Source organism: Malurus melanocephalus, unplaced genomic scaffold (genome assembly GCF_030028575.1).
Source record: "Malurus melanocephalus ecotype Western Australia unplaced genomic scaffold, MMel_1.1 scaffold_19, whole genome shotgun sequence".
Lineage (NCBI taxonomy): Eukaryota > Metazoa > Chordata > Aves > Passeriformes > Maluridae > Malurus > Malurus melanocephalus.
Genome location: NW_026623251.1, coordinates 335,509 through 407,010, shown reverse-complemented (window position 1 = coordinate 407,010; position 71,502 = coordinate 335,509). Strand labels below are relative to the sequence as shown.

Genomic DNA, 71,502 nt, shown 5'->3' with positions numbered 1-71,502 from the left:
AGGGAGGGAGGGAAGTAGGGAGGGAGAGAGGGAAAAAAAAATCTTGTGAGTGCAGAGTTTGCAAAATGAGCTGGTGGTAAATAGCTGGAGGACAGACAGCGTCTCTGTACGTGAGGCGCTGCACGGAGAACTGCACCTGAGCGAGGCTGGGCCACTGCTCACTCCAGCATCACACGTCACTCACTGATGCATCCTCCCCAGCCTACTCTCTGTCTGCACCAGCTCCCCCGCCTCCACCACGAAAATGCAGTGGGAAAAATGGGTTCCCCCTCACACTCACTGCAGCCACAAAGCAGAGAGCTGGGAGATGCACAATTGAACTWGATTCAAGGCCCAGCAGGTGCCTGCCAAGGGAGATTCAGCACCACGAATCTCCCGATCCCCTTTTGCTGTGGGAACCCATAGGCCCCTTGAGCTCAGTGTCTCCCCACGCCCCAGCGCAGCGGCTTTCCTCCCTGAGCAATGGCAGCCGCGTTTGCCAACACTCCCTTGCTAGTGCTGCTCTCCGAGGCCCTTTGTTCCCCTTGCCGGGCAGCCTTCCTTTGGATTCCGCAGCCAGCGGCTAAGGCCAACACAACTCATCTCACCTGGGGTGCTCCCGACGGGAGAACACCAGCTTTYCCCTCCCCCCTCTGAAACACCGGGCAAAACTCGCACAGCACCTGGGAAAACGTATCTCACTCCCTACGTGGGAAAAGGAACAGAAGCCATCCTTTCCCTGGAGAGAGGCGCGCTCAGGGGTGTCGGTGATAGCAAACCCTGCCCCTCATTTGCAGTTTCCCGAGGCGAGCTCCCCAGGCCYGCCGGGATCGCCGGTCCCACGGGCGGCAGCCGGCGGTCCCGCAGCCCGGTTCCGTGGGACRGCAGCCCGGTACCCGCCTGACACCCTGTGGCCGCCTTCCGCCTTGCAAGGACGCGAGAGGAGCGGGATAGGAATGGGGATGGGGACGGGGATTGCGATCCAGCCCGTGGGGAGGCTGCGTAGGAGGGGGGACAGAGGGTCTCTTAGCAGAGCAAAGCTGACAGGAGCAGGGAGAAACTGCAGACTGGGCGCATGCCTGACTCCTGCCACCCACATTCCTGGATGAAATGCTACATACTTTAATAAAGCAGCACACACGTGTGCCAGCAGTTTCCATAAGTGCCTATGGATTCAGCCCAGCATGTCCAGGAGGAAAAGAATTTCAATTTATTGCTAGCTGTTGCCACAGGCTCATATGAGTGCACAAGACCTCTTGCTCTCTGGCAGCATGGGAGAGTGGGAGCTGCTAWAATAATACCCTAAGAAAATCCGTATGGGTTTCAAGCCCCTCAGAGAGTCCTCCCCACTGCAGAGCAAGGCCTTTTCCTTGCTCCTCCCTGGCTTAACTCACCTCCTGGCCAAAGGCTGAATTTCTACTTCCCAAAGCACAAGCGTCAGGGTGTCTGCAGGGTCTGGGGTAAAACATCACCATTTGCACACCACCAACSCCCCAGGGTGCCCGCTTGTTGCATCCACGTGTGAGGTGTGAAGCTCACAGCGACCACATGTTGTGTACGTCCCACACAGGTCAGGATGGGGGACACACTAGAGGCAGAGCTGAAACAGCCTGGCAATTCACATTGCTCAGAGGCAAGCCTGCAGCTAGTCTGAGGCATCCCCAGCAGCTATGCCCCTGCAGGACCCCAGTCCGGGGAAACCCCTGCAGTAGCTTTCTCGGGAAAGTGGGAGGAATGGCTCCATGTAGTGCCTCAGGGGAGTTACTGATCCTCAGCATCCCCTTCTTTTCTCATCCYTGGAAAAGCTGCCAGAACACTGGGGAGGGGGAGGTGAAGGTGTTTTGCTTGAGAGCTACCTTGGAGCAGGCAGCCCTTGTGCCAGGTGATCTCCTGGGTAACCCAAATGAAGCCCTGCAACCTTGATGGAAAACTTGTCTCCATTTAGGAGGGAATCATTTGTGTACTCTAACTGACCTGCTTCCTTTCTCCATTTAAAAAASCCCAATGGATGTCTCACCCTTACTCCTCTCAGGGCCTTGGAGAGAGTCCTCCAAATCCCACATGGCTGCCAGCTTGATTCTTCTGCAGGAACATCATCCATGCACGGGGAGCTGGTGACCCCTAAGCCTACTGAGTGCTCACAGCACTCATTCACAGCCTCCCCTGCGCATCCACAGTTCCACACGCCTCTGCAGGGAGACGGACTGTGTCTCATTCCCAGGCCTTCTTGGGGCACAGCTCCCCCTTGCTGAGATCCCATTGGCAGCAGGGCAGTGAGGCCATCAGCTGCTTTCTCTGCTCTTTCYGTGGCTGCAGTTTGGAGAGATTTTGACGTGATATGCTGCTCCTGCACATCCCTCTGGCCAGAGCCCAGCAGGAATAACTGGAGACGTTCAGACGATGCATAGCAGGGGAACCATTTTTTAATTAAAAGTGATGTTTTGGTCAGCGGGGCGCAGACTTCTTTGGGGATATAGGGAGGAGAAGTGAGCTGGGTGAGTGACGTGGGGGGAAGCCGTGCCTGGTCAGGGTTAGCTCTGAACTCAGCACCTTTGCCAGGAAAGTGGGAAGTGGCAGGGTGAGCTGCTGCTCATTTCTCAGAGACCCTCTCAAGGTCGGGTGCTCTTGGCAATTCTAGACAATGTCCTGAAAGCCTGGTGCAAACCGGGGTATTCCCTCCCCCAAACTCAAAACATTTGCTGCTCCCAGAATACCAATCCCTTTCCCAGAAGAGGAGGAGGAGGATGTCTGTGCACTGCTTATGGATATTTAGGGGTACAGGGCCTCTTGCTGACTCTCTATCCCTGTGAGAAAAGAAAGCTAAAAGCTCAGCAGAGCCCTCCACCAGGTGGGTTTGTGCAGCGTGGTGGGGAGCCACTGCAGCCACAGCCACCTCCTGTAGGTGGGATCACCACAAGGCCTGATGTCCCACCACAAACACAACTGCAGTGTTCCCAGCTCTGGTGGCAGAGGGGATCCATCACTGCTGGAAATGTGCTAAGACCGGAAATTACTTGTGAGGGGGAGTAGGGTTTGAGAAAGAATTAGGCAAGGGGATTCTTCCTCACACAGAAGTGAGGAATCCCCTGGGACTGGGAGGCTTGAAAGAGGGCCAAACCCTGGTGTCCATCCTAAAAAGCCTCTCAGGCTGATTTTCCAGCTAGAGGCTAGCCCACGCTGGGGGGTTATGCCTTCACAGAGGATGCCCTGGAGGAAAGCTCCCAGACACCAAACCACACAATCCTAAATCACCAGGAACATGTTTCCATTCAAACACCCACTAGGCCTGTTTTCTGCTCCTGGGACAGCCATGGAAAAACACATCCAGGACCTGCATGGTGTGCCTGCCCACAGCCATACCCCTGGAGGAGTCAGAGGTGGAGCAGCCTCCAGCCTAGCACATAGGCAGGTGCCATGATGGCGAGCAGCACCACACTCCTGTCCCAGCAAGGATGTGTCCCACCACCTTCCCACCTTGGCAAGCAGCAGCCTGGCCATGTCAAACCACAGTTACATCTCAGGGAAAGTGGGGATTGTTTCCAGCCTGCCAATTGCTGTGAAGAATTGCCAACTGCCAGTTGCTGAAAAGAGCCATATTTGCTGATCTGCAATAGCAAGACAGAGGGAGCATGCCAGGAGGATGGGTGGCATAGGATGGAGGTGGGGAAGTTATGCCACTGGACCTTGGCAATGCCTCGCAAGACAGCGAGGAAAGGGTGGAGAGCGACTACGTGATGCCTCGCAGGGAGAACTGATCTTATTAATAAAAGCTGCTTCTTCCCAAGGCCTTGATAATCTCTCCTGCTGCAGATTATTTACAGCTGTGGAATTTAATACTCCAATGAACAAAGCTCTCTGAAGCACTGAGGGAGTGAGCAGACTGTTAACCCTTCTGCATGGCACCAGGGGCTTTCGGCTCGTGTTTGATGTCCCGGTGCAGCTGAGCCACAGGCTGCCACAGCCACACCAGATCTCTGCACCTATGAGGCCAGCACCCAAGCCAGGCTGAGACTTGGTAGAAAGTCAGCCCAAAGCCCATTCAAACACCTGGATTCTCTTAAATAAAAAGGCAGCCCAGTGAGAAGGGCTCAGAGGCAGAACCTGGGCAGGGCTGGGGGGCTGTGTTAGCAGTGAGGTGCTGCTGCATTACACCACTAGGTAAGCACTTGACCCTAGAGATACTGGGTCAATAAACTCAGCCTTCAGGCTGAGGACATTTTTAGCCCTAGCTAAGTTATCTACCCCTCACGTTCACTGCCAGGTGTGTTAGAGTGAGTCAGCTCAACCCTGGGAGCCTTGCTGTGGGTCTGCAACACTGGTGGGGAGACAATGGCAGCACAGCACTCCTGCTGCCTTCCCTGGCACCAGGGAGCCCAARGCTAAAGTGTAAGCTTTAGTATATGCTCTGCACTGTAACCCCTTCCTCAGACTCTCTTGAAACTTGGTGCAACTCAAGAGGAGGACATCAGAACCATCAGACCTGGCTTATTGCCTGAATGGTCCCTTAAATATGGGTGATGTGGAGGGGGAGAGGATGAGGCACAGCCTGGCAAAATCAGAGGTGAGAAGGATGTACAGGAAGGACTGGTTAATTGTATGGGCTTGTCCCACCTGCACCTGGGCCTGGTTTGAGTGTGTTCATTGCTGAACAGATGGGAACAAAAGAGCAGCCAAGGTAAGGGGTAGGCTGAGGGATCGAGAAAGARAGGCAAGCACTAGCCTCACTTGCATGCTGAAATCTACTGACCAGCCCGTAACAAAGTGGCAGATTTTGGAGCCATAAATGCTGCCTGGGTTTGATCAGCACYTCTCTTAGCATGCCTGTACTTCAGACAGTCCCCAAGGACCACACTGATTTTTGGTCCAGTTCTGCACAACATAATTTAAAGGGTCACAGTAACATCCCTACCATWAACTATAAAACTGTAATCCCTAGACATGATCAACAGCCCCTATCCACCCCACCCAATCCATGTAGGAAAAAGCAGAGCAATGACAGAATTCAGGTGGGATCTGTTGTCCCCTCAGTCAGTAAAAACCTGGCTGCTGAAGTGAGGAAACATGGAGCTCACGTGCCAGCTCAGAAGTCCCTTGGGGTGGTAGTCCTGTTATTTCTCAGCAGCATCCAGCCTTTGCACAGCACCAGACCAGCCTACAAGACCTGCCCTAAAACCACAGGTTATGCCTCCCAGGTTATGCAGCCCCTCTGCTCTTAACTTGAACCCTTCTCCCTACAGTCTGTCTCCCTGCCCTGTGATGCTATCTGCCAAGGATTTCTCAGGGCTCTTCCCCATCCTTCAACCACCTCACACAGCAGTAGYTGGAGGTTGTAGAGGGAGTTTAGCTCCAGCCTCAGGTGGCCCAAAATTTGGAGGAGACAGGCCATTAACTCTGCATTTCCCCATTCCTAAAAGCTTTAATGTTTGTCCAGCTTTCTGCAGAAACACAAGATACTGCCTGCCAGCCACTGCTCTGCATTGGCAATCTTTTGGCATTGAGTTTGCCTGCAAGCAAYGCAGCCTGGCAAAGTGGAGACACCAGCAGTGAAGGGAGCCCAGGGAGCAGGGGATGGATGGATCCTGCCCCGCAGAGCCCAACAGGTGCTTGGAGATCCTCCCCTGCAGGCAGGAGGACAGCCTGGCTTCCATCTCTCCCAGCTCTGTCTGAGYTATCAGGTCTTAATGAGGGAACTGCCTCTGCAGGGCTGGTCTGATCCCTGGAGGGCCCCATGTCCTGAGCCCACTCTATTGCAGGTGATGCTTCCGAAAGGCAGAGCCAAGGCAAAGTGTCATACTTGTGTGGCCAATTAAACCAGCTAKTTACTGCTGTTAGCATTTTGAAACCCAGGCTGGAGGTTTTCTGGAGCTTTCTAGGGCCTCTGGAAAAAGGTCCAAGAACCAAGAATCAGGGTCAGTAAACAAGGTCAAAAATAACATCTATCATCCTCCCACCTCCTCTCCTCACTTTGTCTACTCCTCCAAGCAAAGTTTTCTGCTTCCAGTGCACTGCTTCCTTTCCCACCATTCTCCAGACACCCACAGGGAATCTTGAGGCTTGTTTTGAAGAGGAAAGTAAAGATGATTCGGAGCAAATCTTAGGTGGCCGGGCAGCACACGGCCATTGTCTTTGCTCCAGTCATGCACAAACACAAAACCTCAAAAGCTCATCCTGCAGAAGTAACAGGCGCTCCTGCACTGGAGATGGGTACCACCTTCCCAACCCTCCTTGTGCATCCCAGGAACACGCTTGGGGCAAAGTATGAAAAGTCAGGACAAAACAGCACCTGAGAGCCCCAGGCAGGGCTCCCTTAGGGATGGCCTGAAGCACAAGAGAGTGCTTCAGGCACTCTCTTGAAGAGTAAGAAACACCTTCTGGCCTGTTCAGCTTTTGCCATCCCTGTGACCCAAGAGTGGTCTGCTGTTGTCAGTCTCCAGGGAGCTGCCTGGGCCATCAGTGTAGGTGAGCCTCACTCACCCCACTGTACCTCTTCCTGCCCCTCCTAACACATGGTACCTGTTTGAGCAAGGAGGGCCAGGCTTGGCAGCACCAGGACATCAGGGAACACCCGAGCTCTTCTTAACCCCCRAATGTGGGTGAAACATGCTCCCCAGCAGTACATGCTACCCCTAATGCTTGATTTCTGCTATCTTGATCCACAAAATGTTGGTCGTTTAAGAGCCAAGAAGGGACCACCATATGATGCAATTGCTGCATCATATTTCCCCAGAAAATGGGAGGAAGATTTACCTCATCCAGGATCAGTATCCAGCCTTACAAGCTAAAACAACAAATCCTTTAATCCCAAGAGATGCATCTAATATGGGAAACCACATTGGGGTGCCATAGTCACAACTGGGCTCCATCAGAGGAAGAGATTTTGATCCATGTCCTGGCCTTGGCCCTGGGGAATACTCACCAATACGCCTCACACTCCACACCCATAGCCATAGCTAGGAGAGCAGCTCATTTCAGCTAAAAAGTGAGCAGGGTCTGGGGTACAGCCTTGTACCACAAGACCTTGGATGTTCTTCACAGGCTCTGCCTTAGTYCATGTTGTGCCTTGGGGCTTGCATGTTTATTTTTAAAGAACTGCTTTAGGTTCACGGAGTTTATAGCCCTCAGACATTTGCAAAGCAACCTCATATTTCCGAGGACCAAGGGACAGCGTGTCTTTGGTGTCTATGCCACAAWAACTGGGCACATCACTTCCCAGTCCTCTGGGGAGGGTGTGTGAGCTACTTACACTGAGCACACTCCCTGTAGCCAGCACAGAGGTGAGCATCCAGGTTCATTTTGAGCTCTGTTAAGCAGTGAAGCCCTGGAGCAATTAATTTCATGAGGCAACTTGTGTTTCGGGTGAAAGGAAAAATGAAAAAAAGGTAATTTTATTTCCTCCAACAGTCTGTTTGATTGAACACTGCCTCTACTGCACTCTCAGAGWGAGTGAATGGGTGTGCCTGATGTCTTTTCCACATCTTTTTTTTTATCCTTCTGTTCATGAGCCCTCATTAATCTTTCTTTACTCTGGGCTAGACACTCCCAAGCTTTCCAATTCTATTTTCTTGTTAGASGGTGCATCTGCAACAGGCCTAGGAAAATTTCCACCCTCTACCCTTGATAGCTTCTGACCAGCCTGGCTTGCTCACTTGAGGCTCCACCACTGCAACAGCATTCAGACTAGATTCAGTGTCATTCACACTCCATTTCTTACGCTGTGGAACAGGAGAAACTACTCAGAAAATGAGTTKGCAAGCTGCAGTCGGTGCTAACACACTCAGGGGAGAGCCCTTTGAGCAGTGACCACCCAAGATTCAACCTCGGGGCTCTGCCCTGGCAATGATGCCAGCCCCATCCCCCTTCCCTCACTCCCAACTCTCTGACCCCTCTCACCCCTCCGGGTTTCCCAGTCSAGCCCATAGAGTTTCCCTGATGGACAATCTCCCCCTGCCCTTGTCTATCTTGAGCAGTAGCTGCAGGATATAAACAAGTGTCCAGCAGTTTCCCTGTCCCCTTTGCTCTTTCTGGGTCGTGTCAATCCTAAACAGCACAGCCACGTTCAGATGAGATGCAGACACTTAAWGAAATGACAGCCTTCACTCGTCTCATCAGACGGGCTCAGCAGGGTCCTGCCACTGCTTCTGTGTGCAGCTGGGTGGAAAATGATGCTCAGCCTGTAAACCTGGGGYTTGTCTTGCCTTTCTCTCAGGGAAAGAGATTTGGCATCTGCCTCTAGAAGAAAGACCCTGGCAAGAAAGAACTGACAATGCATTCTGAGGGGTTGTTATGCATCAGGAGATTGGCCCGGCTCAGGGCTTCACAAGAGAGCCAGGCTGTGCGTCCCTGCTGCCCACCCCTGACTCCTCTTCTACAGCCCCCTGCAATCCATGAGCCAGCATCCCGCCGCTGTCCCTCCTCTCCCCAACACCGGCAGCTACCAGCCCCACGGGAGTCAGAGCACCGCTTACAGACCGATCTTCCCAGTGATTGCCTAGCCCAGCACACCCCCACCGAAGCGTTAAAGGTGACCCTGACGCCCTCGGCCACACAACAATCGTCCATGGACAAAGCGCTCATACGCAGTCAGATTCCATGATTCTCCCGGGGTCTTTCCCACAGGGACCAGGTCCGGCTGGGTGCCCACAGAACCTTCCCCCGGCCAGCCGGAGCTGCGCTGCTGCGGCTGCGGCTGGAGAACATGCTGAGCAAGGGACATTTGGTGTGCGGCGATTTCGTGTCGTCAGTYGGGTTTAGGAGCCCGGCGAGCGCGGGGGCGCAGACCATCACGCCCACATTGCCATCCAGCCTGCCGCTCGGGGATGTGCAGCTCACAGCCTCGGCCCTGCCAGCCCAGCGAGCCGTCCCGTCTCCGGCTGCATCGCCCCCAGTTTGGCTGGGCTTTCTCCAGCTCTCTCCTCCATCTCTCAGCCCGAAAGTCACCAGCTGCCTCCCACGGCTCTGGGGTCCAATCATCCTGGTGGCAAAGGGCCACGAGAAGGGGCCGCCTGTCTCCCAGCCTCAATCTCCAAGAAGATGAAAGACATCAGCTCCGTGCTGCATCCTTCCACGATAATCTGTCTCACCCACTTCCTTTACGGGAAGGAAGACAAGATGCAGCAAAAGAGAGACTTTGCAAGCAGAATCTCTCGAAGAAATCCTTTCTCTAAGGTGCCCCCCTGAATGCTGCATTCAGCACGAAGAAGCAACACTCGCCCTGGAAAGCAACACTTTTGCTAAGAGCCTTTCCCCATCTTCCCCACCTGTGACCGCTTGCGGGCAAGCGAGATGCAGCAAGAGAGAGTGTTTACAAGCAAAATCTCTCGGAGAAATGCTTTCTGTAAGATGCTTCCACAGTATGCTGCATTGCGTCTTCAAAGCGTGCAAAGAAGTGAGATCTCGCCCTGGAAAGCAGCACTTTTGGAAGGAGGCTTTTCCCGTCTAGCCATCGCGTGCCAGTGTGATGAGGGGTCCTCAGCATCACTTCATTCTACAAATCTTTTCCTAATAGGTTGCATTACTTACCAAGGTAGATGAAGCTCTGCATATGCATAGCTTGTAAAGTGAGCTGGAAGAAAAGGAATATAAAGACTAATCGTCTAGCTATATAAAGGCATCCATTATATTTGCTCTGGGAGTGCCACAAACTTACCCAAATGTAAAGAACTTTTAAAGTTTAATAGTGTTTGCCTTTCTCAATAAACCTTTTCAAACACACCAATGCTTAAAAGTGAGTAACTTAGAGAAAATGCTTGAAACAGATCACCTTTTTCCCAAATAAAAATTAGTAAATGACAATTTATGTTCTAAGACTCTAAGAATTTTAACAGACAATATAATCTTTTAAATGTAGTTTTATAGTAGCRATCAGCAGAAGTGGCCTCAGCTGCAGTGGGCCTATGAGTATTTCACCTACACAGATCACCTATGTGATGAGAAAATAAAGGGATTACTTGGAACAAGTTTGGATTTCCATTCAGAAAAGCACCTCTTTGGAGTCCAGAATGGTGCAAATTTCCATGAAGCTCAGCTTCAACACTGGATCATTACAATGCCAACTAAGCATATTTACTAATAAACTTTCTGAGCTTATACTTTATACAAAACACTTTTTTGTAATCAAATCAAGAATAAATTTTTCCCTCTGCAGAGGATGTCTCTGTCCCTCCAATTAACTTCCAAAGGGAATGCCAGCTTTACTCTGAAACCAAACAAGGATGGAACAGAAAGCACAAAGTATAAAACCGTTGTCTTGCAGCTCTCCATGGGAAAAAATAGARTGGGATAGCAGTACTGGAAAGCCTGAACACATTTAAGCATTTACAACTTCCAGTTTATCTTTCTGGCTAGARTATTTAAATAATGAACCACATTACTGAAAGCAAAGAAATACAATGGTTTAACTCAATACAAACAAAGAAAAATCAGAGCGGTATAACAAAATGTTGAAATCAGTGGATACTGCCAATGGATAAAATTAAGCATTTAAGTAATTCTCTGCAACCATGATGGCTCCACAGGGACACTGCCCTCCCAGGCACCTGCCCGGGTATGTGAAACCATCCACCACGGCCACAACTCCCTCACAGAGACCAGCCACATGCAGGCATGGCCATTCCTGCAGGTGCCACATATTCAGAGTAATCGCAGAATTATTTGGGTTGGAAAATCTGTAAGGTTATTGTGTCCAACCATTAACCCAGTACTGCCAAGTCTACCACTAAACTGAATCCCTAAATGTCACACCTACGTGTCTTCTAAATGCCTCCAGGGRTGGCGACTCCATCACTTCCTTGGGCAGCTCGTTCCGATGCCTGACCGCCTTTCAGTGAAACCATTTTTCTAAATATCCAATCYGAACTGGCACAATTTGAGGCCATTTCCTCTCCTGCCCCTGCTTGCCTAGGAGAAAAGCTCAGTCCCCACCTGGCGACACTCTCCTTCCAGGCAGCTGTAGAGAGCGATAAGGTCCCCCCTGAACCTCCTTTTCTCCAGGCTAAACATCCCCAGCTCCCTCAGCTGCTCCTCACAGGAGCTGCGCTTCAGACCCTTCCCCAGCTCTTCTGCCATTCTCTGGAGTCGCTCCAGCGCCTCAGTGTTTCTTGTAGTGAAAGGCACAGAGCCGCACACGGGACCTGCCGATCCGCTCCCTGGCCGTCCTAGCCCCACAATTCCCGACACAAGCAGGCGGATCACATCCCCGCCGGGCCGCTGCGGGGCGGAGCACGGGCGGGCGCAGTGCCGGTCCCACTCCCCGCCGGGGCGGGCACTTCCCGAGCCTCTGGAGCGGCCGCTTCCGGGTGAGCGGCGCGCGCAGCCCACGTGGGGCCCGGCGGGAGCGGCGGAAGCCAGGTCTGTGGTGGGGACAGGGATTGGGATCGGGATGGGGACAGGGACACGGACCGGGACACGGACACGCGGCACCGCCGGGCGCTCTCCCTCCTCTWTCCCGGCTGGGTCCGGCCCGGCCCGATCCCACGTGTGCGCGGCGCCGGGAAGGGGCCGGGAGAGGGTCCGCGTGCGGCCGCTTCATCGGCGGGCCTGCTGTGGTTTTCTTTCCCCAGTTTTCTCCGGAGGCTCCTTTCCCCGAAGCGCCAAGCCATGACGTCCCTGGCGGAGCAGCTGAAGCGGCTGGCGCTTCCCCAGAACGATCCCAGTCTCCTGGACCGCAGCGAAGCGGCATCGCTGCTCTTCAACTGCAAGGAAGCGGCGACTATTGACAGGGACACCTWTTTTGCCATCGGTGAGTTTGGCTGCTCAAGTGCCAGTGGTTTTAAAAGCGATCTACTCGACAAAAAATCCAGCTGGAGAAAAAGAAATAGGAAAGGCAAACTCGTATTCAAAAACGCCAAAAGAATAATTCAAGAAACTGCAGGCTAGTCAGCATCACTCCAGTCCTTGGGAAAAACATGGAGCAGTGCCTGTTGGAATACATTTCTGGGCACGTAAGGGTGAGGTGGGGGGCAAGAGTCAGGCATGCTCAAGGACTGGAGAATTTTCCCGGTAAGGGGAATAAATAAGTTGGCCTCATTTGGTCTGCAAAAGAGAAGGCTTTCGATGGGTTTCATAGGAGCCTGCTACTACCTTTGAGGAGGTTCCTAGAATATGGGCCAGGTTGTCCAGGGGGATGCATGGCTGGAGGACAGCAAACTGTGGGCACGAGTTGGAAGAATAGGAGTTCAAACAGGGTAGAAGGAGAAGCTTTTTCACTGTGAGGGCAATCAAGTAGCTAACAAGATTGTCCAGGGAGATTGTGCCTGGAAAAAAAAGCCCTGCCTTTTTAGAAAACCCTGACTAGATAATGGCCCAAGCAACCTGCCCCAATTTCATGGTCCTTTTAACCCTACTTGGTCAGAGCCTGGTACCTGAAAGCTCCCAAGATCCCTTCTGACTCTGTGTTTCATGAGAACATGCTGATGCCCTGCTCTTGAGTAACATTATGGCTGCAAATAATGTGAAGTGGCAGTAGCCTTTGCTGTGTTGGCACACTTCAAATTCTTTATGCTCTATCCCTTTCCATTTGTGTATAAAATTCTATCCAGGAATGTGATACTCTTGAATAAGAAAGCTGGTTTCTAAAACCAGACAGATTGGTATAAGGTATTGATTTTAAGTAACAGGATTGTAGATATATATCTTTGATGCAACACAGTATTTTTTTTAGTTTCTTAAGTGGTTACTATAGAACTGCTTGGCTGGGTTTGAGAATGACATTTTTATGGTCTCTGATCCAATATTAGATCGCTGATTCAGTGTTTGATCATTCCACTGATAGAAAAAATTAAGTCTATACATTGGCTTTGAGTTTCCTGTTTYGTCTTGCAACTGTTGCCCTCCCCATCTGTCCATCTCTGAGGGCAGTCTGCCTCCATCTTCTTGATAATCCGCATTACATCCTGTTAAGTAGTTGCAGACAGCAGGAAGATTTCCTTTTGTCTCTCTCTCCTTCACGCTAAACAAACCCAGTTCCTCATTTTCCAGGCCCCAGACCATCTCAGCGTTCCTCTRCTGAACTCACATCCATATGGCAATGTTTTTCCTCTACTGATGAGCTCAAAATTGCACACAGTGCTTCAGCTGCAGCTCCCAAATGGATGGGGCAGTTACCCCCTCTCTCAGTCAGTTGGCCATGCTCTCTCCAGCACAGCCCATGATGCTGCTGGCCTTCACTGCTCCAAGAGCACTCTGCTGACAGCTTTAATGTTGGCTTTCTTTGTCAGTTAATACTTCCAGTATATCAAAAGTTTTGGTTTTAGCCTTTTTACTGTTTGTTTTGTTGCTTGGTGAGGCTGACATATATCAGTGTAGCAAAAAAGTTGGATATGCCCGTGAGGACATAAGTGGGTCAGACTGGGAAACAAAACTGTTGTGTTTAAAACATTCCTCTAYTTTTCTCCCCCACAGGATGCACTGGATTAGAAGAGCTGATGGGGATTGATCCTTCCTTTGAAGAGTTCCAGTCCAGTTTGTTTAGTTCCACGTCCAAAGGCCTTGAACGCAGTGTTCAGACTAAAGCAGTAAATCAGCAGCTGAATAAGAACATTTCATTGTTCCTGATTCACTTGTCCCCTTACTTTATGCTTAAGCCGGCCCAGAAGTGCCTTGAGTGGCTAATTCACAGGTAATCCACCGATTATCCTACATGTCAGTAGATAAGGCTGAAAATGTAAGATTTACTTTTCCCCAGTGAGAAAAAATTCAAATAATTTTGCTTTAGTTTTCTGGAAGTTCAGGTTAAAATGTTAATAATGTCCATTTGGGCTTAGTATTTATGGGGCCAGATGCTCTTCTTCTTTGCCAATTAGATTTTTCATCTGCTGATAAATTTCTCTGAAAATTTTGACCTGTCATGTATAAAAGCAATTACTTCTTTGCCTGGTTCCAGCCTTGTCACCAAAGTTGCCCAGCTCTAAGCATCTTACAGAGTACATAGAGAGGCATTTATGAATTATGCTTTTAGAATTGGGCTTTGTAAAATAGCACATTTYGAATATTAACTGTGCATCTTATGAAGTACATAGAGAGGCATTTATGTATTGTGCTTTAGAAGTGGACTTTGTAAAATAGCACATTTGATTATTAATTGTGAACCATGAACCCTAACCTTATTTCAGTGTTTTGTAAGAAGAGGCGAAGAAAAAAATAACCAAGTATTTTATGAAGTGATGTTGTATTTATTTTTATAAATTAACCTATCCAAATGCAAAAAGTGCAGTACTTCATATCATGAAAGGTGTTTTTCTTGATACATGCTTTCTGGAATCAGAGTTTTCTTATACTTGTACTGAGATTCATACTAGGTTATTATAACATCTGGTTTAATATTGAAATCTTTGCAGAAGAAATTAGGGTAATTTTTTGTTGTATAGGGACTTAAAATTGTTGATAGTGAGGGACAAAAAGTGCTAGCAGTGTTTCTTTTTTCTAGCAGATACAGGCGAGTGACCACCATGGTTTTCTGGGCTGTAGGTGGACCATGGGTCTGAGTTAGTATGACAACCATGTCAGTTCTTGCTTAAAAGCAAGTAAGCAAGGTGTTCTGAGAAGAATGTAGATGGGTCTTTTTTTCCTTTTCAACTTCCAGATACTTTTTAACTATATATGTATGTTCTTTTCCTTAGATTTCACATTCATCTCTATAATCAAGACAGTTTGATTGGTTGTGTTCTGCCATATCATGAGACTAATCTATTTGTGAGAGTTATTCAACTTCTAAACATAAAAAGCCCAACTCATAAGTGGCATTGGATGGATTCAATAAGGGTAAAGTATTTAACTGATCCAAGTTGGAAGAAGTTAGAGGGACTTTGTTGATAATATCTTGGTTCTTTTACTAGGCTTATGAATATGCTCCACCTGTTTATGTGGCTAGTTGTAGAACTGTACTGAAAGATCTAATTACAGGATTGGATCCTGAATGCCCATGTGTTGTTTCCGCTATGTTTTTTTAGAGATTAAGGTGATATTAAAAAGTTGATGTGATTGTAATTACTCTGTTTTGGCTAAATTAAAGCACACTTTTAAGGTGGAGGTATTTGCTACTGCTAGGAAGATACATCAATGACTAAAATTTGTCTTTATTTGCAAATAGATTATGTGTAATGCTCTTCATCATCTAACTTAATGTAGATGCAATAAATTGCAAAGTAACTTGTGGATTTACATTACTTATTTGAATTTAAATGGTGTTACTTTAGAGAACTAATTAATTTAGAGATTAAAGTAATTAATTAAGAGATTAATTAAGGATTAATTAATTAATTTTGGATTAATTTAGAGATTTCAGTAATTTTATCACGTGCTTCACTTTACTCTGAGTGCTCTAATTTTACTTTCTTTCACTGCGTAAAGAAACCTGGAGTCCCACTGGCRAGGGGTACTGTCATTACACACTGCTACAAAGACCTGGATTTCATGGATTTCATCTGCAAGCTGGTGGCAAAATCTGTGAAGGTTGTTCATTTATTCTAGAGCATTRTTCGTTGTCACTTTTTCCCCCATGTTTATATAGTAGTGCTCTATTTCTTAGTATTTTGAACTACATATCAAAGAGTAAAATTAATAATTTATCAGTAAACAGTATGGAGATTTCTTTTATTATAATTTGTGAAGATGACAGTCTATTAGAAGTTCTTGTAAGGAAGTGTCTGGGAACCAATGAGCCATGACAAAACAATTTGGCCATATTGTATTATTTACTGGGTTACTGTGTTGCCTCAGAATACTTTATTGTCTTGATTTCCATCATAAACTCATTCCTGCTATTAGTTTGTAGCTGTGTCCTGAATTTCCATGTCTCTTCTGGGGATTGTCATGGGTGTTTTAAACACATGTCTTCAAATATTAATGAGAACTTAAAATTGAGAATGTTAGGTGAGCAAATTTATTTGGTTTTTCCAGCTAATGTCAAATAGAGGGTTAGTTCTGTAGTCTCAGAAGGGTAAGATATATGGCAGTTCTAGTTATCCAGAGAGCTGGGGTGCATCTGYTGTCAAACTAAGTAAAGGAGACGCATAACAGAGTTTATTCAGAGGTGTGGTAGGAGGGGTTAAACATCTACCASTTTGCTTTTTGGCTGTCCAGCTCTGAGTCTTGAGATCCACTTTTGGTGAGCAGTACACCAAAATCACAAGTGATTTTGGCTGCCTTACTCTGAATAACTGCATTGGCATCCATTTCCATCTGCTGTGTCTGTGAGGAGGAGCACTAACCTCTGGTGAGGCTTGCTGTTGTGAGAGGAGGTGGATGTTACAGGCTGGAKTTCTTAGATTTTGGTGATTTGAGGGAAGCTGAATGTGCATTTCCACTTGCCCTGATGTCTGAACATCTGATTTTTTGGGATTCAGGTCTTTTCAGAGTGTCCTGGCAATGCAGCTCAACTGAGAGTTCTTCTTGTGTTTTACGCTTCAACCATTGTGTCAGCTCTTGCAGCTGCTGAGAAGATAACAGACWCTATGGTCTCTCTGCTGCTCCCTTACATCCAAAAGGTAGGTGAAACTCTGTTTTTCCTCCTGTGATGAGGTGTGCTGTGTTTTGCTGATGTGCACCTGCAGATAAYRTCCAAGRGGGACATCCTGTGTGATGTATATAYATCTRTTGTATGCACCMCTCTAAGCCTAATTTGAAACCTCMGACAGGTGAGGGTTCATGGAAAATAAGTTTTTTCGCACTTCAGATGAGCACTTTAAGAACTGTTTTCTACTATGCATGAGGAATTAAGCTGTGAGAAATAGATATGCAGTTTTAAGAATGTTTGAAGAATGCTTTGAGATTTATCACACTGAACCAGAGAAAATGGAGTCAGAGTAGACAGGCTACTTTAATATTCTCTGTCCTCCAGGATTGTTGCCTTGTTAACAGAAGAGCAGTTAATAAAAATGTCTTCTTTATCTGTGCACCGTGCATGACAGCTTTTTCTTCTTGAAAGCTGAGTTTTTAGATCTCTTAAAAGTTGACACTTAGAAAAGAAGGTAGTCTGATTTTGTGTATGTCAGAATAAAARTAATCTTTATGTTAATATACTCTTCTGTGTTATTCTGTGTTAAAAATTCACCTTTATCTCTTTTTCTAGGGCTTGAAATCCTCTGTACAGGATTACAGAGCTGCAACATATATGATAATCTGCCAGATGACAGTAAAAGTGACAGTGGAGACTTCCTTGGTGCATTCCTTGATGGTACAGATAAGCAAGACATTATCTAAAGTGCCCTCATTAATCAGGGATGGASTGGCTTGCTTGAACCTACTTCTACAAACTCAGAAAGGTGAAAAGCTTGGGAAAAAGTAAGTCCACATGGATCGAGTTGTCCCACTTTCCAAAATCCCAGACTGCACTTCAATAATTTGAATTTTTTATTTCCTCATCACTGAAGGGATACTTCCCTCTCAGAAATTTTGGTAGTTGTCATTTCAAAGTGCTCAGAAGTTCCTTTGGCTTAATTTGAAAATTTGAGTAYACACTGCAGCAAAGGAGTCTCAGTGGTGCAGTTGGTCATCTCTTGGTCCTTCTGCTTCTTCTCTTAGTAAAGGATTGATGTCAATGTGCAAAACAGAACCCTGTCAAGTAAGAGGTTTTCTGGAAAATGCCAAAAAGTTCTGCCCCTTCAATGGAAGGTCTTTGGGTTCATGTAGTTTAATGCCTGAAGTGTAAGTGCCTCTGTACCACCACTTCTTTGATCTCACTTCAGGTGAGGTGTTCTCCTTTAGGCATGCGTAGTAGGTGCATTCCCATCCATCTCTCTGGCCTGGAACAGTTGGCTAGGGATGTTAACATGCTTTTGAACACATTAGTGGTAGTCCTACATGCTGCAGGGAGTTTGCTTGCTGGCAGAGGRGTTAGGGTATTCCAGGAAAAATCTTATGAGGGATTTGGGTAGTGGTTACCTTCCAGATACTTGAGCGCTGTACTCCATAGTAGAGGAAAAGAGGTTGAAAGTGAGGGTGTGGGGAACTAAGGAGAGGCATACTTGATACATTATGCAGCATCCAGCCAGGTGGGTGTGAAAGGAGATGAGATGAAACTTTGTATTAGCAGAAAGGGAAATGGCTTCTGCTCTGAGAATCTGTTACTGCACCATTATTTCTTATCCCTGTTGTTGCTTCTGGGGGATAGATAAGCTCCTTGCAGTGTGAGTGTGTCTTCCTGCAATTCAGTATTTTTTCTTGTACTACCAACTTCATGAAAAATGCAGGTAGGTTCACTGTGCCATTGCAGCAGCTGTGCTCAACGTGACTCAGTACCCTCTTTTCTTCTTGGATATTTATTATATGTGCCAATAAACCTCTCACCTTCAGTAAGGAGCCCTTTAAATCTTTTCAGCGTTTCTTTACAATGAGGCTGTTACCTAACACTGAAAATCCTCATGAAGTCTGTAACCCAGATAAGCATACATACTTTTCTTTTTTTTCTCCATGTTCCATTATGCAGGCCATTTAATTACCTGTGCAAAACCCCAGAACTGGTAATGGTTCTGCAAGGCCTGTCAGCCGGTTATGATATCTCTCCTCTTCTCCACTACCTGTTGCCTCACCTTGTTCGCAGTGTCGTGAGAAGGGATACAGGTAAGTTAGCTTGTATCAGTTTAAGGACAATAACTATGGTAAATGTTGCAGCTACGTAATTGCTTCTTCCATTAAAACTGTACCAGTACATGTGAAGACCTGATTGAGCTTTGGTGTGTTTGTTTTTTGGTTGTCTGGCTTTTTGGAGGGTTTTTTTTAAGTTTATTTTTCTGACTCTTAGAGACATWCTGTAGTACTGTGAAATCATTCTTAGGCAGATTTCATGTACACTATATGTGGTTTCATTAGAGGACAGCTGCATTGATCCGATGAATTGAATGTGCCTGGGAACAGTTTGGGACATGAGGCTGGCTGACACGCAGTTGTAGCCTGTGTCTGTGCTACTGAGTGTGTTTGCATTGTGGCCTTGTAGCTGCTGAATCACAGCTGGGAAAGCTCTTTTGTTGAAAAGGTCCAGATTCACCTGGAATGCTGTAAGGAGTTTTGCTGGTACAGCTTTCAGCAGCAGGTCTGGAACATTCCAAAGTGTGCTTGAATTTATTGGCAGCAATCCAGGCTTTTGGCATTTGAACATTGGTATAAAGCAGTGCTAATGGATCACGAGAGTTAGTGCTAGTAATCAGTGASCATTGTTATCTTCCAAGTTGTCTGCTTGGTTTGCTAGGGGATGATGCCTGTACAGGCTGTTAACTTTTATCACTGTGAAGGGGCTGTTCTGAAACTATTGTTCATCTTTTATGATTGTCCTTAGAGGAGCAAGAAGAGCCTGAGGAGATAGAAAATGACATTTACATCAAGCATCTTCAAGCTATTCTTGAGAGTATACCACTGGAAAAGGATTTGGATTGCCTACTGGCTTTGTGAGTTGATTCAGTTCTTTTTCTTWCACAGTACTGCAGTCACTTCTGGTTTAATAATGAATAATTGCTGACATTGGTATTAGCATTATATAAGCATATTTTTCTGAGTTCATAAGATAAGTCCAGACATGGATTTTGAAATTTAAATATTCAGTAACCCAGAAGAGCCATTCTTCTAGCAATTGTGGGAGTAGTTGTGGGACAGAGTGAAACTTCAGGCTAGGAGCAAATCTGTTCTTGCACTAAATGTATATTAATCCTAACTTGTTAAGCATTGTGTTTTATAACAGTAATGAAAACAGTACTACCCAAAACATGGTGACTTTTCCTTTTGTTTGTAATTTTAGCAAGTTTCTTGAAGAGTTTATCTCCTGTGGTACAGARATTGAATCTAATCCCACCAAAATGGCTGCACTCAATCAAAAGATTCTTCCTCTTATCAGACTCCTCGAGAGAAAGTAAGTTCCATTTTTCTATGATAGACCCACAGTCTGTAGAGTGGTAAYGTCAGTTATGATCTTGGCTTACTGGATGTAGTAAGCACCGGAGTCTTGCCGAAATAGATAAAAAAGAAATAACTGACTCCTAGTTTCTGTCCAGATTTTGTTTTACAAATCGGTCCTTACGTRTTTTATTATCACTGTAATACACAGACACACACCTACTGGCTTTGTACAGCTCTTTACTTTGTACCTGACCTTTTCTGCTTATTAYTTATCTTAGTGGTCGGCATATCCTTCATCTGTGCTAAGACATAATGGTTGATTGCCTTTGCAAAGCCACGTAAAATACCTGGTTCAGATGAATGCATGTGCACTCAGTTTCCTTTTTTTCCTTGTATTTCTCTTGTAAATACATGTTTGTCTACTATGTCCTGCAGAAAATAGTTTTGGTTTTGTCTTTTGGCAGGTATCCTAAAGCCTTAGACTCTGTGTTGGAGAGGCACCTGGAAGATTGCACAGATGAAGCTGACCAAAATCTTTTTCATCAATTTATTTCTCTTTCATTAAGCTGTGGCAAGTACAAGGTAGGTAGAAGCTCACATTGTCATCCTAGCTCTTTCGTGGTTATACTGTTAGAAGGCTGATTTTTGACAGAGGTCTGCTCTCTATTCCTCCTTACAAACAAAATGTCTACCATTCCCACCAAAAAAAAAAAGTAGACACCCAAACAAAAAARAAAAGAACCCAACTTGATCAAATATTTCTGSGTGGAACTTGGTCAAAACTGTGGTAACAKGAGTGCTATTAGATCTTTTAAGTTTATGTTCATCATAAGCAGTCATGGGTGTGAGCTGTTTTCCAAGGTTAAAATTTATACATTTCCACCTGTTCCAATTGCTACCAATATTTTTTTTCCTTAGAAACATGGTCACTACATATACTGTAGTGGTCAATAGTGACAACAAAGTAGTGCCCAGCAAGGCCTCATCTTACCTAAGGATGTTGTCAGTGTCAGAGGTATCTGTTTTGGGAAAGTTGTCAGACAACTTTATCACTGTTGAGAGAAGATGGCTTGGTCCTTTTCTTGCACTGATGTTATGAATATTTATAGTTGGTAACATGGAAGAATAGAGTGACCACAGAGTTCTTCCTGTTCCATTTCTGAAGAGCAATTGAAACTCAGCCTAACACAGAATAACCATTACTGCAACAGATCTGGCCAAGGAATTTATTATAAGAGATGGTTAGTATTATGGCTGTTGTTTGCAATGATTGAAAGACTGAAAGCACTCAGGAAAATAYGGCAAATTACATAAAGAAGCGCTTCCTGTATTTTTGTACTGGTTTAACAAAGGTGCAGTTTCTGTGTCTGAGTTACAAGCAGATTAACACAAAACCAAGGCATGCAGAGCAAAGGCATATGACTCTTTTCCAGCTTTTAAGGTTCCTGAGATAAGTGCACGCAGCTGGACTAGCAGGGATGCCTTTTTTAACAGTTTCTAGCTGTGCTCTGTTACACTGACATTGTCACTAGAGCTTTCTCAGAATCCTTAGATAAGTGTAATGCTTTTCTAGGACATAGTGGTGTCTGTGGTTTACTGTATTTTTCAAGCTATCTTCCAAAAAATATCTGCAATAGGGAAGAAGACCAAATTTAAAAGAACACTGGACTGTAATATAACTTTTTTAAGTCTTGATTATGCAGGTTTTCTTCTGGTACAGAAAATTGCTTTATCCTTATGTGTATTTGAAGTATTTTTAACATGCAGTGGGGTCACTGTAAAATTTGTATTTCAGTTTCTGGAAGACTCTGATACCTCCCTTCTGCTTAGTTTGAATCATCCTCAGCCCGCTGTGCGGGTCCTGGCTCTTCAGCATTTGAAAGATGTTATTGAATCTTCAAAGGTTTGTGTCTGAATCTCTCACTTACAGAACCAACTTAACTTAGAATGTCTTCAAAAATCTCTTTGCCAGACTTGCGAATTGAAAATGAGTGGTATGTTAAACTGGGCGTGTGTCATCTTTGTTACTTGTCATGATGTTTCCAGTAGGATTCTGTCACCATTTTCCCATATTCTGGAGTCTGGATGTAGTTCTTGTTTATTAAGCTRCTTGTATTCTATAAAATCCAAGTTAATGAGTATTTCCAGTTTTCTTTCTTTTGTTATTGAAAGTTAGTCTGCCTGTGAGGTTTCATTTAGATGATACTGCCACTTCTCTTACACTAGAATTCAGATATTTCATTAAAAGCATGTAAACTATTCTACTGACAAATTATTTTTTCCCCCTTTGACTCTGTTTGCCTTTATTTTTTTCAGGAAGGCTTTGATCAGGCTTTCTTACAAGAAGCGATTTTTGGTCGGCTCAAGGATGACAACAGAGATGTTGTTATGTCTGCTCTCAGTTCTTTGGAGGTAAGTGTGGGTCTTTTGGTGTGCGAGATTTTACCTGGTCTTGAAAATGTGTGTGTCTAGAATGTATTCTGTGTAGTTGTCCTTCTTGTCCTTGTGTGCTTAGTGTATGATTTCTATCCTTTAACAGGATAAAGCASCACAAGTTTAGGAGGTTTGTGTTGTTTGCCATCTTACAAATTTCCCCCAAATCTCTGCTAGCTGATCCTTCCCAAAGTGCTGGCAGTTAAACTGAGTTTATCAATTCTGTTGTTCTGGGTTTTTTTTATGTAGCTACTGAAGCATACTTAAAACTTTGATTGTTATTTGAGGTGTGCTCCCTGCTTATTCTGCACATATTTCTATAAAAAGGCAAGCACACTATCATTTGAGGTGTGCTCCCTGCTTATTCTGCACATATTTCTATAAAAAGGCAAGCACACTATCTGTCTTTCAGATGGAAAGTGGTGCAGTCACAAGACATTACTCAAGTGAGAGTTGATTTTTCCATATGCGAGTCATTTGATCAGTTGATAGTGGCAAAGTCCTGAGCTGCAGCTCAGGTTTACTGGATAGGGCTCTGGTATACATTGTACTGATTGTTTCCAGGTAGAGTGACTGTCTTTATGGCTCCTGCTGGTAGTAGTGGAGAATGTTATTAGCAGTAGTGGAATTGTTTTCTGTGTTCATTTCATTCTCAATCACTGATAAATAGGAGCAGAAGCACTTGAGTGCTCTTTTCAACTTCAGTATCTCTCGTTAATGTGTCTTACATTTTTGTGATCCAGATACAACATAAAATAAAAGCAATTCCTATTTAATTATAAAGTAGTTTGCATATTGTTTATCAATTTTACCAAACACTTCCACATTCARCAAATGCTCCATACTTTAGTATATCAACAGAGCCTGGTGGGTGGCCTTATAACTTCTTTTTACCTGGTAATATTTTTATTACATGAACACCAGTAGGAATGCAGTTAGTTGTGTTTGATCTCTGTTCTGCTTGGTATAGCAGATGCATTTTCCATGATGATGTGGTAAACTGATTGGTATATTATTGTATTTTCATTATTTTTTCTTGATTACTGTCCAGACTTTCAGGAAACAAGTCAATCCAGAAGTAATAGTATCAAGTCTTTTGAACATTTTTCAGAAAGCTGATCTTTCAAAGGATGGAAAGTGGTATGTTTGTGCTTTTTTCAGTCTACATTCTTTCTGTATAAATTAACGTTTTTAGAGATAACCATAAAGAATACTTTAAAAACTGTGTTTCTCTGCAAAYGTTCTTGTTATGCTATTTCTATACTGAGTTACAGGAGCGATGTTCAATTATTTCCATACCAATTAATTCTTTATCTGTTCTTGCTGRTATTTAGATACAGAAAATCACCATGGAGAATAGAGAACAAACCAAAGATGTTTGGTTGCTGCTGTGATTGAATAATGTATTTTCAACATGATTTGTTCTCTTTTAGGTACAAGGTTTTGGAGCGAGCTGTAAAAATTTTAGTCGAAGAGGAGGTTTTGAAAGAGAAGAAAGAACTGCTAGATGAAGTAGTAATGCAGTTGTTACCTTTTATGATGATCACTAATGCAAATTCAAAATCTTCAGATTGGAAAATGGCTGTTTGTCTGTCAGAGTCTGATCTCTGCTCCCTTCACCATTTACTGAAAGGCTGGCCAGAAGGTAAAGCATTTCTTGTAATTAATTGGATAAGAGAAAATTTGTGCCAAGTTAGGATCTCATCYGTATTGAATCTAAACACTTATTGAAGGAGACTGGCTGTCACTAACAGGCTATCATGCTGTAMCTGTGAATGGATTTCTTAAAAAAACTTTTTGAAAAGAGGTAGAAATCATTTAGTATGTTTCTGACTGAGTCTAAATATTATTGAGCCACCAGTATGTTAATATGTGATTTTTATACCTAGATTATCTGATTATTTTTTTTTTTTTCTCCTTGGAGCAGTTCTTGAAGAGGCAATTAAATCTACCGAGTCTGCAGAATTGRTTGGAGTGGCCAATGAGAAAATTATTCTGCTACTTTCTGGAAACTTGACTTCAGTGGACCCTTCCTTATTATTGCAACTGGTATGTGTACCATGTTGTCCTAACCTTAAGGAAGTTTTACTTTTCAGGTAGTGACTGTAATCCAACAAATGGAATAATGCTGCTCTTAGCACTAGTGTGCTATCGTAAAGCTGCTATGCAATATATATACACACACACGCATATAAATATATATATATATATGTATAAATACAAAACAAACCACAATATGATCCAGATAAAACAGATTTCTTCCCTACCATAAGGAAAAGAAGCTTGGACAATCATGTGGACAAATAATTACTGCAACTTAATTCAAGGAATGCTTAATTCAAGGAAGAAATAATAGAGAATAAGCAAGTATTCCTGTGGGTTAGTTCATGGAAACTGATGATTGTGCATTCCCAGGTTTCAAAGAGTACCATTACAGCAGAGAGTAACTTGCTACCTATGATAGAAAGTAAACAGTATTAAATTGAACATGTATGTGAAAAATAGCATATAGTCATAGTGAAGCCCCACTGTCTTACTTTTTGTTTTTCCTCCACTCATTTTTCTAAGGTTGATGACCTGATAGTCATTGCTGAAATGGAATCTGACAGTGTGAGACAGAAAGTAACTACTCACATAGTTGGTTCAGTGCTTGTTCAGTGCTGCTGCAATGCACAGATGAAGGAGAATTATTTTCCAGTGGCTGTCAGAGTCTTCCGCTTCTTGGATAAAAAAATTAAAGATCTCAGAACTTGTGAACCTGCAGAGGTAAGATATACACAGTCTTTTTTGACATTGAAAACAATGTCAAGAATTTTATTGAAGGCCAGGTTCAGAAATTTTGAGAAGGACTGAAAATTTTGCCTTCATTTCTTTCCAGAGCACACTCTTGACAGTAAWGCCATTAAGAATTACCCTAATATTTTACCACTCTTGTGAGTCTACATTAACAAATTAAGAGCTCTAGACTAGCATTCCACCAGCTGGTTCAATGTTGTAGTGCTGTGGGCTTGGCACAAAGTTTGGTGTTTTTCTACCATTGCTCTGTGGTGTTATAAGGTGTTATTGTTAGGCTTAGGAATACTGGGCGTTCTGGTTGTTGAGTCAAAGTTTTCTGGCTCACTCAGTAGGGGAAAGAAGGAAATGCAGTTGGATATGAAAAAAGAGCTTATGTGAAGGTCTGACCATGAAAATGGTCCCAGGGCTGAAACACCTGATGCCMTGAGTAGTAGCCTCAAGCAGGTCCTTGCAACAATGTTAAAGCCATTGTTTCTGAATGTTCTGTATTTTGATTTATTGTGCAGCTCCATAAGCAGTTTTACTGGCACTTGTTGGGGGGTAAGAGGGAGACAACAAGGAGGAGCCATCACAGGAACAATGTTCAGAAAAGCATTTCTGTATCTGTCTGCTATCTTTTTCTACTTTATTTTGTGTGTGTTTCCATTGGGGTTTTCTTGCCTTATTTTGTTGAGAAACAGCTCTAGGTTTTTTCTATGTGTAAGAAATAYGTGTGAGCAGGGCTGCATTTCTGTGTGTACCTCCCCTCACACACACATACATAGTGGCAATGGTTATTATTTATTCTGACCCCAGGTWATTCCATTAATGATTTTTGTATATGCAAGTATTTGAAAGATACCGATTATTTTTCTGAAACAAGGTGTTTTCCTGAAAGTGCTTGACTGAATGTCMAGAAATGCTGCAACTCCCAATCCCTTTGAAGAGGTATTTTAGTGAGATTGATATTTTATTCTTGTTATCTTGTTTATGTACACTGTAATTATGACAGAAAGAGCTGACATCATTTGTAAAACTGCAGGTGCAAGTTTCAGTGTAAAATCAGAAATGTAATTTACTCTGTAAAGATACCTCTTTGGAGCTTGGAAATTAAATGTTAAACAGAAATTTAGCACTAAAATTCATTTCCATTGCATGGAATTGTGACTGTATACAATAAAAYCACTTTTCATTGACAGGAAACTCCCCTATACTGGTCTGTTGAAACTGTAGAGGAAACTTTGGTGCCTAAGGACTTGTTAAGTGCATATATAGAAAAGCTCAGTAATGATGAGACTGCTCATGCAGAGGAGTCAGTTATGTTCCTGTTCTTATTGAAAAACTTCATTAATGGCCTAAAATCTCCTCTCTCATTTTCAAAAGGTAGGTGTTAAGATTTTGACTTCTCTTACTTGAAGGAAAGTTGTTTTTTTTCATTTGGAAGTTGTTGGAAACAAGAAAATGTTGATTCCTTCACTTTCTCCTTTGTTATTGAGGTCTGTAAAGATTACTTGCTTGTGAACGTGACATCAACAAAACACATTGTCTTCTTTTAACTAGAGATGTCTGTTTTGTCCTAGTTCCTGAGGGTGTTCCTATGCACCTGCTGTGTCTTAATTGTAACCTGTATTTTTTAGAGGAATCTTGGTGGAATCCCGAATCTCTGAATCAAGATAGCCRAGACTACCTGCACCTCCTTTTGGGGCTGTTTGACCTGCTTGTCAGTGGAGCTAGTGAGGGAAGCAATGCTGCTCAGTACAGAGCATTGATGAATCTCTTATTCAAGGTATTATTTTTGCATTTGTTCCTCTAAATTATGAGTCATCAACTACCACTACATTAATTTTAAGGAAAACTGAGAAAAATGGTCAACAAGTTACGCAGCACCACATGTGGCATTCAAGTGCTGTGAGGAGATGGAAGTGTAAGCTTCAGCTGTGGTACTTAACCCTAATTAAATGTAATAATGGAAAACTAAAGTTAAAAAAAAGCCAAAAAAMCACAAATTTGCCAGTTGAGGCAAAGGTGAAAACCTAACACTGATTTGCACAACAAGATCAAGAGTCTGAAGTTTAAATTAAAAGTTTTGGTTCTGTCTGGTAGCAAGACAAAGAGTTGTTCTGCTTATTAATGTTTAAATACAGAAAGTGAAAGGAAAACTTCTAGGAGAAATTTTGTTTCCTTATTGCATCATCTCACGTTTTTTCACATGAATACATAGTGTCTGAACTTTTAAATATATGCAACATTTACTCAATAACTTTCTTCCCAAAAGACATTTTTTCTGTGTTTGTGAGACAAAGTTGTCTTTCAGTGTACTCCTTTGAAGTCGGTGGCTTATCAGATGTTTTAACTAGTAGTTTGCCAAATAAATTGAACAAGCTCTTTTATCTTTTTTTTTCTTTTCCATTGTGTTAAATTTAAGGTACATCTAAAAGATCCAGAAGTTCTCTTCAAATTCCTTTCCATTTTATGGACTTACAGTTACAACCTTTCAAATCATCTGAACTATGAAGTCAGTGCAATGCTGCAGACTCAGGCTCTGTATATTGGCTATGCACTGCTTGAATCACAAACAAACCAGAAAAAGAAACAGCTGCTATCAGCATCATCTCCAGGTAAAGTAAAACAGCATGTATGTATGTATTTATGTATGTATGTATGTATGTATGTATGTATCTATCTATCTATCTATCTATCTATCTATCTATCTATCTTAGAACTTAATTGCCATACTTTTTTATTTTGTGCAATTTTATTATATTTTATACCATGAAGGGTATCTGTAGTTATTTATGTTCAGCTGCACTAGACTGAGATAGCTCCCTTGCTGATTCACTGCTGCAGTTGCCAGTCCAAGCTTGAAGTAAGTGAAGGCACTTCTAAAAAAAATTTTGGAAGTGTTGAATGAGCACAGTGCTGTGCTGAAGAAGTGAGTTACAGGATTTCACTGTCTGTGCAGGATAAGGGTGTGACAGTCGCAATATCTGAACTCTGAACTCATCAAACATGAATATTAAGTCTGTGATGAAGTTCATGAATCTGTGAAGCTCATGTTGGTTTTGTGTACCCTAGAGGTTTACAGTGAAAAGAGATGACTTTAATTCCAAAGTCATGTTGATGCCTCTTCAGGAACAGCTGCAGTAAAATTTTCACCACTCACTCTGTTCTTTTCCTTCTTCCTTCCCTCATTCTTTTTGCAGTGGTGATATCTTTGCTAATTAACTTGGGTAGTCCAGTGAGTGAAGTTCGAAGGGCTGCTCTCAACTGCCTCCATTCCTTGAGAGGAGTAAAGGAGTCTCTATTTCATCCYGTCCTTCAGCATCTGGAGCAAAAGACAGAAGAAATTATATCTGACCCTAAATATATAACACAGGTATTTTTCTTACTAAAGTGTACATGAATACACATTTTGTTTGCTGCTGTGAGCTCCTAACTTTTAGAAAAGAAATTAAGTTCAACAGGAAAGTTGTCTTTGTATTCTATAGTAGACTGACTGACAATTCTTTTAGGAAATTTAAAAAATGCAAGTGATTTATTACATGCAGAGAGCTGATAATCTAAGAGGCATTGACTATGGTTTATTTCCAGATGAAGAATTCTGCTTATACCTGCATTGCATTGTTGTGAAAGCATCAAATAAACATTGTTTGAAGGCATTGTTATTGCAGGGAAAGAACTTAATTTTCACTGTGTTAATGAACTAGATTATGGAAACTCTATTTGAGGAGCTTGACACACAACCAAAACAGAAATCCCAGAGGAAAAAATTACTGGAATCTTTGGAAAACATACTTGATTGTGTACAGAGCCCTACTTTCCCATCATATATTGCAAGAAATTTAATGAAAATTCTTCATGAGGTTCATGGTGAAGTAAGTGCTGCCTTTTGAGTTTTTTATGGGTTCCACAGTTGAGTAAAATGTTGAAATCAAATTTCATTTAATAATAATGCTGTTAAATAACTTCATTATGTTTTAGGTTGTTAGGCATTAAGTTGACACCTCTAATATGCAGTAAAGCTGCAAAGTATGATTTAACAAAACATGCAATATTTGCATGCTTCTTCCAGAAATGTAATGGCTGCAAAATTTTGCATGGAGTTTTTAAGGAAACTCCCTTGATATTACTAAAAAAGACTGTTTCAGAAGAGATTCTTACAGAAGAAATGTATTATCTTGGTTAGGTATCAGTGAATATAGAGTTTTCTGTACAGAATTGCAAGGTGTTTCGTAGTACTGTGAGTTTTATTTATATATATTAACCTACTTTGATCTGCCATATTCAGAATTCTCTAAATGCTGGAAAATGCATTACTTCAAAGTTCAGAAAATTAATTAAATCAGAACTTTTATGCCCTGTTCACTTGTATATCTCTTGAAAGGATTGTGAACTGCATAGAGGGGGTTAGTGGTTTTGCCTCACATTTGGGTTTTGTGGAAAACAGCAGCCATAAATTGGTGGGAAAATTACCTTGTTTTTGTGCTTTAAAAATATGAACTACTGCTCTGCAAAGGAGAATAGCTAAGGAGCAGATGAGCAGGTCCTTGGGGTAGTCTCACATTACATCTTGTATTTTTCCTCTTGAACAGTTGTTGCCTAAAATACCTTACACAGTGTTTTACTAGAGTGGGAATACTGCAGTAAAATGCAGCTCTGTTGCTGGAAGGTTGTTAAATTAAGAATGGATAAAAATTCTGTTACAAATTCCCTCTGTTTGCAGATGGTTCTCTCTCACCTCTTGTCTGCACTAGACCGTTTGCTAGAGAAGGTCTTTAAGAAACCTGAGGAAATGTTGAAAGATGAAGTTATTCTCCTGCATCTGATCCTTGGAAAGTTCAATGAATATTCAGCACCTCTCCTGTGCAAGAATGAGCAGAGTCTGGATTTATTTATCAAAAGTCTTCATGCTGCCAAGAAAATATATGAAGAAATTCCACCATTTCAGATCACAGCACTTGGGCAGGTATGGCTTTATGAAAAATCTTTTATTTATTTTTATGCTTACTAGGAGTGTTTGGGATTGGATTTACAAGAGCTCTTTCTGTGTGAAGGAGTCCATACCTTTCAATCTGTTTTTATTTTAGTGCAAGTTTTCAACATCTCCATAGTGTCTTCGAAAGATCTAAACAGGCTGCAAAACTTCTGCTCTTAAAATTACCMGGAGAAATTGCTGCTTGCTCTATTTTTTTTGCATTTTGACAAGCACAAAAAAACCCCACTGTATCTGCACACAGATGAATACCTGTATCATTACAGATACTGCTGTTCCACAGGTTTTAGGTTTTTGTCAGTCAGGCAAGAGCTTTACGTAATTATTTTCATTTGAGGAAAAATTGTCAACAAAATACAGTAGGTGAGAAATAGCTTCATTTGAGGAGASTAGGAATTCGGGCCTGTATTAGCCAGGTGTTGACATATCCTTCCCAAAGCCTGGCAACAGCAAGTTTGTTACCCACACCAGGCAAGTTTGTGAAAAATTTCAGGAATCAGTTTGTCTGTTGGATATTCCACGTGTATGAATCTAAGGATTCCTGCATATATACAAATATATAGTTAATATGCAAATTTTTGCAATACTAATGATGGAGTGTGTCATACAGAATCTCACATATCTTAATTACACACCTTGTGATTTTGTTGRTGTCTACTAAAGTAAGCCTCTCTGCATCCTTTTTTCTCTTCCCTTTTGTAGATTACTAAGCCATTCTTTGCAGCTSTGTCGGATGGGATGGTGCAACAGAAGCTGCTAAAAGTATTGTTTGATTTACTCTTAAACTGTAAGAACCCGCTTTGTGCCCAGACGATCAGCAGTGTGTTTAAAGGGGTAAGTGGCAACCTCCAGAGCACAAACCTGTTGCAGTCTGATGTTGTGTTGCTACATTTAGTAACACTCGTGRTTTATGTCGTTTATAGCAGGAAAGGAATGGGCAGCTATTTGTCAAATAATAGAATAGTTTTAATGGCATGAAAAGTTTGTTAAATGACTACTGTTAGAAGGTATTTTTTTTCAGAAGTCATCAATCATTTACTCCACTAAGGGAATGAATTCACAAGAAGTCATTTCTTCCTGCTGCACTGATTTTCATTTTCTGGAGTATGACAGGAATATGTGGATTATATACCCATAAGTGCATGAAGGGGATGTTTTTTTAAAAAATGTCAGGGCACAGATATGTAATGTTCATTGGTGCTTGCATTATTGTTTTGTTTCAGATTACAGTGTATGCTGAGCAGATTGTCAGAGAACTTGAGCCTCCTGAGAAAACCAAAAGTCCAGCCACTGTCCAACAAACTAGAAGGCAGAAAATGCAGCAACAGAGGTAAAAGAACTCGAAAACCACAAGTAATATCTATGYAGTTTGAAAACACCACTTGTCTTAAAACATTGCATAGTTTGTATTGAAAGTGTAAGGAACTATTTCTTCTTTTTCTCTGCACAGTAAAATAACTCCGGGCTACTTTTGGCATGAGAAAATCAACTCATGTTGCTGTTTGAGAATTGATGGAAGGACAGTCAACATTGTAGAAATCCAGTATATTTAATGTTGACATTTTTAGAGAACCTTGACATAGTTGAACAAGATTCATTTTTGGTTTGTTTTAAATATAGATGCATGGACAAATTACATCAGCTTGACTCAAACATACAGATGCTCATCAAAATCTTCTTGTTAGTTGACTGAAAAACAATATGTGGTTTCAATTAGGATGGTATCATAATCACTGATTTTTTGATCTTTGTCTTGTGTCTTCTCTCCATTCTCATAAGGAAGGAACTGCTTTGCTTGCTGTACTTGCTYTCTTTAACATTCTTTCAGCCATATGGAAACAGGATACTGAGTTGATTTTCATTATTTGACCTATAGTAGCTRTTCTAATTTTCCTTCACTTGACCATTTTGAATAATCATCACCTATTAGATTGATCCATAGGTAAATTGTACCTGTTACAGTTTACAAACACACAGGCTCACACACATTCTCATTGCCTGCATAGTTAGTGTGTTATAACCACTAGTAGTTCTAGAGATGCAAGTTTGCTGAATGGCAAGCAGATCATCATTTGGACAGTTACAGGGTAATGGATTTTTTTTCTTTTCCCCCACTTTGAGAAGTGTTTCCAAGAAACACTTTTTTTTTCAAGTTTGGTCTGAATTTTTTGTTGTTTGCTTAAAATGTGTTGCTGCTTCAATCGAAAGCCCGCACATTGACCCTCTCCCAGGAGCAGCAGTAAAGGACATACATTACCATGTGAAAGAAAATATGTCTTATTTACTTGTGTGTGTGTGTTTCCTGAAGCACTGTAGCATTTCCTTTGCAAGTCCCTGATAGTTTGTCTTGTCTTTTCAGAAAGCCTCAAGATGCAGAATTGTCACCAGAAACAAGCAACTTCAGCTGGCAGAGGATCATGCTTATTCTGGAATTACTGCAGCATAAGAAGAAGCTTCGGCATCCGCAGGCATTGGTACCTGCACTTTTTAACCTGCTGAGCAGGTAATGGTGCCCCCACAACAGGGCCCTGGATCCTTCTCTTCTACAGCAGACACTCTAAAACATGAAAATACAGAGGCTATTGTGCCTCTGCTTTGTTGCCATGTCTTGTAGTTTGTTAYTATTTTTTCCCTTTTAAACAATATGACGGTTATTTTAAGATTTTTACCTCATGCATAGTCTTGTTTGAAAACTTTGTTTATCCGGCAGAGGGCTTGGGATTGCCAAGAAGGATGACACCTGTCCAAAAACTGGGATAATTGGCAGGACTTGTGTCTTCAGCAGAGCTATTATAATTCTCTAAGCCTTGAAATTCCTCCCAACACATTGTGGAACAGTCTTAGTCCAGTGYAACCTGGACTTAGGAAAGTTTACGTATAGATTGGGTGTTTGTTGTTCTTTCCTTAYGATTTGCTTGTACATAGGCAATTATAGTTCAGGTTATACTTAATGTTTTTGACAGTGCTTTGATCATTGCCTTTTATTAGACCAGTTGATGCATTTGAAAACAAAAAAAGAAGATACTTTTTGGCAAAGACTTTTTATATTTCTCAATTTAGAACTTACATGGAATTAGAATTGCAGTATCTTAATATGTAGTTTGGGCACTTATCTTTCTGTCTCTGTTTTTCTTCCTGAATTTTTAGGTGTTTGGAACCCATGGCATCAGAGGAAGAAAATATGGAATATACAAAGCAGCTGATCCTCAGCTGCCTGCTAAACATCTGTCAGAAATTGTCATTAGATGGCAAGGTCCCAGCAGGTAAATATCACCAGATTCATTTCTTGGTAATTCTCTCACCAGGATATCATTATGGTCTGTACCTTTTTTTTTTTTTCTACACTGTATCATTGAGGAGAGAGAAATTCCTGTATAAGGGTACAGACATTTGCCTTCCTAACCATTTTTGGTAGATCCATTATGTATGGTTTGCAAATTGAAACCAATGTTTGAGTATACTGTTTATTCCTACATGGCTGACCATTAAAGTGTTAATCAGTGAATATTTTTACCTGCAGATATCCTGGACAAAGAAAAATTCAACGTGGAACTGATMGTTCAGTGCATCAGGATTTCTAAAATGCCCCAGACACATCACCATGCTCTGCTGCTYCTTGGTGCTGTTGCTGGAATGTTTCCTGTAAGTGACACCTGGAATTTATGCTTTGGCTTTTCTCTTTGGTTTCCAAATATTGGGTGGAGAGAAGAGCATACAGATCTGATCTATGGGGGAAAACTTCCTGAAAGGAGCAAGAGGCAAAATATACAGGTTCTGTGCTCTTTTAGGGCTTTCTATTCTATTTTAGTTGAAGACAAACCTKTGTCCTTATGCTTTGGTCACCAGCCATTTATGGCTCACAGAGGAGGACATTAGAAATGGAAGGATCTTTCTGACAACAGCCCTGCCTTACCTTCCCACCGTGGTCACAGTTTTCATGCCTTGTTTCTTCTTTCTCCTCCTTTTTATATAAAGAGGGAAAACACCTGGCTTGATAGCACATGCATTCTTACAAGTTTCTGTCTTGTACARCACTGAAGAATGTAGTTGTACTTAAAACCAGGTTGTTCTGATTTTAATTGTAACAGGCCTTTTCTTGTATGGATTGAAATTTGAAAAGGATGGTTGGGAAAATCACTGGAATCTTTGCCACAACCACGTTTGTACTTCTTTAAATCTCATTGCTGGTTGTACTTATTTTATTCACCTCATGCTGAGTGGAAGAGGATACAAGGTGTGTCATCACACTGAGCTCTCAATTTCCACTCTTTAGTTAATTGTTTAGATATGTGTCTTGGTTTCTAAATAATATTTAGAACTCTAYTAATCACAAGTAAGTAGCATTAAGGACAATATACATTTAAAACTCATTTAGGGAGATTTTGAAAGATACTCACGATTCTCTTTTGGGGTTTTTTGTAAGAATCTAGTGTCATTTGTGGGAATGAGAAATGCCTTAAGGTGTAATATGCACAGCAGCAGAAACTAATTTCATCTGTTCCTTTTCAGGATAAAGTTCTTCATAACATTATGCCCATTTTTACATTCATGGGAGCAAATGTCTTGCGTCTGGATGATACCTACACTTTCCAAGTAATTAACAAGACAGTGCAGATGGTTATTCCAGCTCTTATACAGGTAAATTTGTCTACTTAATGGAAAGATTATTAATAAAGTCAATTATTTAGAATATTGGTGGTAGAATAAGTTGTCACCTACTCTGAGATTATTTTTAGATAAACATTCAGTTATATGTAATATAACGTAAATCAGACTCCTCTGTCTCTGACCACCTGATTTCATCAGACTGCTGCTGCTTTTCAGTCCTTTGAGTTCCTGCACTTTACARATGGTTTAGCCAAAATTATCACAACAATATGTGGAGACAACCCGARACATACTTAGAGTTCAAGTTTCATCATTAAAATAGCAGGCAAGTTCAGTAGAGGAACCACTGGAACTAAGAATTTGGTTATTAATCCTATGTCATGGTCATAGCAATAGTAGACAAGGTCTGAAAGAAGTGGAAGGGTATAATATTTGACAAATGCTTTTATTGCTCCACTGGTGTTTGTGGGGCTTTTCTTGGTTTTGCCTGGACCTCTTAGATAAATATTATAAACCAAAACAAAATACATTSTCGTTTTTCAAAGTGATGTTTTCTTCATTCAGATTTCACTTGCACCTAAGAAATCTTAATTCTTTATCATTAATMGATTTAAACATGAAAAGTGCTGTATAAATTTCATGTAAAAATAAATTAGGGAAAAGAAACGTTGTCTTCAGTAATGGGCTGTGGATTTCCCAGACTATTTTTAATTACATGTGTACACATTTTTCATCCTCTTGCGGTTCTCTGTTATATTAAAAGAGAGAGAACATGATTTCTTTATTTTTTCATAGCAGCCCACCCAAGTTTCTGTGACAAATTAGTTATGGCACACACAATTATTACATGTGGCAAGAGCCTAATGCTAATTACTTGAGACCATATAGACTCTGCATGTTATTTTTCCTGGGCCCTTGAATCCTGATTCAGGCAAAGTTTTCTAGAAGGAAGTGGCTTTGCTTTCTCTTGAAATGTGCTGTTTGTTTCAGCTGATGCTGAGTAGCAGTTTTTCTCTTTTAGGGTTGGGGTTTTTTTCCTTTTTTAAAGACTTTATTTGAGGCATCTTCCTTTTAACACTGAGAAAGAGCTGTATGATTGAAAACTTTGTTTTGGAACACTTTTATTTTTCTTGAGATTATCCAGTTTGCAGTKCTGTTCTCTGGCACCTCGTGCTTTCTCTTATTTTCTGAAATTGCAAAAAGACCTTGTACCCATCTGCAGTAACCTGTTTGAACTGCTGTACCTGTATTTGTRCTCAGGCTGAAGACAGTGACTTGTCAGAGTCCTCAGGAAGTGTGGAAGAGGTGGTGATCAAGATCATTCGTGTGTTTGTGGATGCCCTGCCCCATGTACCSGAGCACCGCCGCCTGCCCATCCTGTCCCAGCTGATCACTACAGTGGGAGGAGACAAATTCCTCTGGGTTCTGCTGGTGCTGCTCTTTGAGCAGTATGTCACCAAAACTGTGACGGCGACACCAAGCACAGACAAGGTTAGCAAGCTGAGGGGGTCAGCTTTTTTCTTGAGAGACAAATTTCCCTCTTTTGGTCTTGGCCTTGCCTTCAAGAAGGTTCTCAATAAAACCCCGGTTATGCTGGGAAGGGTGGCGAATTCTGGGAAGGGTGGAAGGGTAGTGGATTCTGGGTTTATGCTAGAGCAGAACCCGATGGTGATGTTGACTATGATTTGTACTGCACATTCAATAGTGTTTTGTCCTGGAGCCTGAATAATAAATCAGATCATTTTGTAGAGCAATTCTTTATCTGAAAAGCTGATAATCTATTTATGTAGTACTTCAATATTAATGATGTTGGGTTGTTTTTTTCAATTGTGTTCATGAAACATACTGATCTTTTCTTGTACACACCAAGATAAAAACCCTATTACATTTTTGTGTAGGCAGGCCTTGAGATTAGGTGAAAGCATAGTTATGGGAATACCTGAAAGAATTATTAAAGGAACCCTGGTGAGAAGATAGTTTTTCTGCAGCAGTTTAGTCTCTGTCTAGACCCTCTGGACCTATCTTCTCTCCAAGAGCTTGCTGCTTTTAGCATTGCTGTTAATCCTGGCAGCATCAAGCTCAGCATGTCATTTTCACAAGCTCTCTGAGGAGTTTTAAAATATTTCTTATTAATATTAATATTATTGATGTTATTAATATTAATATTATTTCTTAATCCTTGATATATTTCTTCTTTCTTTCCTGAACCATTAACAGGATGCTGTTCTGGAAGCAGACACTGAATTTTGGATTTCCATCTGCTGCGATTTTAAYGTACGTTTGCAGTTTAAGAGCGTGATGAAAATCATCCAGTACCTGACAGAGCTGCCAGAGAACAAGGAAGGTAACTACAAAACACAGCCAGCAAATGCATGTAAGCCTTCCTGGTACAAGAGACAAGGAGTAATGGTTTTAAATGAATGGAGGGTAGATTGAGACTAGATACAAGGAAGAAACTTGTTACTRTAAGAGTGGTGAATTTCTGGAATAGCTGTCCCAGAGAGGCCACTATGATGAACACCCCATYCCTGGCAGTGTTCAAGGCCAGGCTGGATGGGGCTGTRAGCAGCTGTGATTTTCCTTTGTGATCAGAAATGAAATATCTTTTTCTCTTGGATGCAAAGTTGTTTTGTCAATGTCTTCAACAGATGATCCTGGGACAAAAAAGTCAAGAACATGTAAGACAAAGCCGAAAAATCAAGATGGGCAGCTCTTTAATGTGGAGTCTCACTCTGACAAACAACTCCGGCATTTTAAATTCTTGTCAGTCTCCTTCATGTCACAACTCTTGTCCTCTCAGAACTTTGTGAAAAAGGTAAGAATGACCATTGTACCATACTATAATAGATGAAGTGTAATTTACTACTTCTGTTACTTTCTGTACAAAGAGGTGGAAGAATGCACTGTCCAGTGTACCTTCCTGGCACCTTTATCAGCACAGTTTTGAAACCTGTCAGCAATGTTATTTATTTTTAATAAGGCTTTTCCAGACACACTCCATTGATGTGACTGATGAATAGGTAACCAAATGAAACTCTGTTTCCACTGTATTCCCACTGGCTTTGTGGAGCCTGGATTTCACTCACAGCCCGTGTAACTCCAAGTTTGGTTTGGGATTCATGCTGGTAACTGAAAAGACAAAATGTTACATATTTCAGGCTCTGACTGTAGCTAATATAAGTCTCAGTTTTTCAACTGAATCATCCACCAGCATGAAATGTATTTGCTAATATGACTTCATTGCACAATGTTCTCAGATTTTTTTCTAGAATGGTGTCTTAAGTACAAGTGTAGGGACTCATAATTACGATGTTAGTGGGCATTAGATTCAAAACAAACAAATTTCTGTATTCTGGCATTTTAGTTTAATGAGGGGAGGTAAAYTTCATATTTTCATTCTTGCTTTTCAAACCAGATAGTTGAATGTGAAGAAACAGAAGAGCTGCAGGAGTTGGAACAGAGGTATGCTTTAAATCTGCTCTATTCCTACTTCTAGCTTTTRCTGCAACCCAGGAATATCATTAAGCGTAGTGCCATTAGAGTATCTTTTACTCTGATAATACTTTTTTAATGTCCTCTGCAACAAGCAGTATTTAWTATGTGCAAGTTACTTGGGTTTGGTTTTGGTTTGTTTTTTTCTTTTAATAGAATGTGGAGCTTTTTATTACTGAAAGATTGCTTTACCCAATATCCACTCTTTTCCTGTATTTTTGGTACATATTTGGCTGTAACTGCCATGCTACTCATGTTTGTATCACTAAAAGAATTCCAGGTATTTAGCAAAATATACTGCCTCATTAGTATAAAAAAAATTCATCATTATTCACACTGGTGCCTCTGTACTGATATAAGTACCAGTCAAAGATCACAGTTTTAGCCATTGTGCTGTAAAAGCCAGTGATACAAAACTGAGGGTTTCTTTTGCAGAGGCCTAACTTCTATGCTTGTTGCAGGAAAAAAGGGTATAAGATTTATTCTAAATGCTGTGTTCCATGAATGCTCATTTTAAAATTTTTCTGTTTCATTTCCTTGTGTTTTTGTTGTCTTGTGAAATTTTATGCTTTCCAGTAATAAAAATGGACTTCTTTAGTGTCTTTGTTACTTACTGAAAGATACTTCCTTTCTGTCTAGGCTATTAGAAGAAGTTCTTCACTATATAAACACTGTGGCATCTTCAGTGGAAGGAAATGTGGACAAGCCAACAGCCAAATTTTGGAGGGTTCTGCTTAGCAAGTGCTATGATATGCTGGATAAAGTACGTCTCATTCGCCCCCGTTGTTAGCACCAGGACAGTTCTGCTATTGCTTGTTGATATGATTATAAACTTTGTAGGATTTCTTCTTGTRTTAGTACTGTACTTCATTGGATGGTCTGCAGCTTGGTGCATCAATGTTTAAACTCAGTTAACAGCTTTAATAACTACAGCCAACAGCTTCTTAGACAGAACAAGCAGAACAAAAATCAGGAATATTTGTTTACTTTAGTTTAGTATTCTACTGGCTCTAAGCAGTCATTTCACTATATCTYGTGGAGAAGAATGGCTCTGGGCAGCATTTCTCACTGTTAAATCATGAAATTAATTAATGCTGTTGTGTATGTCTACATGGAAATGAAACCCTTACATTTCTCATCTTACTACCTTTCTGATCAGAAGTGTATTTGTAGAATTTGAGTGGCTATCTCATTGCATACAGTAGAACATTCCATCTTTTGACAGCTGGGAATTTGTTTTTTTCCTGTGAAGCATATTGCAATTTTCTTGCTGTACAGGCAGAGGACATTAGCAGAATAATTTTGGGTAARGAGCGATAGCTCACCAGAGTAGACAAAAGGATGTTAGTAGACAAAACCTCAGAGTTAGTGGGTAATGGCTGTTTAGCAGCCAGTGAACTAGACTAACTGGAACCTGCTTTGTTGATTTGTTTGCCTCAGATGTAGCACTGCTTGCTTGTCTTTTCTTCTTTGATCCTGAAACCCCTGAGGGAAGTTGAAGAGGCATATTAGAAGGCTAMCATGTCACAATGCAAAAAGCATTTGTGGTATTGGTTTGTTTGTTTTCTTGTAGGTCAATGCCTTGTTGCCAACAGAAACCTTCATCCCTGTAATTGGGGGACTGATGATGAATGAGCTGCCGTCTGTGAGACGCAAGGCCATGGACCTTCTGAACAACAAGGTGCAGCAGCGCACCAAGTGGCAGAAGAGCCAGGTRAGGCAGGGGGGGTAAACCCAGTTCCTATAGCAAAAGTACCCASAAGAGATTGATGTACAAGTGCTTGACCCTGGGTGAAGATGCCAAGTACCAGTGCCAAGCCTGGCAGGTGACTCTTGAGCAGTGACACGTAGGCTACCTGCCTGCAGCTGTCTTGCAGGTCCTGAGTTTCTAACTGTATATTTACGTGTGTGTTCTCTTGTCCTCTCAGATCCTGCAGCTCTTAGAGCTGGTCCCTGAGCTCATTGCCATTGTCAAGTGTAGAAGAAATGAGGAGGAGGAGGAGCAAGCCATCAACAGRCAGACTGCTTTGTTCAGCCTCAAGCTACTCTGCAAAGGTTTCGGCACAGAAAATCCAGCGCCATTTGTGCCTGTTCTGAAAACTGCCATTGATCTCATTTCTTCAGAGAAGGAGGAAAAAAATGTGATGGGAAGTGCTTTGCTGTGTATAGCTGAGGTCACCTGTACACTGAAAGCCCAAGCAATACCTCAGCTTCCAAGGTACTGCTGTGTTCTTTTTAGCAGAATCAGCTTCAGCAGGAATTAGTTATACTAAATTGCATTACTGAAGGAATGGGTGGCAGGTGGCAGTGAAGGCCAGGTGGCAATCTGCCCCTGTGTGTGTTTTGTGTAGACAAGTTTAAAAGTATTTGTAGTGCTTGAAGATGCTTTGTCATTAAAGAACTAAGAAACCAGTGGAGAAAATTTGAAGACTTTTATAATCCTTAGTAGAGTTATTTATGGAGTCTTCTGCTGTGACTAGAGAGGCAACCTTAAYGGCTTTAGAAAAATCAGACCATAGTCTTTATTTTTTCTGTAGAACAGATTGCATTTAAAAACATGAGAACGAGTACAGTTGAAAACCCTGCATGTTACATTATTTTATTCTCCCTGTTCAAGAAGAATCAAAGCATCTAACTTGTTCCTTGTAAGACTATTTTATATCTTAATATGAGTCTATTATTGTCATTAAATCTTCAAAGACAAGGCTTTGAGTAACGTGATAGAGGGAAAGGTGTTGGACCAGGTGTTCTTTAAAGATTTCTTCTGACCCAAACCATTCTGTAATTTGAAATCTAATATCCTTCATTAGCTTCAGAATGAAATATGACAGTTAGCCCAGAATACTGAGTTTTCACAAATATGCATGCAAAAATTCATGTGGAAATTGTCCTGCAGGCTTAACAGATGGATTTATTTGATTGGAAATGTTGCTTGACATGKTCAGTTATTTCACCTTTCTCTGTTTATGTTTGGTTAATCACAGGCTGATGCCAGCACTGTTGAAGACTTTAAAAAGTAAGAAGGAGCTGGTCTCCAATGAGATTTACCTGCTGAGTGCTGTCACTGCTCTGCTCAAGGTTGCAGAGACACTACCACACTTCCTTAGTCCTTACCTTTTGGAGTGCTTGTTGCAGGTGAGCTACAGATACGTAAAGTGGGGATAGGATGTGTCCAGGTCYCAGGAGCAGCTGTAGAGATTACTTTTTTACCTCTGAAACTGAAGTAGGAGTGTGTACCAACTATGTGAAATCTTATAACATACTACTCTTCTATTCACTTTCTCGTGCAGGTAACTTCAATACTAACAGAATCTAACAGCATCTCCTACTCCTCTCCAATAGGTTGCWTTTTGCCTCTATGAAAAGGGAGATGAATCCCAAAAGATCATTCTGTAATATCCACAATCTCTTGAAATGTGTATCTAACAATGTTGTTAGAGTAATTCTGACCTTCTGCTGCTGATACGGGCATTTTTTCAGTGTTTCTCTTCTGAAGACAGGGAGGCTTTGTATAGCGACAGCTTAATGTAAGGTGCTCCAAGTGATGCAAGCAGCAAAATTCCTGTCTGACATATCCAGGAGACAACTCCTGTAGAATAAGTTCTTTAGTTGCTAACTTGGCCTAATTTTTGTTGGAATTCCTCACAGGTTGTCCGCTTGGAAAAGATTGTGGCCGAGTTTGGTCCCTCTTCCCAGATAAGCATACGTGTGGCATCACTGAAAACTATCCTAGCAACGAGGCTGGCTCCCCGAATACTCCTGCCTGCGGTTACCAAGTGTTACAGTGAAGTGGTGCATACCCGCAAGGTAAGGGGTCTTCATCTTTTTTTCACTGTGATAAAGGCAAGAAAAAAAAGAAACGAGCAGTGCAAATTTTGGTTCAGCTGTGTTGTCTCCCAGCATCTTGCCCACCACCAGCATCTTGCCCACCTGCTCACTGTGGCAGCAGAGTGAGAAACAATGAAAGTCTTACATGCACTGTTCACCAATATCCCCAGCTGACTTCTCAGTCAGGGACTCTTGGAGTGGTGGTGCTCACCCCTGGGCCCTGAGTGGCCAAGCCACGGGCAGTCCCACCACAGGGGCGAGCACATGAAGGCCACAGRTCTGGACATGGYCACTGCCTAGAAGCCTRCATGGAGTTGCTGTGGTGTYCCTGCTGGAATCCTAGGAGGTGGGAGCTATCTGTGTGTWTTTCTAGATCTCTCTTTTTGTGTCTTCCTCTCTGCCTCTTTTTTTCCMAAATTGTCTTTTCTCAGAGCTGGTGGGGAACATAGCATTTCCTAAGTCAAAAGGCTTTTCTCTGGTGGGCTAAGTTAAGGCAAAATAAATCCTCAATTAGCACAAAATAATGCCGTGACAAGTGTTTTTGTGTTGAATTAGGTGTCACGTTTCATTGTTTGCAAAAGATGGTTGCTTTTTGATGGCTTGATGTTTTGAGTTTTGCCAGTCAACTTTCAGTGCAATTTTTTTGCCTCTTGAGGCTATTTRGTGGGGATTCAACCTCTGCTGTGAGAGAGAGACTAATAGAACTTCAAGCTAAACCCCTGGATCTAAGGATGCAGGGCTTAACTGCTGCCACCATTGCCAACTGCACCCTTTGTCATCTGTGCCACCTGTGGTGAYGAGCACYTCTGGGTTCAGTGCCAAGCTGCAGGTAGGGGCTGGGGTTAGGGTTGAGAGSTCTAAAGAGCCTCGAGCTCCAGGCACACTGGGGCAGGAAAGGGCCTGCAGAGACCATCGTGGCAGGGCCCCAACATTGCTGCTCATGCATCTCACTRTGTAATCGGAAATGTTTTGGTCACAGATCTAAAACACAGCACCATGTAAGCTGCTGTGAAGAAAATGAACTCCATCCCAGCCAAACCTACCACAGGTCTTTACATTATAATGGCTGGGGTTTTTTGTACTGCTGTGGTGGTTCAGGAAAAGTAGATCTGGGAGAGATCCAGCAGTTGAATGTCCTTTGCTTATTAATGGTTGGAAGATCATTCCATTCATAAAGGACTTCATTTATGTGCTAGGAACATAAATTGGTCAGGATTCTCTCCGGTACAGCAGAAGATACACAAAATGCGTTTCAGGAATTCAACTAACAAGCCCCCAGAAGTACAGGAAAAGGCATATTTATATTATCAACGGTATTTTAATGAGTAAATGCATGAAGTACATAAATCCCATTCCCTAATTATGTTTCGCAGTTACCATCAGTATCACAGTTGACTTTGCATTGCTTTGCTTTYGTTTTGGCAGAACTGCCTGGGTCCCCTGATGAACATTTTGAARGAGCACATTGTTTGTATGGAGAAGGAGCACCTAATCTCACATCAGCCTGAACTGACAGCATTTTTCATGAAAGTTCTGGACTTCAGAACAGAGCATGCTGAGGTATGCCGAGGTAGCTTGATTGGGAGGATGASCAGCAGCTACACTTCTCTACATGCTAATTCTATCACTTGTTTAAAAAAAGATTAGGAGATTCCACTGTATATGTGCTCTGAAATTCTGCATATCAAATATTCTGTTCCAAGATGTTCCTATGGTAGAAAACATGATAGTTATGTACTTAGTCTGAAATAGACAAAATTAAAATGTGCTTTGAAAGCTCAAATTCTTAAATTTCAAACTTAGAACTATGTTTTCTGATTTTYCTAGGATGATTTAGAGGAAGTTGGTAAGATAGAGGCTTACATTATTGATTGTCTGATCAGTATGGTCATGAAACTTTCTGAAGCTTCTTTCAGGCCCCTCTTCTTCAAGGTAAGAAGCCTAAATGTAATTCAACTGCATCAGCGTGTTTGTGTTTTCCAGTGCACAGACACAGGAGAGAGCTAATCTGCCTTTCACTTTCAGCTCTTTGATTGGTCCAAAACGGAGTCTACCCTAAAAGACAGGCTGCTGACATTCCACAGAATAGCAGACTGCATTGCAGACAAGCTAAAGGGTCTCTTCACCTTGTTTGCTGGTCATTTGGTGAAGCCATTTGCTGAGACACTGAACCAGGTCAACATTTCTAAAACTGGTAAGCTGTCACTTACTGGCTACAGAGAGGCTTAGTCTTGATTGCTGAGAGGTTAATTTTAATTGCTGAAATTTTAATCTTACAGGATTTATTTCACAGCACACATTWCCTTATTTCTCTCTTTTTTTCTTTTAACTGGTAAATGAGAAATCTTCCTCTCTTGGGACCAAAGGACATTTTTCATCCTTCGGCACTAGGCTGTCATTACAAAGTTGAGACCACATGAAAATTTTCAGTGTCAGTCCCAGTGAGTTCCTTGAGTATGAAATTGTGTGGAAAGAGGGAGATTTTTTTTTTCTTTTTGCTTCTTTCATTTTCATTCATTGACCTCTCTTATATGCTAYCTGTTTTATTCAGACTCCTCTAAAACTGGGCAAAAATAGGCATTACTGTTTTCTATGGGAAACTATTTGCCTATCCTATTTGTAGTAACCTGAAGAAGTTCTCAGTATCCACAGGTATGGCCAAGCACTTGTCCTGTAGCCTGTGGCCATTCTCTTTCATCTCCACCAGACTGTGAAGGGCAGTAGCAGACCTGCTGAGGCAGTAGCTTAGTGCCAGATAACATATGACATCCACTTTATTGTTCTGAGTGATGAGTTCTTCATTGCTCTGTAGTACATCCCTTASCTACATTCACAGACTAGCAGTGTTTCTATCCTGCAGGGGGAAGTATTGTGTTTTCATTCTTTTGATGATTTTTTTTTCTTCTCATTAACTCGTGTGTAGATGAAGCTTTCTTTGACTCAGACAATAACACAGAAAAGAGCTGTCTACTGTTGCAGTTCACCACAGACTGTCTGCACAAGCTCTTCCTGTTTGACACCCAGAAGTTCCTGAGTAAAGAAAGAGCAGAAACCTTGATGCAGCCTCTGGTCGATCAGGTATTGACAAACCCATAAAAATAATTCATAGCTGATTTTTTTTTAATTTTGATAGTTAAAAAAAAGTTAGGTGTCAGTCCTGCTTAACAAGAARGGGGGGATTAGTTCATTGTTTTTGGGCTACAAACAGTATTGTTTTGCCTAAGACTCTGGATTAATTTTTTATTCTTTTCTAAATGTCTTCTTTTCTGTAAGGTTCATGTATGCTGTTAAGCTCTTGCAGACCAGTGCACTCCCACTGATGAGCTTTGACTTAATTCTTGAGTACCTGAAAGCCAAAGCTTGAAGAGGTTTTGGCTGGGTTTATCTGAGCCTGGATCTGTTTTGTTTCCACAGCTAGAAAATGTTCTTGGAGGAGATGAGAAGTTCCAGGAAAGAGTGACAGCACACCTGATACCCTGCATAGCTCAGTTTTCAGTGGCAATGGCAGATGATTCTCTTTGGAAACCACTGAACTACCAGATCCTGCTGAAAACAAGGCACAATTCTCCTAAGGTTGGGAGCTGTCAGAATTTGAACTGGTTTTCTTTGTCATGCTAGAAATTGGGAGAGTGCCCCCAAAAGCAGAAGTGAATTAACCAAGTCATTGCTGAAATATTAGCCTAAATTAAAACTCTAGTGCTATAGCACAGTACTCCCAAATTGTAGAGATGTGTCAATGTGCTCTTCTGCTCTCACTGTAAGCAGTCAGTATTCCACATGTCATTCATACTGTGGGGTTTAGGTTTTTTGAAGATTTGGTATCTGTTAGAATAAGAGATAATTATTTGTGTCTAAAGACAGGAGCACTTTAGTGGGGTAACTGGAAGACAGTTACCAACTTTCAGACCTGTTTATTATTATATAGCATTTTGCCAAGACTCTTGTATTGACAGGTTAAAGATATTAAGGGAATGTACTTGGTTTTTCATAGCGCTGAGCGAAGCTCTGACCCACTGGAAGTGGTATTGTGACAGGAGGTTCAAGTCCATTRTAACAAATAACTTCCAGCAACATTACCTGCTTCTTTCAACCTGTTTTTCATTTGCCATTATATTAACCCAGATGTTAATATTTAAATTAGCTTAAAACTAGTTCCATTCTATAGTGAAAGATTATGACCTTGTAATAAATGGGAAGAAGGCAGGGGTGGGGGAAAACAGGGAACTGTACTGCAGTGTTTGTTTCCTTACRTAATCATTTTTGTTTAGGTCCGATTTGCTGCCCTGCTTGCTTTGATAGAAGTTGCACAAAAACTGAAGGAGAACTACCTGGTCCTGCTACCAGAATCTATTCCATTCTTAGCTGAGCTTATGGAAGGTAATGGTCTAAACAGACAGGCTCATTGYCATATGTTTATGCTGTAAATCTTACTTATTGAAAGATGGTAGCTTATACTGTGCAAGATGCAAACTGAAATGGATTATATCAAATACAMTCATGAAGTTCAGTTCAATTATGGYAGTTTCCTCAGTGTTGTAGGGGGATCTCTGGGCCCATCTCTCCATTTTCAAGTTTTAGACCAATGATACAGTAGAAATAGTTTGCCTAATTCAGTGACAAAACATTTCTGAATAATAATTKCATAAATGGTGTTTGAGGGTGGTTCTAGCTTTGATGAGTGATGAAGCCTTCCTAGGGTAGCCTTTTAATCACTGCTTTACTTAATTCCTGCTTAATTTTATTTTTTAGATGAATGTGAAGAAGTTGAACAGCAATGCCAGAAGACAATTCAACAATTGGAAGTCATTTTGGGAGAACCACTCCAAAGCTACTTCTAAGTTTAAGCCCTTTGTTTTCAAATAGTCTGAATTTGTCTGAAWTGCTTTACCACCTTCAGGTTTTACAGGCAAACTGTCATAAAAMTTTTTATCAGAGACAAAATTTTAACTTTTTAATAAAATATTTTAAGAATCTGGCTCTATAATTTCTGGATGGACTGGGAAATTACGATTTTTCCTTAACTGCTCTTTTCTAAACAGTGGGAAACTGGAGCAGGCTATAAACAAATCCACTGTGCTTGGGGATACAGTTACTGTCCCGATAAYGGGAGTGGCTGTCATGCTCCAAGCACAGTACTCTCTGGACCAATGGACTGCAATCYTGAGAAGCTGTTTATTCTGTCATCTGTAGGGAAGTAAAAAGTATACCCACTGAAGAGAAGGAAAAAGAAGTTCCAAGAAACTATGATTTAGTTCCCAAATGAATCTGTTTTATGGTCTTTGAAGGCTGCTACTGATTAACTAAGTTTGACAATTAATTGCTTGCTATAATAATGAATTTACCCAAAAACTTACTCCTTGTATTGCATCACAAGGTGCTGTTCATTACATGAGTAGTAAGTAAGGTACTGAGACTCAGTAAAATAGAGTTTAAAATGCAACTGCATAGAACTGACACTATACAGAGGATAATCTTACACCCCATTGGGTGCTGGGAACAAGCCTCTGTCCCGRGTGCAGCATGCCATGTAAATCCCATAAATGGAAAGATTACCACATGAAGCCCTTACAGATTTTCTTAAGTCTGCTGTCAAACAAAAACGACATTCCCATGAGAACTCCCGCTGAGCTCTTTTAAAGGCAAGGACACACAAGTGCTGTTACTGGCATGAGGAGCTACCTAACMGCTCCTCTGCTGCAATCAGCCAGCTGAGTTTATCCTGGAGCCAAGGGATCTCTACAGCACAGCTCAGCACAACACTGTCCTGAAGGCCACCCCAGCACCACCACAGCCCAGCCCCAAAGCCTGCTCAAGTTAACTAGTCTGTGGATCACTAATTTCCTGATGTGCAAATGGTTCTTCAGTGAGGCTCACAGCCAACTTTGAGATACTGGTAAGGCAATAAGCAGAACAAAACAAGRTAATAGACCAAAAAGGAATTAATATCTACTTAGCTATACTTGGAGAAAAGCAGAGTTCAATATGTTTTTATTGATGCTTTTTATACATTAAATCTGGTTATTTAAAGTCTTTTAGTGTACATACTATTCTTGAAATTGCTTCAGTTTTAGCAGTTTTAAGATAGGCAGGGACATCCTTCAGGCATGTATTGACAACCAGTAGTTAACTTACTTTTAAAAAGAATATAAAAAGATTGACATTTGTATGGAAAATGAATAGGAACAGCTTATTTCACACAGGTAGTATTTTAATACAAGACTGAAAAAGGATTCATTCTCATAATCCACTGATAAGTAGTCAAGTTCCCTCTCAGCTGAAACCCTACCTGGACTACCCGAATTAACAGATTTTTTAAAAATGAAACCCACAAACCTCTACTTCAGGCCCTAAGGAATCTTAACCCAGTTAGAAGCCACTTCAGATCAAAYAAGCTGTCAAAAGTTAACATATTTGAAACCAGCTAAATCACTTTCTCGTGTTTCACTTTGGAAATCTAAAAGGTAGAAATCTTGGGCCCYTTTYAAGCAGGAAGTGAYRTGACCRTGAGTGTCAGAGAAGGTACTATTGCAGCAACAGGCTAAAAAGACCAAACAACTCCTACCTTTTGCCAGAAGTAGTGGATCAACTATTTGCTTAATCAAGCCTCACTGTAAAGACCTGTTATAGGTGCTAACATAAATTAAGACATAGAAAATAATAATCCATAGTTTTATCTTAAATAAATCCTAAACATCCCTTTTGAGGTSGATAACTGTTATCTTTGGATCCTATTTCAGTCTCATTTCTACTTCACAATAACGAATGTATGGTATTGAGGAATGCCAAATGGTAGTTTAACTTAATCATACAGAGTGCAATTGTTAGACACAGTATTATGCAGCATTTTCATATTGCTAGGTTCAGTAATACAGGAGATTTATCTGAGCAAACACTTACTTAGCTTGCCAGGAAACTGTAAACTAGAGAAAGATTTGATCTCGCAGTTAGCATTTCTGGTACTTGCCTAACTCAGAGAGGCAAATGCAAAAGCCTATAGATTAAAGGCAGGCTCAGCATGAGTCAGCACCTGTTTGTACTGGACAAGGAGGCACTGTCATTAGAAGAGGTTAAATTCTTTAAGTACTGGATGGAAAAGAACTACCAGCTCCTCACATCTAACAAGTGAACATCTCCCGTCACCTCCACTAAATTGATCTTTTCAAGCTGTTTAAAACGATGTTTGTACTCCAGAGTGTGAACACCATTAATTGCRACTTTGAACTGGTAGGCATCACAGAAAATAATCAGCTGGAAAGCAAGAAGAGAAACAGTTAAGATTTAAGCTCAGGTAAGATACAAAAAACAATCCTAGCCTACACTTAGGCAAGACCTGTTTCTGTACAGAGAATGTTTCATGTAAAAGCAACATTTAAAAAACAAGAATGGACCATAAATAAAATTCATAGAATCATAGAATAATTTAAGTTGGAAGGGAGMCATAAGGATCAYCAAGTCCAACTCAATTTAAATTTGCTCTGAGCACAGGTTGAATTTTCGCAACTATTTARAAAGGAAACTTATTAAATCAAGACAAATCTCTGCTCTCTGTGGTCCCATTTAATCCTAAATATTCTCAAGACTTGAAATGCAGGAATAGTAGTTTTATGTAAGTCTGTATTAGTAACAGGACATTTAAGCACCAATGCTAATCCATTCGGCAGATTTTCCCGTGTGATGCTAYGTTTCAGTTAATCTTACCTCAAAGTACATCCCTGGACTGAAAGGGAAGTTAGAAACTTCCTTTTCTTCTTCTCCCCAGCTGTCATGAAGATAGGAGTTTCTTACAAAAACTTTATTTTTCATTCGGGGATTAAGATGTAAAGCAATGTCCTTTGAGTCACTTGGCCTCAGATTTATTGCAAAGCTGGAAGATATTTTTTTAAAGTTCACTGACGGTTTACAAACATGACACAGCAGTCAACATCATTTACCAAGTTCTTAGCGAGTACTCAGGGCTGTTTGGGAGCCAGGGCTGTGATTCACTTGAAAACCAAGCAGGCAGCCAGCATGCACTTGTCTCCTTTGTACAAAAACCTTTGCTGAGACAGCAAACCTGARACATGACCCAGCCAGACCCACTTCATCACTCACATGAAGTGATGTCTCAGCAAAAAGGTATTGAGCCAAGAKGGCCAAGAGCTGCTCCCCTACTGCACTAGGAAACAGCATTCCCACAAGAACATATGGAGCTGCCTGCTCCCTCATCTCTTTCACTTTAATGCAGGCAATGGAGAGTGGGAAGCTTTGTTTTTATCTAAAGGCAACATATTCTTCCTGCCGACAAAACTGGTYAGACACTAAGCAAAAGCTTGAGGATTCTCTCCACACATGTAAGACTGGTGGGACACCACACATACAAAATGTTATTTTGTAGGCAGCAAAGATCTGCCCCAGCTGAATGAATACTCTGCAATCTCAGACATGCCCACAAAACAGGGTTCCTAAAGGGAGCTCTGGAGAAGAGTGATCAGAGGAAACAGTCATTCAAATTCAAATGAATGCTTCAACCTGTGGCAAAGACCTTATTCTTGCAATTGAAGAAAAAATATTCCCTCCCCACCCAAATTAGCTCCAATGTCAGGTTGTTGCCCTCTATTCTGAATTAYTCAGTCCAGATAGGAAATACTGCAATACTTCCAAGCTGAGAAGTTCTTCTTCAGCAAGAAAAAGAAACATCTATARCTGCGTGAAATGAGTGAAAGACATGAAATAAGTTATAGACTCTATATAAATATGAGGGCAAAAGCACAAACATAAAAAGCAGACAACCTGCAGTGCTTTAAGAGCCAAAAGCCTCTTCAAGTTTATATGCAGCACATTCAGCACTTAAAAAGTGCTGAGAAAATTTTCAAGCCAATAGAAGGAAAACAAATGCTACTCTGTGAGTATTAATCATCTTATTCAATCTGAAGTCCATCCAAACTTTGTGAATACAGATTCCAGACCTTGGACTCCARTATGAATATGAACTCTGAATCATACTCTGAATCTGCTGTTCAACTGCAGGGAAGAAAAATGTGCCCTGAGGAAGCAGGAGTGCACTGCACATACACAATGTGAAAAGCATGGTTCTCATCATTTGCACTAATTSCTTCAATTTTAGGCATGTTTTTGCAGAGCCAAAACCATCCTTCAAATAAAGGGCGTGCTGAAGCACAGATCTTTCCYCAGCTCCATTTTAAATATGTTGTGCTACCCTCCTCCCCAAACTTTATTTCACATTTGGAAAATGTCTTCTTTGTGACCCATTGTTTCTAATTTGCTATCAAAATTACTGCTTGTACTCCCCTTTCAGCTTTCATGGAATCACAGAACAGCCTGGATTGGAAGGGACCTTAAAGATCATTTCATTCCAACCCTCCTGCTGTGAGCARGGACACCAGACCAGGTTGTTCAGGGCACATCCAACCTGGCCTTGAACACTGCCAGGGATGGGGACACCACAGTTTCTCTGTGCAACCTGTTCTGCTGCCTTACCACCCTCACAGTAAAGAATTTCTTCCTTATATCTAATCTAAATCTACTCTCTTTCAGTTTGAAGCCATTCCCCCTTGTCYGTCACCACATGCTCTTGTAAATAGTCTCAATCTTTCTTATAGGMTCACTTCACATACTGAAAAGCCCCAAATAGGTCTTTTCAAAGCCCTTTTTTTCTCCGATTGAACCATCCCAATTGTCTTAGCCTTTCCTCTTAAGAGAGGGGCTCCATCCCTCTCATCACTCAGTTCTTCACTTTCATCACTCACTTATTGTCAGTTAGGCATCTTCATGCTTATACCAAGGAGGTTTTTCAGAGAAATATTTTAACATGAAGCATTTGAGCACACCAGCAACTCATCTCACTCATCTTTCACCTATTTCTGCCAGTTCCCTTACTCTTGGGTTTCTTTAGAATAAAAGCTGTCACTGTAAGTACATTTGCTCACACTTCTTGCACAATGGAAAGCCTGAACAGACATACAAACTTGTGCGTGACACAGGTTTAGTACGTAAGACACTCAGGTTTTACCTTCACTTTTCACAATGGAGCTGCTCTCTTAAGTCCTCTCTAAAGTGGTGTCCTGCTGATTCCTGAGAAAACTGCATTGTAACTTCAGATGATTCCAGATGCAAAGTTGCAAGTAAGTAAGGCTATACAGAGGCAATGGAAAAGCCTACTCACTCTCAAGAACACTTCAGTTAAATAACAGAAAAAAAATCAGTAACACATACCTCTTTGGGTTTTTATTCACTTCTCCTTTAATGGCAATTGTGCATCCTGGATGAAGTGCAGTATCAAGTTTCCCAACATAAGGAACACCCTGGAAGTAAACCCTCAGTAAAAATTTTGACTGTGACTTACTTTTTTCAATATACAATCTGAGTTTTACTATGGTAGAAAGAAATTTGGCCTAAAATTGCAAATCTGCACTTACAGCTGAAGTAATTCCTACCAGCTTGTTGTGGGATCCTAATAGTAGAGTGGAAAACTTACACTGAGATAAATACATCACTGTATTAGTTTTTAATTTAGGCTACCACCTTGGTTCACACCAAACATTTACAACTACTTCTGTCCCCACTAATGGTGGAAGGAAGGGAAGATGGGGAAAAAAAAAGAAGAAAAAAGTAAGCATGAAACTCTCATTTAAACTATCTAATAGTTTAAATCCTTACCACATAATTTTTCAGACTTAAATCTGACTTCTCATCTCTGGAAGTGTCAGTTTTGCTTTAAACATTAAGACTCATGCCAAAGTGTGGTGTTGTCCCATGGTTGCATAAGTGCTAGAATTAGAGCAAGCAAGGATTCTGCCCTCCTGGTAGCAATTCATAATGACAGACACTGCAAGTATTTTATGTGTCTTATTTTTTGTGTTAGAAGTTATTTTTATCAGGGAAAAGAAGGGAATAGAGAAGCACTTCACTATGTTTTTGCTGAAGTCCACCACTAGCAAATTACAATGTTACATGTTATTTGGTTTTGAAAAAAAAACAACCTGAAGAAGACAGGTTGTCAAGTCACAAAGCATCAAAAATCATGCATTCATTAAAACTTTACCTTCTCCACAAATTCTATGTGTATRTATTCCTGGCTTTCAACCCCTGTTCAGTTTGAATGTGGACCGTATGCCAGGGTGGATACAGTCCACCTGCACATGATTTTGCAAAAAGATGAGCACTCTATCAATACTCCATTGTTAACTGCATGTAAGTGCCACCCCTAAGGTGCAATGCTTGCATCCAGCTATCTGAAGTGTACACAGGGATCTGTCAGCRAGAACAAAATTTTTAGCAGACAGGTTCCAAGACACACGTTAACTTAATATGACTGCAGAATACTTTGATTTGCAGGTATTCCCTAAGGCAGAGAAAACAAAATATGCTCATTTTGATATGTTTGAATGTGACCTGGTCCTTTAAAACTTCAGGTACCTCACTTCTTATTTCTTTGTTTATGGTTGTGGATGCTGTGTTTATCTTTTGGGTTTTCCAAACGATTTAACGAAGAGTCTCATTTGTACTAGCAGCAGAGAACAGGATTACTCTCTACTACTTACTGATGGTCTTCCCCCAGCAGACTTTCAATTCCCTTGTTCTGTGCACGCCTTTTTATGAATAACTGAGGGAATTTTACTTTTTTTACTCCATATTTGCCTTAAATCTACGGAAGACACTTACCAATTGTGAACCATTTGGCATTTCCCCCTACAAGAGAAGAAAAGAGCATTATCTAGCTTATCAGACAATAGGGAGATTCTTTCAACCTGTTAYAAACATACGTACGTTTTCTGTGCTTATCTTTGCTACTCCTAGAGATGATGGCTGAGAGCCTTGTAAAGACTGCAGAAAGAGAGACATTTAGGTGTCATTCCTAACATCATATAACTTCAACATAAAGTTGGTTTAGAACAATGCAAGGGTCATCATGCTTTGAATGGTGAACTGTTGAGATGGAAATCTAGGGCTACATTAATGAAAATGATAGCCAAACCCCTACAAACCACAGAAAAGTTCTGAAGATAAGTGCTGAAGCAAAATCAAGATTTCTGAAGATCACCTCATTACAGTTTGAATCTTTACTTAAACGGTCAGAGCATTGTAAAGCCCTCAGCATTTGAGGGTACCCACAGAGTATTCCTCACTGGGGGAGAATTACCAGTATGGCACACAGGGGGTTCTCAGGACTCTAAGCAGCCCCCTACATTCTTGTTCTTTCCTGTGGTAAGGACAGATGAGCAACATGGCCATGAAGAGACACAGTTCTAGCCCAGCCCTAGCAGGTTGTGTCTTCAGCTTGTTTATTTCAACATAAACATTCAACTTCCTCCTCAGAAAAGTGTATAAGAAACAAAGACTAAAAGAATCACCTTTCTCCTTTTGTTTCTTCCACAAAGGGTACAGCATCAGCAGCCACAGACTAAACCAAGGGTACCTTTTGTGCTTGAGACAGAAACCAACCTACTGCACTTGCTTGCCCTCAAGCTCTTCTCTGAGTCAGTCCTCCAAGATCAGGACACAGACAACTTTTGCAGGAGTATTATTTTGGCAAGATGCCCAAGGCCAACTGATGGGACCCATTAAAGTCTGTTAAGGTGCTGCAAATGATCTTTAAACATAGCAGACCTATGTTTAAAGCTTAGACTTCATTATGTTCAGCTTCACCTCCTACCAAAACAATTATTAGTCTGCTGACATGAGTTAGACCTGATATTTGTCAGCAACAGGCCCAAGCTTTGCCCACAATGTAGTGAAGGTGGAGCAGAAGAGACCCAGAATATTATACAGGAGTATGTAGGCTACCTTAGTGAATGGCAGRAAAGGGAAAAGGCATTCACCTTCTGTATCTCCCTGGTATTTATCACCTTCAGTTTCTGTTCTAAAAGTGTAACTCTTCCAGAACAGAAGGATCTCTCCTTCTGCACAGAAGGATCTCTCCTTCCCTATTGGCTTACTTTCACTAGCAGAGCTGGCAGCTGAGAGGAAGCACAGCACAGGTTTACTTTGAATTCACTGTAGTTTGGTCCATATACAAGTCAAGCTATAAAGTCTGAGAAAGAATACTTCTTCTCATCCCCCATAAATATACATTTCTGATTTCATTCAACAAATCAGTCAGTTTAGCAGGAAAAACAGGGCTATGTGCACAAGGACTTCCAGCTGCGGTCGACCTTGGCATTTCAAAGCCAAGTAACAAGTTACAGCCATGGCTAAACCTGTCACTTAGAAGTGCTGAATACTCAAGAGTTCATTCTGAAGYCCCTGCAATATCTGAGGAGTCTAATCTACTCCTAGATTAAGTATCTAATCAATTCTTATACCATCTGTCCTATTAACTTTGTAAGCTGTAAACTTTGTCACTTTCTTGCCCCTAACTGCAAGACTGAAACAGGAAGACAGAAATCCTCATGAGACTCACATGSTGAAATGTGGAGAAACAAAAATCTTGTTACTAACATTAGACTGTATAGCTCATTCCCTTTACTTCCTTTTCACCATGAATCCTACTATGCAGTTTAGCAGGACAGATAAAAGGAATCCAACAAGGCATTTATCTATACAACTTACCTTTGAAACAAACTCTATGGTYTTGATCTGCACTTTGCCATATATTCCAAGGGTATCTACTTTTTCAAGGCTAATTCTGTGGTTGTAGAGCAGCAAGTGCTTTTTGTTTACAGTCACCTAGAGAGACAGGAAACAAAACAGAAAAACTATTAAACATACATTATACCAGCCACACATCAAATTGTAGGCACACATCTCTGTTTTACACTGGTTTGGTACAGAAGCAGTGACTGTCCTAGAAATACGAGATCAACTAAGTTCAGCTCATCCATTATTCAGTCTCTCTTTCCATCACTATGAGAGAGATTTATATGCCTACACTGAAATTTGCATTTCACACCTTTGTTTCTAGCAGCTGATCATTTACCAATGTGGTATTACCAATAAAATCTACTATTGCAGTCCAATAGAGCAAGGCAMATACACCTCACATGTCCCCTCCAAGAGGACTGTCCTACACCAGGCACAGAACAGGTTTATTCTATGAATAGCCCTGATTATTGCACATAAGAAGGGAAGTGTGGAGAAGCCATTAGCCATGGCAGGAAGTTATTTGCTACTCACCCAACTTAGAAAGAAGCAATACAAAATTAAAGGTCTGATTTAATTAGCACCTCTTTAAAAAAGCTCTAAACTTTTCTGCAGTGAGGCTATACTACAGAACACTTCCATATACAGTAAATGTTCTGTATATAATAATATACATATAAAATGATGTAAATATATATATATAAATAATAATATTATGTATATAATAATATATATAATAATATAATACAGTAACAGAGACACCTAGACTTCCAGTATTTCCTTTAATTATACAAAATGCCTCTCTTTTATCGTCCTGACAAYAGCTGCAGATGAGGAATTGACCCAGACTCACCTGAAATTTATCCTTTAAAATCATSATGACAATCTCGAATGACTTTCCTTTTTCAAAGGGCATCTCATAAGTGATCTCCTCCCAGCCCCACTTTTCCCTCTCCAGTGTATTGCAAACAATGCACCCAGACCTTTTGAAGCGGGGGTTGAAATGGAATGCCACATCAGCTCGAGGCTTTATGCTGCTGCCACACTGTAAATCCACCTGGAACCTAATCATAAAAATGAGACAAACCACATTCAGCTCAGCMTCTCAAGAAATCACCTAAAAGTTTAGTACAGTTGCATTTTTCTGTGGAGCCTCGGAACAGGAAGACAAAATGAATGCCACTGGATAAGAAAAAAAAAACCCAAACACATATTTGTCAAGACTCCTGCATATTTGTGAAAGGTCTCCCATAATTTATTGCAGYGAATATAAATGTTTAAGTATTATTTAATGGTTATCATTCATATCACATAAACTCCTTATTGCATTCACCACCTTCCCTCCCAYCATCTTCAGCAGAATATATCAAATGAGTCTTGGATAAGGACAGGGAACAGAACCCTCTTACTGGGCACAAGCACTACCTCCTTATCCCAGTTTAAGTTAATTCCTACACACAACACATTCGGTTACCAATTTTGTTAGTCTGAGATGACCCTYTAAGCCTGCATTTAGTCTGATGCTATCGCAAGGGTTTAGATCAAGCCTTTCTGTGCCATCCTAAGTAGAATCACTGGAAACATTTTATCCATTACATTCATTACATTGCATCCATTACATGACACCACAGCCACTACCTGTCAGCATCGTCAGGAACAGTCCCATGTATCACAATCAGCTCTCCAGGAACAAGGCCACCATGTATTGTCCCAACATATGGAATGATCTAGAAGAGGGAAGAACAAAAAAATACAAACAAAAAGATGTTCCAATAACATTTTGCAATGGAGGCAAAAACGCCCACCATAGTTCAAAAATCAGTGTTCTAATACTTAATTATATGTTGCTCTAGAAGATTAAAAGAAACACAACTAGCTTTTCATTTAAAAGAAATCACAACAGGAAAGGAAAACTTGGCATATTCTCCCCTATGAAAACCAAGCTTTTCAGATAAAACTGAAACTAAAATATCCATCCTCGACCCCTAGCTCTCAAATGAAGAGTCGTAATATTTTATTGCCTCACTATCCATAGAGCGAAAAGAGGATTCTTAATTTAAAATTAGGTCATTCCCAAGGGCTGACTATTATCAGCCCTTTGCTGGTACTAGGAGGCAACTTCCACAGCCCTCCTGACCTCASACTACAGGAGCTGCCTTTTTGCTTGTTCTTGCTCCATTATGGAAAAYAGTAATAGGAAGAGGCTATCACAGAGTGTCTTCTCAGTAAAGCCCAAACAAGCACAACAAAATACCTCATCCTAATGAGTTAAGAACTGCCAAGTGCACTGAAATAGCCCTGCTCAGAAGTCTTGGATTTCATGGTGTCTACTCTCTTAAGTAGTCTGGCTCAAGCCTCACTATCTTTACTTCTGTATCAAYAGATAGAGCAGATAACACATGGATGTTATGCTGAACTGAAATGGCAGCATGACAAGAGTTGTTAAGCTACAGGAAGGGATATGCCAGTGAAGATAAAAGCCCCAAATACCGCAGCACAGCGCACTGGCAAAGGCTCAGACACACCAACAGAAGCCGTAACTCTGATCATCAGCTGGCACACCCAGTGTTTCACAAAAAGAATGAAAGCATCTTAACATTAAACTGGAGAAGCTCCCAGAAGCCTGATCTAAAGTAGAGCTTTAAATCTGCATCTCATCACATTTGCTTCAGATTGAAAAAGAAAATTAATAGCAGAAAATGTTGCATTTGCTCTGGTTAACAGATAATTTTTTTCCAAGGTTGGTTTTGGTAGTTTGTAAGATTTTAGGATACCTTTGAAATGAAACACCAATTGCAAACATGAGTTCCAATAATTTAGCAACAAAAATAATGAACATCTTCATTGCATTGTCTGGAGGCTGCCCTGAGATCAACAGCACAATCTTTTCCAACTCTGCCTCCATATTCCAGTCCCAAATACTCATTCTTCTTCCCACAATTTTCCAAAATTTTGACCCCTAATGTCTAGTTGAATTCTCCTGCCAAGCATTCTCACCCATCATATTCATCAGTCCCCTTGCAGCCACTCAATTTTGCTAGATTCTTAGTCTCTCTCTTACACTACTCATTCATCCCAAATATCTCCCAATCCTTCCCTTCACATCTCCTCTCCCACCAAGGTCTCCAGCTACCAACTCTCAACCTCCCTTTCCTTCTGCAATTCAGTCCTTCCACTTCATTGTTAATTATACAGCTTTTCTTTCTCTTTCAGCTGGGTTCATGTGAAGGAGGTTGAAACTATTTCCCTGTCATCCCTCTATCCAAGTAGACTCTATCCACTTTGTAAACTGTGCCCATATAGTGGGTATAAACAACCGGATTCACTGAGGGCCCAGAAGTGTGACAAGACAAAGCTGCAATAGGTAAGGAAGTCCTGTGCTGGTCTGTGTCACTGTACACTCCACATAAATACTTTACAGACTTTAGTATTTTTAAAAGGGTCAAGCACAGAATGGTAAAAATACAATTTCCTACAGATTCAAAGAAAAACTACCTTTTTAAAGACACAACAAAAAAAAAAACGTTTCAGGTTACTCCTTTAGGGTAAGCCAAAGTCAGGCGGCTGTCACAGATCATGAGAATGCTAGAACTTTTCAGAGAAAGTCTCCAGATTCTGAGCTAGGCAAGCAACATTCTGTCAAATCCAGCCTTTGCAATTGCTGAATCATGTCAGTTCAAGTCTTCCCTACAAAACAGGATTTATTAGAAATTAAGACATGAACTATGAGAAAATATTCCAAGTTTAGTTGTTCAGACTGAAGTTACAGGCACYACAAAATAAACATTTCATGAGAGCTGCCAGGTACCACCCATGTTTACGGAGAATTAGAAGTGAAAGCACTTCTTATCGTATTTTCACTTTACAGCACATTCTRCAAAAATGCCAGACATCTACATAAGCTGTACATGAGAAAGGATTATCCTCCAASGCTGACAGAATGTCTGTCCTGGTTTGGAAGTCCTGCTGTTTGTTTACAGCAGAATTTCTAAACACCATCAGTTCCTATTGCCACCTGTGACGCCTTCCCTCGGATACCTGAGTGACGCAGAGCTCTCAGTAGCATCCCTCACTATGCTAAACAGGACCAGTACTGTTGACAYAAAACAGCAAAGTTCCATTCCCCAAGGGGCACATTGTTAACATGACAGAGGAGGTACCGGGTTACTGATTGTCTTCTGCGGTGCATCCAAGGTCAGTTTACACATTTCCTTCTGTGGTGTATCCAAGGCCAATTTATGCATTTCCTTCTGTGGTACATCCAAGGATGTCATCTTYCCTCCTGCACTTGAAGTTTGTCAGTTCTGAGTGACCGCTGCTAGAGTGTATTTAAAGAAGTCACTGATCAGGCAACACCAAAGKAAGGATCCCTTTGAAAAAAAACAAAACGTTCAAGTAGAGAGAAACAAAGTGACACAACATGAAATGAAACCCTCCAAGGTACAATTATAAATAGCACAAGAAATGATGCAAACATCTTTCCAGTAAGTCCACTTGAGTTTTGAAATRTGAAATTAAAACTTAAAGCACTAAGATGCCACACTGGTAAACAATGTCATCAGCAGCCTGCTATCCCCARATTTCCCATGGCAGACAAGCCTTAGCGGGTGACCTTGCCTTTTCCACCTTTATCACATATAAAGTTCAGAGGCACTAGACAAAGACTAAGAAGAGAGGGTGTTTTATATTTCTTCCTCCAAAATATACAATCCCTGAACTCCACAAGAAATTACAGGAGTTTGTAAAACTTGAATTAAATGCACAACATAAATAAGAAATAACACTTGTGAGTTCATTCAGCTACATTGAAATTTCTTTAGCAAGTCTTTCAACAAAGTGATCAAAATTCAGGGCCCAGCCGAAACTACAACTACTAAGTAATTCTTCTGTCCACATTCTTCTGGAGAAACAAGGTAGCATGTAATCTGCGTGGTGATGGCAAGCAGACGGAAAAAGTCAAAGGTGAGGGCTCTTAGTCCCATTAGTGTGTGACAAGAGCAAGCAATATTAGAAAGAAACAAAACAAAACAAAAACAAAAACAAACTAAACAAACAAACAAAAAATGTTCCAGAACAACACCAAACCAAAACCCCAGGGTCTGTGGCCTGTTTCACAGGGGTTCATCTTCTGCAATGATTAAACAACAGAGTGGTCTATTTCACAACTATCTGGCTTATCTTGTTGGAGATTCTGACCAGATGGGTATTAACTCACCTATTTAAAACCAGCATCTAGAATACAACACAGACAAGATAAGGTGCCAACACCACATAACTATTTTGCCCCTTTGATCCTTTCACGGGATACTACCATTAATACACTTTTGCTTGTGCAGGCAAATTTCATTGATTTCATTTTTAAAAAGAAAAAATCAAGACCAAAGCAAACAATAATTTACAAAAATAAATTTGAAACGTTCAACAGCAGGCCCCATGAAAATGAAACCTACAACCCACCAGCCTGCTCTCTGAACTTCCCTGTGTGTGCAACAGCCATCTAGATCCTGCTAGGAAAGGATCCTGGCACAGGAMTGACTTATCAGTCTTGGCAGAGCAGGTGCACTATGACAAAGTGATGAGTTAAGGGTTTTCTTGTTTGCCTATTCGTATTTTRTTAACAAGGTCACAATAATAAAGGAAAGCTGCAATTGAGGCTTTGTTCAAAAGCAGGACATACGACTGCAAGGCTCTCCTGAGCCCTTCTGTCAGAGGAACCACTACAAGTATGTGTTACACCAAATCTGCAACACGGCAAGTTAAGGCGCTCTGACAGTGCTTTGAGAACTGAGATAAATCGGCTTCCCTGTTATCTCACACATTGCAAGGGGCTGGATATCTCTTCCACAGACAAACAGGAAACCATAGAGGCCAATAAGCAGCTATGAGGTTTCCCACTGTGTTTGTCTGTGACACAGAGAAAATGTGTCCTTCACGAGTTACCTTCAYGAAGGTAACTCCGGCCAGTCCTTACAATCAAAGCGAGATTTTACACCAATGCAAACAAAGCTCCTGCAAAAAGAACTACCGAGATGCTTTCTGGATATCTGCAAGCAATTACAGTACAAAACACCGGCGGTGTACCCCCGTCCCCGGCTACAAACCAAACACATCCGAACACTGCAGGGCCACAGAACCACGTTCACCAAGCAACCTCGGCCACTTCAGCCTTACCGCGAACCGAGGCAGCTCCGGCTCCTCTGAGCCCCGCCGGGGGCAGCCCCTCTCCCCGACACGCATAGGGTCAGGAAGGGGGTGTGTCCCTGCATTCCCCGCTCCCTCTCTTACCCGCAGGATGCACCTTGGCGATCAGCAGTGCCCGCACACAAGCGGGACGCGCCCGCCCGGCGCCGCCATCGCCGCCCGCCCCGGCCCCTCACAGCGGCTTCCGGCCCGCGGTGACGTCACGGCCCCGCCCGCGCAGGCGCCTCCCCCTGTGGGCGGTGCTGGACGGAGCCGGGCGGGCCCGGRGTGCTCTGGGGCCTGCGCTTACCTTGGAGACTTCATTTGGCTCCTTCCCCTGYGGGCACTTCGCTTCCTCTGTGCGTTGTGCTCCCTCTGAAGATCCCTTGCTACAGCCTGTCCCCATTTCCTGACAAGACGCAGCTCACAATCGTTAGGTCCTTTCCAACCCTTTGGTGATCAAGTCCAGCCTCTCTGCCAAGACAGGGTCACCTCCAGCAGAAAGCGTCCGTGTGGGGTTTGAATGTCTACAGACCCACGACCTCCTGGGCAGCCTGTTCCAGTGCTATGCCAGCCTCAAAGAAATTCTTCCTCATGTGTATGTGGAACTTGTGTTTTAGTTCAACTTAGGCCACTGCTCATTGTCCTGTTGCTGGGCACCACTGAAAAGAGTCTGGTATCAACCTCTCGAAGCCAACCTTTGAAATGAGTCTGGCACCATGCTCTCGAAACCCACCTTCGAGATTTTATATGCATTAATGAGATCCTCTCTCAGCCTTGCCTTCTCTAGACTAAATGCGCCCAGCTCCTGCAGTCTCTCCTCAAACRAGATGCTCCAGACCCCAAATCATCTTTGTGGCCTCTGCTGGACCCTCTCTAGGAATTCCTTGTCTCTCATGTCCTGAGGAACTCACAACTGGACATAACACTCCAGARGTGGCCTCACTAGAGTGGAGCAGAGGGGCAGAATCACCTYCCTTAGCCTGCTGGCCACATTCCTCCCAGTGCATCCCAGGATACCACTGGCCCTCTTGGCTGCAAGGGCACTGCCGGCTCATGGTCAGCTTGTAACCCACCAAGATTCCCAGGTCCTCTCTGCCAAGCTGCTGTCCAGCAGGTTGGCCCCTGCCTGTGCTGGTACTTGAGATCATTCCTCCTCAGGTGCAGGATTCTGTACTTGCTCTTGCTGAACCTCTTTAGGTTTCTCTCTGCCTAATTCTCCAGGCTCTCCAGTGACCCACGATGACCATGCTCATTTCCATGACCAGACCCAAACACAGTTTCAAAGCTCACACTGGATCATTTGCTGCCGCAGGACCTTTGTGTTTCTGAAACCTGGAAATCTTACACCCAACCCAATCTTAAAACCACTGCCCCAAGGCTATGCTTCCATCCTTCTCTTCCCTCACAGGCTGCACTAAGAGTGATTTTGGCAGTTTTGGAGTAATAAGCAGCTAGGCCAACTGAGTCCCTTTCAGTTTTACATTTCAAGATGTATAGCAACAGTCTGCTCAGAGAAGCGCTACTTAAAGTTCCCCCTATTAATACGCTGGATGGGGAAAAGATGAGAACAAAAATAAAGAGTGCAATATCAAAAAAGGCTCACAAGCTTCAAACACCATATCTTATTCAATTAAAGGCATTCAGTATTTCTTTGCAAAAAGCAGTRTATGTGGCTATAGTGAAGTTAGAATGGCATTCAGCCACTTGTCACAAAAACCACTGCAGCATCTTAGCTAGATGATATCCAGTCTTCTATAATTGAGAAATACAAAAGCCCCACCTCAAATCATATCTGCTTGCTAGAGTTCTACTGATAGCTGTAGGATTGCTGCTTTAAAGGGTACATCAGCTTAGCTATCAGATTTGAATGATTCATTCACAGAAAGGTATGATGACACTTCTTTTGAGRAGAGCTGCAGAAATGAGCAGATTAATTCATTCTTTAATTCATATTAAAGAGAGGCAAAGCAGATTGCCTGGGGAAAGATACTTTAGAAACACTCATGGTTTTGAGAGCAGGTTGACAACTATTGTGTGTAGTCAGGTGCTAGCAAAAAGCCTGCTATTCAACTGTTCCATATAAAGCCACGGCACTACTTAAAAACAGAACAAATAAAAGGTSTTGAGCCTGAACTGCCAGTCAATATTTCTTTGAAGCTACTTTTCCAGGCATTCTAGCTCAAAGAGTATAACACTTTGATAAAACCAGAATGACAAAAGTACATTAAATACATTCAATTGTCAGTATTGGACTGCAATCTCAAAGCACAGGCTTGAAAGTTCAGGTCAAATAGCAGAAGAAAAGATGACAGAAAAGATGCTGAAAGATTGGAATAAAAAATAGAATGCTGAAAGGAGAAGCAGTAAGTGGGAGTGTTTTTAGAACCACAGAAAATAAAGTTTTACTACTTTACTACTTCTTGCTCAGGGCTCTTCTACTTTTGGTAAGAAACAAACCAWAAGGAAATACAGTGATTTGAATTATGCATCAGTTCTTTACTGAAGCAGAACAGCTGTTTGATTAAAATGATTTTAGGCTAAGTCATAGGCAGTTTATGAAATTTGCAGGAAAATCCCTACTTCAGCTCCCAAACCTGATGCAGCATTGACAGTGAGTCAGTGGGTTAGCTTCAGTAGCTTTGGGCTATGCTACTGTTGTGTTGTTCATAGATTGTCACTCTTCTGCTGATTTSTTGTGACTGCTGTTTTTTAGCACCATTTACCAGTAACAGTCCTGACAGCAATAACAAAGTCTTCCCTCATTTCCACAGTCCAAGTCCTAATTCAGGCTTTTTCTTTTAAAGCTACAATCTGATGTGCACGCAACCATTGCTGGACTATGTGTTATCCTGTCAGCTGAGATTTCCCATGTTGCAGCAGAATTTTCCTTGCTGGAAAAATAGAAATGCTTTGTCAAGGCASATGCAGCCAATTTCAGGTGAAGCAAATAAAGCAGCTATTCTTGGCCATAAGACAGTATTTGAGGAAGAACCCTGTTACTCCTAAGAAATTTGACCTGTCTTTCCTGCCCCRCTACAAGAATTGGTAGAGGAATATAATCATGAAACACCAGCAGTGCAGGAACTGCTACTGCACATCAGCTACTGCCATAGCCAACCACCACCTGGAGCACAGTTCCTATAGACTTCTTGCTTATTTTCAGTGATAATAAGTGATCTCCCAATCTTTAATATTCCCTTTTGGATGCAAAGAACTGTTTTGATTCATTTCATTGAAAACTGAAATATGATCTTTTACAGATTTAGTTTTCCATTCTGTTTCCCTTTCCATTTCRGAGAAGAGATAAACTTATGCCCTGATGCAGCAGTATCAGACCACAATCTGCTAAATAGGACAGACTGAAATGTCCAGCAACATTTTACACTGTTTAAAGSTGTTTGATCTATSTTATTGAGTSTAATTGTAACAATTWATTTAGTTTAGATCAATGTAGTGCTCAGAATGTTATCAACGCAACTGGATTTGATACAGCTTGCTTTAATCAYCTGCACAACTGTACCATGTTTCAGTGTAAGCTTCTAACAGCAACACAAGCCATGCCAATAACATGCTCATTCAAAAATATGGGGAAAGTGAACGAAATTGATGCCTAGRCAATTTTTAACTTCTTCCCACATACTTCCCACATAAGATGGCTTAACAAACACCACTTTATTGGATAAAAAACAAAGAGGATAACCACAGATTATTTTGAGTCCTTCCGTAATTTCTKGGTAAAGGAGCTGCTATGTTTGCTCCTTCTTCCTGCCATAAGCACCTCATCTCATATCTGCACTTCTCCAAAGCAGAGGCTGATGCCTTCCCTGCTGGGCAACAGGGTTGCATCCARCCTGCAGCAGTCAGTAGCATTACAAGCTGCTCTGTCCTTTGTGAGTTGCTCACCTCAGCAGTACTCTGGCTCTGCTAGCTGCCTTAGTTATCGGTTCCTGCTACCTCATCCCTCTCCCTTTTCAGCACAGTGCCATAAAGTACATGGCTACATGTTATCCTCCTTCCTCAGAAGAGACTTCTCAAGCAGACCTCCTGTCCTTGATGCCAAGCTTATAATCTGTACCTCCMAGGGTAGCAAACCATGGTCCAAAATCAAGGTGAAAACATACATAATCACACTTACTTGGCCTGGTATTTTATGCACAGTTCCAATTACAAGATTTCCACCAATAATGGAATTCCCTAGACTTGACACAAATAAACACTAGTCTCCATTAAGAAACCTGGCTATGGAAATTATTCTCAGCTAATTTTTTATAATGTTGTGTGCTACTAGAAAAACTGTAATTTTTCTCTAGTTAATACTGTGTACAGGCCACAGGGGTAAAGCCTCCAGCACACTGTCCTGTTCAGCAGACATTTTGTGCCTAAGGACTTCATACAATTTCAAAAGACTGAAATGGTTTTAGAGGAGCTGTTTGTGCATTRCATCATTTTCTGATGGAAAATATTCCCCTAGCTTTTTTTGAAAGGCTTTAGATTCAAAGAGGACATGAGTCACCACCTCTTGGTACACCAACATGAAAATTTCAGTCGACAGCCCAGCTGGCTCCGCTTTTACTTAGCTACAAGTATCAGTGGCCTTCCATAACTCTTCCTTGATATGTCACTATTTAACTCCAGTGATCATTCAGACCTTCCAGTTTTCAGTTTAAAGCTTATAAATCACAGGGAACAAAATAAAAAGTTGTGTTTTTTTAAATGGTCTTATGGATTCAAAAGCGTAAAATGCTGCTGCTACCTCAGGAACTCACAAGAATTCTAATTTTTTGTTGCAATGCCTGYTTGTTAAAGCAAAGAGAGGAGAAGCATAAGAGCAAACTACAGAAAAGATATTATGAGGGCCAAAAGACAAATGAGATACCAAGTCACTAGTCCTTTTGAAAATCAATTATAGGCCATATAACTCTTAAAATATAATCCCCCCTTCTTTTTTAAATGACAATCTAGGTTTCTAGAAGTAGCCAGGATAATTGCTTCATTTGCACTGCAATAGATACAAGACAAACCAGTGCTTGTTTTTGCCTTGCGGCACGCCCCAGGTGATTGTGCCAGGATCTGCACTTARGGATTCAGTCCCTGCCTACCTAGGTAGATAAAAACCAGGAAACATCAAACCTCTGTGCAAAAGAAAAAGCTGTATGTTCTCCAAACTACAAACTGTCACCAAACCCAAGATCTCTAGAACTCCCCTTCACACCTTCATCATCMTCACTGCAGTTGCCCTTGGATCTCTCTGGTGGGTCTCTGCAGTTACAGRTAATTCACCTGCTCTCAGTTCTGCATTTTCAAGGGAGAAGAGCGAGGGCTGTAGTATCACCTCTCACCACGAGATGGTAGTTGTTTCCTGATGGTCAGAGAAAGCAGAGGCAAAAGTAAATTAGGACAAAAAAAAACCTGTTCATGGGATTGTGAATGAACTGAAGTAAGGGAAGCTCACATACRTCGAGTGCAAAGACAAAAATAAATTCTCACCTTAAACTCCAGATACTTTTATTACTGTAAGGATTTGGRCACCCCTTACTTATCCTGGCTCTTTYGGTTAAGGAATTTTTAACTGTGYCCATTTATTTTATGTCATCAGCAACATAAAACTAGTTATTTTTGGAGGCAAAATACATTCCCAAAGTAAATATTGGGTAATTTTGAAGCAAACTCATTACAATTTTTTTTAAAAGCACTTTCATGTGAATATGTTGTGTATCTATCTCAAGCTGTACAGAGATACACAGAACACATTTATTATCCAAGTTACTAACACACTTGGTCTTTTTTCTGGAATTCATCAAAAAAAGTTGAAAGATGTAGTTAAGATTTCAGGCGAGAACTACTTCTGTACATATATATCAGAAAGAAGAGTAAGTTAACACCATAGAGATTATTTCTCACCAATTATTTCCAACAGAAGCTACTTCTTTTTCATCTCTTCTATAATTTTAATCCTCACCTTCATAACTCTGTGCAGGCCAGTAAACAAAGCCTGAAAAAATCCAACATACCAACTCCACTTTTGGTGGAGTTCAGAAAGGCCAAAACCTTGCTGATCCCATCCTAACAAGACTTGCACTGCTCTATCTTTCTCATTTAAGAATCTCAGGCAACTCTCATTACCACAATAACAAATATACATTTCCTCAAATGACCTGCCTTTGAAACCAAGAATGACTGTTGTACAAAAGTAAAATACAGAGATCAAACAAACTAGTAAGTATGCCCAACTGTTAGTACCCTAACAGAGGGTACAGCAAGCCTTTCCCAAGGCTGTCAACTTCTCTTTGCCATCAATTTCTTGTAAGATGTAATCAGTCCCAGTCCTTGGCTAAAATACAGGCAAGCACTACAGACTGTACCTCTCCAAGTGAATTCTTGCACTTTTCTGTCAAAACAGGCAGAAAGCRCAAGTCCTCATTTAATGGTGTTCTGCCCTTCTGTCCAAAACTGAGCCAAAATTTAAAATTTACAAGATATATTGGAAGTAGTTATGAATAACTAACTGCTTTTCCTTCATCAACAGAAGAACACGATCTGCTGCAAAAATTAGACAAGTAGGTTGCTCTTTCAGTTACAAATGCCATGCWCTTTCTTTGACCTTGTTTAAACAATTCTGCTGCCTGACAAATAATTTCCAGGTATGTCTGGCCACAAGATAATGGTGTTACCCTAGCTTAAAAATAAGGCAGAATTTACATTTCTTTCCTCTTGGTAACAGCTTGACTTGGAACTGTGGGAGGCCTTTTGAGACARTGAAAAATAATCAGTCTCCTGCACAAAGCACTGCCCAGGCCAAGTTGCAGCTCTCCAATTTTCAAAAGTGGTCCAGGAAGAAGCCTGGTTTACAGTTTTACAAGTTATTTGGAATCAAGCATCTGGGATCATGCTGACTACCCCTATCCTTTATGGCTGGTTGCAAAGGACATTCCCAAACCCACCCTGCATTCCTCTCCACAGATCCAATGGAAATGCATGCAGAGGGCAAGGAAACTGGAGCCTGTCACCTTTTGCTGGGGATACCCCATAGCTGTTCTCACAGGAAAACTAGGTTCTCCTGGAGCACAGCACCGTAACTTTTCCATTGAAGAATGGTTATTAAGCTCATTGTATCTTAGATAAGGTTGCAGCAATGAAATAATGCAGTGATATGGGCAGCTTCATAGAAGCTAAAATGGGTGGCAAAGGCCAGTGATCATCCTGCAGGCACAGAGATGGMAGGCAAAAAAATGGAAATCCCTGAAGGGAGAGCAGGTCTTACACAGGCATAGGAGAAAGATATAATGGAACAAAATTGATAGCCTAGTAAAGTCTTTTTAGTGTCCAGTATCAGATTGCTTATTAGTTCAGGAAAAGTTCAACCTGTATAGGTTTCATACCTCTCTTAATCAGTAACTCAGCTGCAAGTTTCTAGATAAACATCTTTGTTCATCRTCTTATCAAAATTAACTAATTTTTCATATGGAAAAGATTAAAAAGAAGTATTTTCATTTCTTGAACAGCAGTATCTGTTGCAAATGTAAGTGCTTTACGGCACCTTGAATTTAATATATGAGGTATTTTTACACAGCACAACTAATTGATAGTTTAGTAATTCCAAGGTGGCTGGTGAGAAGGAAAACATCTGTTTTCCTAGCTGTAATAAAAACAAATACAATAAAGTCAAACATTGACAATCTATATTTTTTCTAGAAATAGTATACATTATAACAGAGGACAAAAGAATAAATTGACACTCAGAATCAATATCTCACAAATAGATATAAAACTAAAAAAAGATTGCGTACATCTCCATTGATGCCATACAAAGAGAAAAAAAAAAGTATTTCAAGTATAGTAATCCAGTGTATGGTGAAGTTTAAGGCTAACATTTTCAACCTTCAGAGCTGAATTTATACAGAACCCACCTAGGAACTCTCAGCAGCAGCTTTATTTCCATCAGATATGATCTCTTGCAGCTGACACTGACTTTTCAAGAGCTTCAAGGGATCAAACTCATTTTCACAAGACAGAAGTTTTTTCAAAATGTTACAAGTTTTGGCCAGAAATCAGGAAGAGGGATAGGTTTCACYGGAACATGTTGGTTCAGGAATGCTACTGCATCATTTCATATTCCCATTCTGTTTCTTAGGTGAGGGTTCCAGCTCCTAGCTGGACTGGCTCTACCAAAGCAGAGCATTTTATAATACCACACAGATATACTTGTGGTATGTTATGGGAAGGAAAAGCTGCGGGCATACATGTCAGCACTCGTCACTCAGAACAACTTAACACGCAGATGTATGATCCTAAATCATGCATGCAGTCAGCCCAAGGCATGGGAATYATGTTGGACAAGCTGCATTATGAGCTATTTGCAGGTAGGCAGTGGATGGCTCTGTAGAACTGAAAATAGCAGGCAGCCCAGGAACAGCAGTAGTCCCCAAAGCTGAACCTAGTGCATCTAACTGAAGACAGAAGATTATTTGCAAAAGTTACAAGTTGACAGACATCTATAGGGAAACTGCAGYTCCTAGAAGAGCACCACGAAACACTTGAACGGCAGCCCCAACAAGACAGAGTAGTAAAATCGCCTCCTTAAAATATAGCTAGAGAACTAGAGTTCTAAAGAGTAGCAGCTTTTTTTTTTGAGGAATGGTTAAAAGGATTTATTACAAATTCCAGTCTCTTCTAAAAAAATTAAATCTAAAAAATTAAAATTTCAAACCTCAAATGTAGGTCAATTTCTGCACATTGAAACGAGACTTTCAGTTTCYTGAAATCACTACAAAAATAGTTAATTTTGTCAGCCCAGAACAAGTGCCTGACAYTGAAAATGTTAGTCTTTACTGCGAGCTCCTCTGTGACCATATCACTCAGTATCTATAGTAAAGTAACACTAGAGGTCCCTTTTCAATCTCTTACAKTAAGAAACTCAGTATAGAGCACTAGACTTACCTCAGCTTTACTAATAATTCTTATTTCTACTCAAGAAAAGTAAAGTGTATCAACCTGCACCCCATTCTACTTTTGCCCCACATCTTGACCAGTGCTTTGGTATATACATCTATGTACATACTAGTCTCACATGTCAGAAGAATGGTAGGAGAAAGGCCAATTTCTGAAATACTTAAAATGTAAACAGTGTAATTCAGAGTATCAAAATACTTTAAAAAAACACCAGTCTAAACCACTGTAAGTGCCTTAATAACCATCCACCTGGACTGTAGGTGAATTCAGCTGTTAACTTTCCATTAGAGTGGCTTTAATTAATRTATAGTGCTAATTTCACACAAGTGTGCAACTACCTCTGTGTGAGACAGAAAGTAGGCCATCCCACAAGCCAGTAAAGAAAACTTGTGAAAAGGGAAGTTACAGTCAATACTAAGGATACCCCGTGGTGCTGTCATGATGCACTGCAAAATGGGAGGCATTTGATTCATGCACTCAGAGTGAACACCATCTTTAAACCTTTGGAAAGTAATTTTAAACATAAAGCCTTTTAATTGGTTCTTCTGGCATCTACAGGTTATGAGTTTAAAAATCTCTCTAAATTGCATGATTTCTTCTTAGGGTAAATATATGCCCTATGATGTCATACCATRTGAGTAATTATTTTGTTTAACATCTGTTATAGTTTAATGTCTAATGTTGTTCATAAAAGAGACTTAATTWGCTTAAATGTGATGTTGAACATTCAGTTAGTTGTAACATGCAGATCCAAATTGCTGCCTGAGGTGTTTCTCTGCCAAAGACAGTGTCATAAAGCTTAAAAAACAACTAAAAAGGAAGAAAAATAGTACACCTCACCTTGTACTAGGTAGAACATACAA

The 71,502-nt window shown here is 41.3% G+C and overlaps 3 protein-coding genes across 7 annotated transcripts in view; 1 reads left to right on the top strand and 2 right to left on the bottom strand.

Moving 5' to 3' along the window:
* Window positions 1-11,260: 11,260 nt before the first annotated feature.
* On the top strand, window positions 11,261-46,900 carry HEATR1 (HEAT repeat containing 1). The gene is made up of 45 exons (XM_057389720.1): window positions 11,261-11,325; window positions 11,538-11,716; window positions 13,378-13,594; window positions 14,595-14,736; window positions 15,325-15,426; window positions 16,320-16,460; window positions 17,045-17,256; window positions 18,401-18,534; window positions 19,247-19,355; window positions 19,703-19,813; window positions 20,265-20,382; window positions 21,596-21,703; window positions 22,117-22,212; window positions 23,285-23,373; window positions 23,667-23,878; window positions 24,161-24,282; window positions 24,802-24,999; window positions 26,208-26,391; window positions 26,646-26,794; window positions 27,434-27,626; window positions 28,212-28,384; window positions 28,716-28,883; window positions 29,732-29,974; window positions 30,704-30,835; window positions 31,225-31,331; window positions 32,361-32,504; window positions 33,149-33,264; window positions 33,522-33,643; window positions 34,511-34,639; window positions 35,870-36,100; window positions 36,827-36,953; window positions 37,258-37,424; window positions 38,025-38,071; window positions 38,741-38,864; window positions 39,675-39,815; window positions 40,030-40,319; window positions 41,086-41,236; window positions 41,750-41,908; window positions 43,355-43,489; window positions 43,757-43,861; window positions 43,955-44,123; window positions 44,853-45,007; window positions 45,344-45,502; window positions 46,198-46,306; window positions 46,679-46,900. Exons 2-45 carry the CDS (start codon window positions 11,575-11,577, stop codon window positions 46,765-46,767), a joined length of 6,471 nt encoding a protein of 2,156 aa, XP_057245703.1. The 5' UTR covers window positions 11,261-11,325; window positions 11,538-11,574; the 3' UTR covers window positions 46,768-46,900.
* A 1,518-nt stretch (window positions 46,901-48,418) lies between these two features.
* LGALS8 (galectin 8) lies at window positions 48,419-61,903 on the bottom strand. 2 transcript variants are annotated; one of them, XM_057389721.1, is made up of 10 exons: window positions 61,793-61,903; window positions 59,668-59,877; window positions 57,146-57,234; window positions 56,361-56,571; window positions 55,478-55,594; window positions 53,696-53,752; window positions 53,591-53,617; window positions 52,142-52,230; window positions 49,628-49,793; window positions 48,419-49,177 (listed from the first exon to the last, which is right to left on the bottom strand). In XM_057389721.1, exons 2-10 carry the CDS (start codon window positions 59,779-59,781, stop codon window positions 49,028-49,030), a joined length of 1,020 nt encoding a protein of 339 aa, XP_057245704.1. In that variant the 5' UTR covers window positions 59,782-59,877; window positions 61,793-61,903; the 3' UTR covers window positions 48,419-49,027. The 2 variants fall into 2 exon arrangements, with proteins under 2 accessions (XP_057245704.1, XP_057245705.1); XM_057389722.1 differs by lacking the exon at window positions 53,696-53,752.
* A 7,444-nt stretch (window positions 61,904-69,347) lies between these two features.
* Window positions 69,348-71,502, bottom strand: part of EDARADD (EDAR associated via death domain) — a 15,597-nt gene continuing 13,442 nt past the window's right edge. For all 4 annotated transcript variants that reach the window (XM_057389723.1, XM_057389724.1, XM_057389725.1 and 1 more), the window contains exon 6: window positions 69,348-71,502. This exon is cut by the window's right edge and continues 786 nt beyond it. The gene's annotated coding sequence lies outside the window, so the exon portion shown is untranslated.